Raw genomic sequence first — 53,072 nt, 5'->3', positions numbered from 1 at the left:
TGAGAAGGCGACGGACTGCCTTCTCACCGGAGAAGGCAGCAAAGTTAAAAAAAAAAAAAAAAAAAAAAAAATCCGTCACCTTCTCCGGTGAGAAGGCAGCCGGAGAAGGCAACTGGGCTGCCTTCTCCGGCGAGAAGGCGACCCACTGGGCTGCCTTCTCACCGGAGAAGGCGATGGTTGCTTCTTCGTTTTTTTTTTTTTTTTTTTTTTTTTTTTTTTTTTTTTAAGAATTAAATTTTGATCTCATAAATGCAGTTTTAATAGGGTGGTGCAAATAGCATTTTGACCACCCATTAGGCTATTTGCACCACTCATATATTTATTATAATTTACCACCTTTTTACATTTTCAATGATACTTTACACCATATTTGGTCAAAGGTGGTGCAAATAGCAACACCCTTAAATATATAACCATTTTGAAATAAAATATCTACTTAGTTTAATGCGATTTTTTAGAAATTTATGCGAGATAATAAATTTCCTTATCATAAAAAAAGTATCATTTTCTAATAGTTATAACATTTATGTGTTTTTAAAATTCATTTCAATAATTTGATATTGCTATTTTTTTTTTTTTTTTGTTGGACATCTTTTAATCGCAGATTGTGTGTATTTATATCTAATGTCAATATAAATTCCAATTTAAGATATCATTAAACTTTACAAATAGCACTATATAATATAATCATTCACTATAGAAATTCTCTTTTTAGAGTGAATAAGCCTCAAAGGGTGGCACTAGGGATGTGCATAATTCGATGAAGAATCGGTTAATTAACGGAATTGAACAAATTTGATTAATTATTTTTTAATCAAAATATTTCAGTTCAGATTACATATTTTTAAATTTTGTGATTAATGGCTAATAAAGTTTGAAAGTTGTTGGTTAACCGAATTACAGAGTTTTTTGCACTTTTAGTCTCACAACTATAGTGGCACTGGCAGAATTGACCCACGACTTTTGAACCTTGCAATTTTAGTCCACGACTATTGATTCTTTTGCAAAAATGGTCCTTCCGGCCACTTTTCCGTCAAAATTTCACCGGAAAAAAAAATTCTCTATTTTTAGTCGGGTTAAAATTGACATTTTACTTATCTCAAAAAATTAAAAGAAAAAATTGATATTTGACTACATACAATATTACTGGGCTACATACTACTGCCCCAGGCAGCGGAGTACATGTACCACTCCAATGCTGCTGCCGGATAACCCAACTAACCCGGGAAACGCCACGGCCACTCCGCCGCTTACTGACAGCCCTGCCTGCTCCAGGAACTCCGCCGCCTGGGGCAGTAGTATATATTGTATGTAGTCAAATATCAATTTTTTTCTTTTAATTTTTTGAGACAAGTAAAATGGCAATTTTAACCCGGGGCTAAAAATGGAATTTTTTTTTTTCCGGTGAAATTTTGACGGAAAAGTGACCGAAAAGACCATTTTTGCAAAAAAATCAATAGTCGTGGACTAAAATTGCAAGGTTCAAAAGTCGTGGATCAATTCTGCCAGTACCACTATAGTCATGGGACTAAAAGTGCAAAAAACTCCCGAATTACATGTGTAAATATATGTTTTTTTTTAATAATTTATAAACAATACTATTATTGATGTAATGACTATTTTGTGGTATGAAATTATGAACTTACAAATTTTAAGAGTTTTTTAAATTGGATTAAAATATTTCGATTAACCAATTAAATAACTGTTTTTTTTGTTCAATTAATTCGAAAATATAAATTTATGTTCAGTTAACGTTTAAAACATTCAAAATCGATTAATTCGGTTCGGCTCTTAACCGAATGAACACCCGTATGTGGCATGATGGTAAACATGATACAAGATTTATTTGCCCTATGAGACTAGTTAAGTTGTAGACCACTCGACCTAAATTCGCAACTCCAGCAACAAAGGTGAGGGTTCTACTAGGGCTCGCAAAGCTATAGTTTGTGCTTTTGGGATTCCCAAGTTGACAGAAGTGTGAAAATGATGAATTCCTTGCGTGCATAGTCAACGACAAATATTTACTGAGGTGTTGTTTGGACGACTTGCAATTTTACCTTCTTTGATGATTGTGCAAGCATCAAATTGGAAAATGCTACCCCTATTCTCAAATTATATTCTCAACTTTTACTTTAACCAAATGTTGAATTTTTTATTGGACAAAGAAAAATGAATGAACCAAATCATGACCCACCAATCCCACATATTTTTATTAAGTAATCAAAACATGACACATAATATAAAGTAAAGAAAAAACGAATTAGAAAATGAGAATCCATGTATTACGGATTAGTAGTTGAAAACCCAATATATTCTTTTTTTTTTTCTTGAAAGCTACTGGCTCTATTACATTGTAGTATCTGTTCATATACTTTCTCAATCTACTGAAACACAAAGAACCAATAACGTCTCCACTGAGGCTTGAACTCATAATCTTCCAAATGGAAGTCCAACCCGGGTACCATTAGACCACATAGTCCTGGTAAAACCCAATATATTCAATTAACTATTATTCTATGAATCTTGGTTCATACATTTATATGGATCACAAATAAAAAGTACATTAATTAAGTATTGAAAATATATTTCGTATTATTTTATATACTATCAAATAATACACAATGTACACCCTGTATATAAATAATATACTTTTAAGTTTTAATACTCGTATAATAAAAATATACCTTATATTTAGAGTCAATTTCATTTTTGGTCCTACTGTTATAGAGGCATTTCCAATTTTAGTCCACCTTAATCTTTTTTGCCACTTTACAACCATTGTTATTGAATGTGTTTCACTTTTAGTCCATCGTTAATATTTCCATCAAGAGACCGTATAATTCAAGGGTATTTTGGTTTTTTTTTTATGTTTGTCTCTTCGCTTTTAATCCAGGCGCTTCGTCCTCCTCTTCCGATATTCGAAGATGGCTCTTCGAACAACGAGAGTCAGAAGTCAAAGCTACATCTTTTCGTTCGTTCCAACATGGGCCGGCGAGGTTTCTTAGGTTTTAGGTTTAATGTTCTCATTCCTTTAGTCAAACATAGTCTTGGATGAGAAGAAATGTCAAAATACCCCTAGATTACACGACCTCTTGATGGAAATACTAACGATGGGACTAAAAGTGGAACACATTCAATAATAGTAGTTATAAAGTGGCAAAAAAAAATTAAACTGGACTAAAATTAAAAACGCCCCTATAACAATAGGTCCAAAAATTCTCTTATATTTACAGCTATGTGGCACGTAACAAAAATTGGCATTCAAATATTCAATTGCCGGTTTCCCGTCACCTACGAAAAACAAACAAAACACAAATAAGCAAACTGTGGACCAAGTGGCACGCAGCTTGGTCAAATTCTATCTCTAATAAACTTTGCTGCCTTCGAAAAATCGCCGGAAGTTTCATCGAAAACCTGTCTGCTCCACACGAAACCAAACAACCCCACACCTCTCCTCTCATTCCCACGCAAAGTATCTTCAAAGAAAACCAAGAAAGATTCAGAAAGAAAGTGAACAAAAGAGAGGAAAATGTTGAGTAGCAGCAGCAGTTGTTGCAGACCCATAATTTCCCCAGTTTCGAGCAGTAACGTTGTTGAAAATAAATTCCCGTCGGCGAGAAGACGGGTGGCTTTGATTCGCCATGGCGCTTGTGTGGTGAGGGCTTCTGCTGTGGAGAGCTCCTCCAACTTTGCTCAGCGCATGGAACGAGCATGGTTGATTTCTCAGGTATGTCCTCTATGTGTTTGATTTTTTTCCCCCATTTTGTTTTTTTCGAATCCTTCTTTCGTGTTCATTATATTTGTTTACTGGCGTGAATCTTGTGAGATGCAGAGGAAAATTTTGGATGCAAATTTTGAATGGCAATCCACTGAATGTGTTTGTCAGTAATCAGTACTCCATTTCACTTCTGTAGTTCTGTATATGTATACTTTAAAGGGTTTGAAGTTTGAACCAATCCATTTGATGGGGCTTCTCATCTAAATAATTTTGGGCACTTCTGTTTTTGTTTTTGGCACTTAGAACTATTCCCAAGTGATTTAGTGATACTATGTTGCCCATTTGGGCTTTGCCATTCAGAGGTTAGGGATTGAAAAACAATGGGTGCCCTTATACCTGAATTTGTTTCTAGTGATGCAAATCTCTCATGGAATGATCATAAATGGAAGAAATGATAGCCCATCACTGAATTACACTGCTCTCTTCGATAGGACATCCTGGTGTAGAATGAAGGAGTCCCTCCCATAGAAGTCAGGGTAATGCCCACGTAGTTAGCAAAGTAGTTCTGGATAGCTGATTCAGATGTAATCTGGGCTGAACAAGAGCTAAAAGTCGGGACATGGCACATCACATAAATGACAGTCACAGATTGCTGGAAATCTGCTCTCAACATTGGATTAGGGCGGTGTTGACTGGACAAGCACTTCCAGAGCATCAAGGGAGTCATTACCAGATGGGGAAATAAATATACAGGGTTTAAAATGATATAATGGGAATGAATGCTGCAAAAAGGATAATAGATTAGAAGAATGGGAGAGACTTTATTTTTGTGCTTGATCATTCTAGTTAGGCAAAGAAAAATGACAGTTTTTGATATGATGATTAAGGGAATATCTTTATTATTCGAACTGATTTATTATCTTTACTATTAGAATTAATTTATTTCCTTTAGAGATAGCAAATAATTAGGGTAAGGATCTTTAATGATTCTCCTTTCATTTTTATGTTTTTGTTAGTCTTCCTTTCATTTTTATGTTTTACAGTCTTTGTAACCTCTTATATAAAGGGGATTTTCATTCTAATAAAATAACAAGCAAGAAAGAAGTTAAGTTAAAATCAAGAGGTGGGAAAACTCTCAAAACATTCCTATTATCTTTGTTCCTTAAATTTATCTCTCAACATAGACAACCCCAATAACCCTAATCGCCCTTTGACGCGTGCTTTCGCCCGAGAACATAACATTTTGGTTCCGTTGCCGGACGTCAATATGGGCGATATCAAGAAACTCCATGACGAGGTCCGAGCTATCCAGGCATCCATCGAAAAGCTGGAACTCCTTCCTGCAGCTGTGGACTCTCTAACCGAAATAGTAGCCAATCTCTCCCAAATGGTGCACTCTTTCTTCACATCGCAGGCCACCACTTCCACAACTGTGACAGCCTCTCATGGCAACCAAGCCACTCCGGAGACCGCACTGCCGCAGCCAGCTGCTCCCATTCCTGCTACACGATTCACCAGATTGGAGTTCCCCACTTTTGATGGCAAAGGGGACCCTCTTGTTTGGCTCCATCGCTGTGAGTTGTTCTTTGATAAATCACCACATTCTGATCATGAGAATGTTACCACAGCAGCGTATTATCTGTTCGATAGCGCCCAACTGTGGTACAAACATCGCATGCAGGATGGTGAACAATTTTCTTGGAATCAATTCAAAGATGCATGCACCCTCCCGTTTTGGACCACCCCGGAGCATCAACCCGTTAGGTGAACTGGCAAACCTCAAACAACATGGTCGGGATTAGACGAATTCATAGATGATTTCCAGACCCTCCTTGCTAGAGCTGACAACGTCCTTTATTCTCAACAAGTCAATCTCTGTTCACAGCCGGCCTTGATGAGGTTCTACGTATAGATGTTGAAAGGATGCGGCCAGTTTCTCTTGATGAGGCCATTAACATAGCACGAGATTATGCTCGTAAAGGCTTCCTGCTTCACAATGCACCTCCCGACAAACTTTCCCATCCCAAACACCCCCTAGTTGTGCCATAACAGTGCGGGTTGATGCTCCGGGGTGGTCCAAAACGGAGGGTGCATGCATCTTTGAATTGATTCCAAGAAAATTGTTGACCATCCTGCATGCGACGTTTGTACCACAGTTGGGCGCTATCGAACAGATAATACGCTGCTGTGGCAACCTTCTCATGATCAGAATGTGGTGATTTATCAAAGAACAACTCACAGCGATGGAGCCAAACAAGAGGGTCCCCTTTGCCATCAAAAGTGGGGAACTCCAATCTGGTGAATCGTGTAGCAGGAATGGGAGCAGCTGGCTGCGGCAGAGCGGTCTCCGGAGTGGCTTGGTTGCCATGAGAGGCTGTCACAGTTGTGGAAGTGGTGGCCTGCGATGTGGAGAAAGAGTGCACCATCTAGGAGAGATTGGCTACTATTTCGGTTAGAGAGTCCACAGCTGCAGGAAGGAGTTCAGCTTTTCGATGGATGCCTGGATAGCTCGGACCTCGTCCTGGAGTTTCTTGATGTCGCCCATATTGACGTCCGGCAATGGAACCAAAATGTTATGTTCTCGGGCAAAAGCACGTCACAGGGCGATTAGGGTTATTGGGGATGTCTATGTTGAGAGATAAATTTAAGGAACAAAGATAATAGGAACGTTTTGAGAGTTTTCCCACCTCTTGATTTTAACTTAACTTCTTTCTTGCTTGTTATTTTATTAGAATGAAAATCCCCTTTATATAAAGGGTTACAAAGACTAGTAAAACGGAAAGGAAGACTAACTAAAACATAAAAAAGGAAAGGAGAATCATTAAAGCCCCTTATCCTAATTATTTGCTATCTCTATAGGAAATAAATCAATTCTAATAGTAAAGATAATAAAGGGGGGGGGGGGGGGGGTGTTGAGGGGGGTAATGAGGAAAACCCACAACCATTATCCGAGGGTATGCACTGGGTAAACCTCGCCTTGTGATCCTAGCTGGCAAAAGACCACAAGGAGGCAAACCAGCCTAAGTTGACCAGCTCAAACGGTCGTTCCCGTTGGCTGGGGTTGCCCCGACAGTTTTCTTTTTGTTCTTTATGTTGGTTGAAAAGTGGACAAAGTAAGCTGTCAAGTCACATTATACACACACACTATAAAGGCGCATATACTTTGATCAAAAGGAACTGTCATTTACTTTTTGTCCTTTTTCTTGATTATGTGAATGATTACTATTTTCTCAATGTACGCAGCAACCAAGGCCTGTTATTTGTTCTTCTTGTGACTCAAATGGTTTTGTCGACTGCAAATGGTGCAGTGGTACTGGCTTCTTCATTCTCGGTGACAACATGCTCTGCCAAGTCCCATCCAAGAACACCAGCTGTGTCATCTGTACTGGCAAGGTGATTACACCAAGATCTTTATTCATTTGTTGCCAATTAATCTAAATTATATATCTGAACAAATATTTCCAGTAATGAACCACTAAGAGTTTTGTTTCCCGTGTTTTTTAGGGCTCTGTGTGTTGCACAGATTGTAAAGGAACAGGTTTTCGTGCAAAGTGGCTGGGAGACCCTCCGATCTCCAACACACCAATTTCCAAGTAGCGAAAAACTTTTATCAAATCCACAGGGAAGAAACTGCTTCGACTGATAAAGACTCCCATGTATGTCTCTGTTTTGAGAACCCGAGTTTCTTGATCAACTCCATAGCAGGTTTCTTTAAGACATCTTACACAATATACTTGTAGACTTCATACACACATGCACATGTTTTTGTTTCATAGTTTTGAAGTAAATGTGATTTTCAGTTCATTCAATCTCCATTGACACTGCTTGTTTGGCAGATCTTATAAGTCATTCATTGTGAATAATTTATAATTAATTCCAACTTATTTGTTACACAAAGAAATTATATTATTTAATCTATTATCTCTATAATCTAATTAAATAAACTTGACCAAACAGGGACATTATTGTTGCTGTCTTTGCTTGGAAGATCCATAATGGTTTTGGTCTATGCTAGATAATATTTGTTTGATTGAACCATTCTATGACCCCCCACCCCCCACCCACCCACCACAATACTCAAGACCAAAATGTCATTTGGTATAACAATGTTCACATAATAATATTTATATGATCTGTCCACACAGAATTTCACTTATTTGTTGGTGGAGCATATTAATGTTAACTTAATATGAAGGTAAAACTCAAAATAATCAATAATTACTTACTAAAATTTAAAGAAATTATAATTGCAGATTTGCACTTCTGCAGTAATACTCAGAATAAGGCAACCCAAGTTTATGTACAATCTTAGATATTGTCTGGTCAAATAATTCCCTTGTTTTTCTTTTCTGTGTTTTACTTCATAATATCATAATTTCTTAAATTTCCGGGTTCAAATCCATCTTGTCTCTTTACTCTCATCAATTGTCGGGCCAAAATGGTCCTACAATTGATAGGAATAAAGAGACAAGATTACTAAATGAATGATTAATTGTAACAAATAAATAAAAGTCAAGTATGTAATATTTCTTGGTCATACAATTGATAGGAATAAAGAGACAAGATGACTAAATGAATGATTAATTGTAACAAACAAATAAAAGTATGTAATATACTAATATGACAAAATTAAAACAGAACTAAAATGTGACAATATTACAATAGTCGAAAACTAAAAGTGAAATTTGCTCTAAATTTAAAGATAATGTTTCCTAATGCATATAATTGAAAAGAGAAGAGATATGAGACCTCACACAAACTGTAAACTGCATTAGCATTTGATGCAATTTTGGAGCAAAACATGTTTAAAGCTAGGAACAAATTTACAATAGTGATTCAATTTTAGAGTATCCATGATCTTCAATGCTCCATAATAGCTACACTTTCCAAACTAAACAAGGATGAAAACCCTTCTTTTAAAAGAAGCCACCAGCCTTGCCAAACTAGACATTATGTCTACTCTATAGTCTATACCACCTGAGAACTCATGAAAACCTCTGCTCAGTTCCCCGGCACAATTGCTGAAAAGAGAAGATGGTTGATATCCTCAGAAACCGCCTCCTGATCTTCATCATCTGCAGATTGGAAATTATGAGGATTAACGAAGGAATTAAGAGGTAATCTATGATCTATCTCAAGTGCAGTTTACCAGCAAACTGAAAAGCAAAGGACAAAAATGATAAAGAACAGTACGTTGATTCCTGATTGTGGGCTAATGGGGAAGAAGAGGATGCAAAAATGAAGTCTAGTTCGATGGAATATCTTCAGTATGTGTCAAAGCAATCCATTAACAAACATATTTAAACCATTTATACGAGCCATGGTACCAAATTAATAATAAGAGCACCATAATATCTGCAACGAGTATATACCATGTTTCGTTTTTGTTGCAGACATGATGTAACTCAAAATTCCAGAACATACTAAAGCAGATCTTATTTCATATAGACGAGTTCAGAAAAAATTGAAGCTAGTTTAACATCAAACTTCCATTGGATCAAAGGTGAACAAGTAATTTCTCCTATTGTATAACCTTACACGACCTGTTATTTGAAAAAAGAGATGGCCATGGAAGTTCAGTTGCTTTGATTGGCATTAGCATACCAAAGAAATATGAAATTCATGTGGGATATATAAAAATACAAAAAATCAATTTGCTGGACTCCTAATGGAAATGTAAGATACATGATTCCATTTTTCATTTTGTCAAACCTTCAGCAGATAAAAACATACCTGCTCCCGCTCTTACTTGAGCTGTCCATTCATCAATTACCTACATATCAAGAGATTAAAAAGTATTTGTTAACTACCTGCGTATCAAGAGATTAACAATGGCCTACAACACTACGAGAAAGAGAAAGAGAGAGAACTAAACTTCCCAAAAATGCAGCAGGAGAAAGAAAATTACATTATTACAGGATGAAAATATGTAGCAAGGCTAACAAATACCATGGCAAAGCACTTTTGGCCAGGGCATCATATCTTGAAACCTTGCCACTCATAATAAATTTTGGTTGCTTGCTGGCAAATGGTGCAAGTTCTCTAAACACCACTTGGAAAATAGACAACCTTGTAACTAAACTCCAGATCACGTGTTTAATTGATATTAGAAAACAAGTTAAATTTCATTCATTTCTTCTATTATCAGGTAGGTCACCAGTCAAAAAAAGACTAGATTGGTACTCATAATAAAGTAAAATGTAGAGGATAAGTAGATGTGAGAATAATTTCCCGTTCAAGAGGACTAGAAGAGAAGTCATTGCAACTACTTTCAGAATGTTTACACATGCCAATAGAATGTGAAAATCCAAATCTCTTATAGGGACCCACAAGGCGAGATGCTCCAGAAGCTGTGAGTTATATGCTCATTAACTTTTTGGAGGTAGGATTAGGGAGCAAATAGTGCAGCAATGTGAATCTTTCAAATTCAATGCGATTATGATGCAATAACCTAATTACCTGGTTGAAATTAGCAAATTCTGGATCATTACTGTCATCAATGACAGGTACACCTGCAGAAGCTTGAAGTTTTTGCAGCAATGACCGATTCCCGACTAGGGTAGTACTGGCTTTGTCAATTAAATCCTGTTAGCATCACCAGTGGGAACATTTTTAGTTTTAAACATAAACAGGTCAATTTGAGAAAATTGTGAAATTGTCTATTCTGCTATGGTAGCTGAAAAGTTTTGAGCTTTTGAAGAACTAATATGAGTCGAGTCGATTTCAACTTATTAAGGTTTGACCTTGAGCAATAAACTTCACTTCCCTCTTTTATCAAACCTATATTTGATTAATGTTCCAATCTTTCTTCACAACCAAAGAAAAAGCAAAAAATGAACCAAAAACCTTCATTCGGGTGTACTTCACACACACATTACACTTTAGCTTATCAAAATCATTTAAGTTTCCTGGCATTTTCAGATTTTCTCACCTGAACTCCAAAACTCCAAAACTAAATCCATTGCAGTTTCAATTTCCTCAATCAATGCAGAGAATATTCAAAGCAAGCACAAACTTTCTAATACTAACTGCAAGAATACCTGTTTGGCAGCTAGAAGCTCGCGACACTGCTCCTGTATGGACGCCAATTCTTCCTGAATCTTGTTGATCCGTGACACAAGCTTCATAGGGTTAGTCTGAAACAAGGAAATTTACGAATGAGAAGACAAAACCAGGCGGATCCATGTAGTAATTCATTAAGAATTTTAGGGAAATGAGATTCAATCCCTACGTTGTCGGAGTAGACTTGCTGGAACTCCTTCTCGAGCTTGAAGGAGACGAGATTAAGGTCGTGGTTTGCTTTGGTGAAGAGGCTCACCAACCCATCCACTGCTTGGTGATGATAATCATGGGGATGCCCCATCACTGTTGTTGGTTTATGGAGAGTGTAGAAATGTAAAATGGGCGATTTTTGAATTCTCGAGCGGGGAATATATATATATCCGCTCTTATTCGGTGTCGGGTTGAGGAGAGGGTCCGAGACCAACCGGGTGGGTAGGATTGCCCTTTTATTCATTTACTAGTTTTTTACCTACCCATTGTACGATTGGGATAATGTCCAAAACATTTTTAAAATAAGTATTTTAAAGTAGGAAATCTTAAAGAAAAATTAAAATCTAGTCAATTTGAGCCATTCATTTGATTAAAATATTTGGCCGTCATTTTTTCTACCCATTACAGGCTTAACTCTCTTAGATTCTTATATAGTAGATTTTCAACAAGAGTTAATACCATCCAGGGTATAGTGGTTTTACCATGTTTAGTCCTAAACTTTCAAATTGACCACATGGTCCTTCGACTTTCAAATTATTACAATCCGTGGTCCAAGTAACCATCCATGGTACTTTTAAAATTTAACCAGCACTGGTCATCTAGGAAGACTATGACTGATTAAAATTTGATAATTAAAGGACCATGGATGGTAATAATTTGAAAGTCGAAGATCACGGGTGATCAATTTAAAAGTTTAAGACTAAACGTGGGAAAACTCGGAGGACCCTGGATGGTATTAACTCTTTTCAACAAATTATTGGACATGTTTGGTAACATAGTTAACTTATTAGTCAATTTTGGGTTAGTTGGTATTCTACTCATAGCATATAAGACCTGAACTTAATAAGTGGTGAGGATGACATGATTGAACAAGAGTAAGAATTGCTTAGTAAAATAAGAAGAAATTATAATTGCAGATTAGTAATACTCAAAATAAAGCATCCCAAGTTTCTGTACAATCTTCATATTTTTTGGCCAATAAAAACACATCGAGTTCCATATACCACAAAGCTAACCCCCCCTAGTCTACTGCTAAAATGAGGAAGTTCTAATCCTCCCTTCACAGTTTTAAGATCTTGAAAACTGCATGCAACTATATATAACCAAATCTGAACTAAATTCTCTGGATTCACAGCCTTCTGTGAGTCCTTATGAAGTTTGTTGTATTCATGGCAATTGCAGTAGAGCAGGCATATACCCCGGCCAAGCACAGGGCCATCGAGAGCAAGAACGCCGCCTTCCACTGCCTTCCCGACACCAGAATCGCCACCGCAGTCGAGACGAGGGCGGCGGCAGCGAGGGCGTTCTTCCACGTCTCGAACCTCTTGACCACGCCCCTGCAGGACTTGCAGTGGATCACGTGTCGGAAGTATCTGTTGGCGAAGTTCGGAGCGTGCATCGTCCCGAGCCCTCCCTTGGCTGGTTGGGAAGCCGAGAGGCTGGCAAGGAGGCCCGCGGGGGCGTGCTCGACCACGGCCGGCTGCTCGGGAGGGGAAAGGGAGCTGTGCCCGAAATAGTAAGGCATCCCGTGCCCAACTTTGTCCATCCACTTTCTATACTCGGCTACCCAAGTGTCCGAGGATCTCAAATTTAAGTAGAGTTCCTTCGTGGGCACCCGTTCTTTGATTAGCGTCTCGTTTTGGGAGGACAGGAACCCCATATCCTGCTCGAAAACCTTGCCCGCGTTCTGGTGAAAGAACCAATCCGGGATGAACTTTAGTAGCCCCGGTCTTTCCCTCGTGTTCCCGAATCTCACTATGAGCATGGATTTCCCCTGCCCAGATGGCCTGCAAAGAAAGAGGCCAGAAAAGTAATCCTTCGCCCCGTTCTCACCAATTATTTCCCGGTTGTTCTGAAGAACACATGGAGCTTCAAACCGTAAGAAATTCGGGATGTAATTTGGTTTCCCTTGGTCCGGTTTTCTGCCCCACCAACCAGCAAAACCACGCCCAGTCCTCTCCGTCACCTCGAAAAATAAAGGCCCAGCATCTTCCCTCTTCGCAGTAAAATCTGTTCTATCATGAGATATAGGGACATGGGCAGGATCCATGAGGTTTTCGAGAAGAATCGAGTGATCATACGGGAGCTCGTGGGTGGTCGAAATATCTCGAAAGCCAGGCCTATCGAAGTTCTCAAACCAAGGAATTTTTTCGGGTTTTGGTGGCGTTTTGTGAGACATCCATATCCATATCACTCCCTGCGAGTCCCTTACTTCATACGGTTTGGCACAAGCAGACCTCGGGATTTTCGCATCTTCGGGTAACTGTAAAGAATGAACAAAACAGCCACAATGAACACCGAGATTTCAACTTCCAAATCTCAAATTTTTCTCTCTATGGATCACAACAATGGTTGTTGAAATCAAACCTGGGGTATCTTTACACATTTTCCATCCCCGTCAAATTGCCAACCGTGATATAGACACTCAAGTTTGCCGTCAAACAGTTGGCCTTCAGATAGTTTTGCTAACCTGAGATAAAAGCATTATGGTCAGCACGTAATCATAGCCTTGCTGGAATATGCAGGTCGATGAGAGAAAATGCCATATTTCAAGCTAATTTGTATACAAACATTCAGTTATAGTTAATTGGGTAACTGATAGAGCTATGGCTTTGTGAAGCAGTAGAAAGTGCTATAACATTTCGACCTTGGGTGTTTAGTTCGAGGGATGTTTTTAGCTAATGTAACATTCATGGGAATCTCACATAACTTGAGAAACTGGGATTCCCATGAATATGGCAAAAAATGAACAGATAAAACAAGTTCGGGAATCTCACGTTCCTCGAGATGTCTCACATTTTTTGGTATATAACATTCCTATGTTCACATTACTACTAGGATTATGTGATATAACTTGAACCAAACGCCTTAGTGGAAGGCATATTAACCACGGGGACAGCTATGGGGTAACGGTACGATAAAAATAGAGGCAAAGATGGACATTTCTTGAGTTTAAATTGAGAACATATAGCATTTGCATATAAACCAAAAGTGGACCGAACAAGCTCTAATACTATATTAGAATCTAAAATTAGGCTGAGGTCACTCAACTGGGCTATAAAGCACACATACCAAACCACATTAAAAGGTTGAATCTAACCAGTTAGTTAGTTTAACCCTAAAACTGAACAATCCTACTAAACTACAACAAGGAAGAAACATGTGATTAGCGCAGCTCTTGAAGCACACCAGAGTGGTTTCACCTGCTATGACTTGGAAGGTTGAGTTACCTTAAGGGTGCCATTAACATACATACTACTAATAGCTCGTTATCAACATGGTTATACAATGGAAATATTGGTTCAAGCACCAAACATGCATAAGATCACAACATGCCATTCATGACCTATACAAGCACTTCTAGACCTCGACTGTCAAGACTTGTGCAAGGTAGGAGCAACCCAGCCAAATTGGTCAGACTATTAGCTCGATAACCACAAAGTTCTAAGTTCGACTCTTAGTAGGAGTGACCTATTGACCTTCTTGGTTTAGGCATATTAGTTATCGACAATCTAGGCTGGTTTACCTAGCTAGCTAAGAGTGGCCCATTGGCCTTCTTGGTTTAGGCATATTAGTTATGGACAATCTAGCTAAGAGTGGCCTATTGGCGTCTTGGTAGACATATCAGCTATAAACAATCTAGGCTGGTTTACCTCTGGTAGCTAAAGTCACAAGGCGGGGTTAACCCAGAATTCAATATCTTTTTCCAATTATCCTTCTAAATAACAATAATTGGACCAAAAGCTATCTCCATACTCGAGCTCAGCACACATAAACACACAACAAAATGGTCACAATCAAATCCAGGGCTCGAACCAACTCACATGACCCAAAAATTCTTACAAGAAAGACAAAAACTTGGAAGGAGAAAAGGGGAGAATTACCTATGGGGGCATCGATCTTCAAAGCATCTGAGCACCCCACTGCCATCCCGGTACAGAACCACCTGCTTATCAAAGACAGTGAGCCCTAGAGGGGCATCATCAGGCACATTCATGGTGAGATAGAGAGGGTACCACTCCTCAGCCCAATTGTACTCCACCACCACCCTCTCATCCTTCAATTCTTGGCTAGTGAGCCCCAAGATCACACTCTCCCCATCGCCCCCAACTTTCTCTGCAATTGCAGCGCACTTGGAGCCGCGCTTCTTCGAGATTTTCCGGCAACGGGGAAAATGAATCTGGGGTTTAGGAGTTGGGAATGGAAGAGAAGAAGAGTGGGAATGCTTTGGGAGATAAAGATCGGAGACAAAAGGCAGCAGGAGCAAAGCCATCTTGTTCTTTCTTTCTGGTTTCTAGGCGGCGGCGGTTTAACGGGGAAAGGCGACGGAGCGGAGGGTGTGGGTGGCGGGGTGGGTGGGGTTGAGGTGGACACTGAACATGCATAGAAGTCAGAAGCGTAGAAGGTTGTTGCTTGTTGCCATGTAGAACTAACGTTAGCCACACAAACATGTAGAATTACACAAGACTGTACTAGATTGAGATGTAAACAAAATTCTACCAGTCTAATTATGTTAGAATAGCTTGTAAGGAAAACTCACTTAAATATATCCATCCAATCCAATTAGTTGGATAGTTTGCTTAGTATCATCGTTGCAGTAGGCGTCAGAGGCTAGTAAAATAGTAAAGTAATATTACTTAGTGTCTAGACGACCTATGCTAATGTTGCTTGTAAGGAAAACCCACTTAAATATATCCTTCCAATCGAATTAGTTGGATAATTTGCTTAGTATCATCGTTGCAGTAGGCGTCAGACGCTAGTAAAATAGTAAAGTAATATTACTTAGTGCCTAGACGACCTATGCTAACGAACGCCTAGACGATTAACTAAAAAAAAGAAAAAATAGTACACCTATATATATATATATATATATATATATATATATATATATATATATAAACTTTTTGAGAAAGTCATTTTGTATGTAATAAGCTAACAGTTAACAGCTAATTAACCAAACGTGTTTCTACAATCAACTAATGTTATCAACTAGTTAAATTTACTAATTCAATCAACTAATAATTATTTACCAAATACTCTCATAGTTTATGTGGTGAGTTGGATCAATCAGTCGTTATATCGTGGACCGCGGTGCATAATCGATTATGCACCGCACATTAAAACGGCGGCATTTCTTTAAGTAAAGAAACGGTGCACTGTTAGTGTTAATGGAGTGACACTACAGTGTATCTAAACCGACACTGCCCTACGTATTATTTTTATATTATCAAATGAAACTGCAATTATATCAAAATGATACTGTAGTTGTGGTAAAATGAAACTGCAATATATATAAAATGAAACTGAATAACATTTCACATATTTGAGTGTATATCGTACAATGAAGCTGCAATTATATCGAAATGATCATGTAGTTGTGTTTTAATGAAACTATAGTGTATATAAAATAAAATTAAATAACATTTTCATATATTTGAGTGTATAAATATTGAATGAAACTATAGTTATATCGAAATGAAACTGTAGTTGTGTTGAACTGAAACTGCAGTGTATACAAAATGAAATTGAATAACAAAGTTATTTTTTGCAGAACAGCGCGAAACGGATTCCATTTCTCTTCATTAAATAAAACAACATCGTTTTGATGCGATTATGCACCGCGGTGCACGATATAATTTGCGTTGGATCAATCGAGCCTTCATTTCCTAGAAGAGATGGGCCATTGAGTATTCCGAAATGTGTTATTAGGTCATTTGCATCTTCTAAGAGCGAGGAGTTGGGCTGAGCCTAGCATGCATGGTTGGGTCGTGTCCAAATCACAATTACTCCGTAGTAAGGAATATATGACTGTTTTATTATATTAATATTACCACAAAATCAAAAGAAATCATCAATTCGAATATTCTCTTATAACTAGTGGTTAAAAAGGAAATAATAATAATAATAATAATAATAATAAAATTGATGCAATATATATATATAGCATATTATAATTATCTAAAATGATAAAGAAATCTAAGTGCGGAGTAATCATTACATTAGAGCAGGGTTTACCAAGACAACTCAATGCACGTCATTGGAATAGTCAAAAGAAAATACAACACATATCATGACGGTCAAGTAGCTTAGAAACTAAAAATCACGCAAGTTCATACATATATGATTACATGCATTCTTAATTTTAATATTTTCATAAAAAGAATTCTCAATAAGTTAATCAAATAATTAAGCACATTCATAAATAATGACTTATTATTACGTATTATAATTGTACGACCGATTGATTTTTCATGGCAAAAAGCAATTTTTCATGGTAAAAGGCAAAATGAACTTAATTGTAACATCAGGAGAAAGGATGCTCTCCTGGGCCCTGGCCTATCTTTTGATTAGGAAAACAGCACATACATACCAGTGAGTAACAGCTAACTCTAATACTTTTTGAACAGCTAAAGTATAGTATAATTTTGTATTATCAGTCTTGAAATAAGAAGTTTAAACTACTAGTAGTTAACCATTCTTTTTATAAATTATAATTACATTCGTAATTAATAGGATATAATCCTTAATGGGGACAGTATTGACTCTTTGTGCTTCATTAAGTTAAGAAAATCATTATGAACAGATACTACACATTGTAACAGAGTTAGTAGTAATTAAAAAAAAATATTTACTTTTTTTAAAAAAAAAGTAAAAAACAAATAGCATATGTACAAATTAAACTATCACATATAATTTCTATTATTTTAATACCGGCCCTTTCTATTATTTAAGTTGACAAAAAAAAAATTATTTTAATACCGGCCTTCAATACACTATTTCACATTTAGTACTAGATTGGTAGTAGTTAGATCTTCCTCGAATTGATATCATCTTGAAATATAATTGACCAAATTAAAATATTGCAAAAACAAACAAAATATTTTATTTTTTTTTAAACTTATGTTATCCCAACAAAATATTCATTTCTTTTAGATGATAACGAGGGAATCTTGTCTTGTAATCTTAGCTGACAAATGTTCATAAGGAAGTAAACCAACCTAGATTACCAATATTATTCTATAATTCTTTATAGTCTATTTAGGCGGGCTATAACCTTTATTATTTATCTTTTAGGCTTAGCGCCTGAGCAATAATATTAGTATTTCCATAACTCTCATTTTATAATTCCATACTTAGTTTATGATGAACCAGTCCCAATAAACCATCAATATGATACTAACAATTATATAGCATATATATGTTCAAATTAAACTATTACATACAATCTCTATTATTTTAATACCGACCTTGAATACAATATTTCGAATTTAGTACTAGGTTGGTAGCAGTCAGACTTCCTCAAATTGTTATGATCTAGAAATATAATTGACGAAATTAAAAAAATTGCAAAAAGAAACAAAATTGAAGTATGATATATACATTTAAAACTTAAGGCCCCATATATAGAATGTAATGCATGGGAGAGTCGTCATACAATTGCGTAACTTCGTAGGCTACGTATGTGATGCCTATTTTTGGGTGGTAACGCCGTCATGCAAATGGTTTGCCATTCTCGTGACTATAGAGGTAAGCAAAAGAGTCAAAAAGACCACGGCCGCTTTATACGTTAACGTTAACTTTTTTTTTTTTTCCTTATTTTTTTTTTCAATGCCTTATCCAAATTTGCTCATCACACATCAATCATTCAATCCATAGCACCAAGTTTTATAATATGAATAAATGAAGAGTTAATATCTAAAATGCCATCGATTATAGTGGTTTTTCTCAATTTCGTCCTAAACAATTTTGGTGACATAATATAGTCCCAGACTTTTGTGTTTTTGCTAAATTCAGTCTAGGAGTTTCTTATTCCGTCAAATTGGTGTTAAATAAAGGAATAATTTAGTAATCTCAATATTGGCATCTTTTTACTCGCAGAATTACTCTTAGACCTGAGAATCAAATTTTATATTCGCAAGTTTGAGAGTAATTTGTAAAAGAAAGAGGGATTTCGCACTTCGCAGGTCTAGGAGTAAAATGATGTCAATATTGAAATTATTGAATTGTCCCTCTATTTAAAACCAAATTGGCGGAATAACAAATGAATGACTAAATTGAACAAAAACACAAAAGTCTGGGACTACATACATTAAGTCACCAAAGTCGTTTAAGACGAAATTGAGAAAAACCACTATAGTCAAGGACCATTTTAGGTATTAACTCAATAAATGAATTATTTATTTAGTTTTATAATATGAATCAATGAATTATTTATTTATTTTGAGTGACGAAAGAAATTTACAGTCTATATTTGAGAATATGTAAAGAATAAATTTTGACTTTTGTTTGATAATATGTAAATCACATAAGAAAGGTAAATCACGCTATGAAGATCGTGCGTGACATGTTAAACCGAGAGAGTGTTGACAAGAACTAATTTGTGACATTCTATTACGAGAATCATAATTCACTTACTCGACTACCTGTTTTGAGGCAATGTGTTATTTACTTTGCGTAAAGCATTTCGTATTCTATTGATGTAAAAGTTGAGTGTTTAATTTAACATTTGCATTAGATGTAGGTCGTTTATCAATTATTAAGGAAAAATGCGATCACATTTTGCTAAATATTTTGAGCTACAAAATGTATTGAATGATATTCAAAAGTGCATCGAGCAATATATTATATATACTACAATATAATGTACAAAGTGCACTTAATAATATATAAAAGTGTAATAATAATCTTGAATGTTGTGTACTTTTACTATAATTAAATGCATTTTATAATTTTACTTGATACACTTTGCAGCACGACGTGTGTACGTACACACTAGTGTATGACATGTATAATTCATAAAAAATTATGCTCAATATTAAAATTATAGTCAAGCTAAAATCATTTAATTTTTTTTAATTCAAATTATCTTTTGCAATTTATTATTAAAATAGTCAATTCTAACTATCAAATTTATTTGAAAAATATTGGAAAAGCATTTATACTACATACTGTCTAATGATAATGTAAACCATTTTAACAAATTTAAATTTTATTTTTAATGTAAATTAAATATATAATTATCAATCTTTATTTATAATCATTAACTATTTATTTTATTATTCTAATGATCTAATCTATTGTCTATATATACTTGATAAATATTACCATTAAAGAATAGAATAAAAGATATGGTTAAAACTTGAGCATCATAATAATAATAGAATAGATAACAGGAGTTATAAAAATGATGATATTTTTATCCAAAAAAAAAATATAGAGTACATCTTTTATAGCATAATGTACAAAAAATATTAACGAAAACTCTCTCTCTCTCCCTCTCTCCCTCTCTCTCTGACACACACACACATTCTGAAGATATTGTTGCGAAATTGCTTCCCTTTCTCTACTTCTTTCCATGAGTGTAAAGTGGAAGCAAATGATTTACAAGAAGTTATTTCTCAAACTCTTGTAAATATTCCTCCGTCGTCGAATTTGGCTTTGGCTCGACTCAAATTGACTTCCAAACACAAAATAAAAAAAAAATAAAAAATGGGGGATCTAAAGTTACATATTTGGCTCATCAAAACATTTACACTTTATTCCTAACAAAATCTAATCCTCCAACAAACCAAATGTTAGGAATATTTTGTTTTGGATTTTGATGATACCAACTTATAGGAATTCTAGACCCAAATTATTTTATTTTCTAGACTTAGGTTATTTATGCTTAACAATCGATCTAACCGAATGGTACCTCGAGTAGTGACAACTCAATTTATCCGAATATTATTAACTCGAGAGGTCAATCTTATCAAATGATTCGAAGAGTAACCCGAGTGGTTAACTCTCGAATGATCCGAGATGAAGATCAGAAGACTAAATATTCGAAGAGTAAAAGACATCAAGACCGAAAGGTGGCAAAGGCCGGGAGGTGGAAGGCCTACCTTTCGAAGTATAACAAGAACGAATGGTAAGGTTAACCATTCGTAACCGAAAGGTTGCAAAAGGTCGAAGAGAATGAAGGACCTACCTTTCAAGGAGTAAAAAGGGACGAGTGGTAAAGTCAATCATTCGTATCTGAGATGTCTAAGGTTCGAAGTGTTAACCTAGTTAACCATTTGAAAGGACTGCTCGAGACATTTTTTGAGCTAAATAGTCCGAAACCTTAAAATGTTTAGCAAATGTGTCCAAGGCAAAGTGAGTCTTAGGAACACATCCCAAAAAAGATATTTCCTTAAATGCCTTGACATTTTGTGTAGAACAAAAAGATATGTTCAACGCAATTTAAGTCTTTAACGGCTCGAAAATCTAACACACCCACCAACCTTTCAGATTACCCGCTGGTACATAGCCGTTTGAAATTGGTTCTCCCTCCAACGGACCTTTTTCACTCACCTATAAATACCATATTATACAACTGAAGAAGTTATGGTCATTTTTAAATTATCAAGTGCTAAAAGCTTTTTGAGAAAGAGAGACAAGCTAGAACGTTAATATCCATATTACAAGAGACTTGAGCTGCCTTCACAATAAACAATCAAGATCTTCAAGCCAAGCTCTCTTCGTTGAAGAAAGAAAAATTTATTTTCTTCCAACCGTATTCTCTGTTCTATAGAAGTAGAAAGGGGCGGATTAAACTCATTGAGGAGTTGATAATTCTGGTGGAGTTCAAAGCTGGCTTTGTGTTCAAAATGTGAACGTTCGAATATTGTACTAGAAGTATAGTGCAATCCTCCTAAGTGTTCTCAAGAAAAGAGTGAAGTAGGCTGAGTTGGCCGAACCACTATAAAAACTCTCTCCCTCGTTCTATTTAATTATTTCCTGCTTTTATTGCATAAATTCAAAACCAAACCTAACATTTTACAAGAACAAGATAACGTGCAAAGAAACATTAAAATTAAAGGGTTAAAACAAATTTCCGTTGTGCATACTCACGAGAAGTTAAAGTTAAATCCCGGTTGCTTTAACTATTCAAAAAATCTATTGAAAATCTCTACAAATTTATTCACACCCCCTCTAGACTTGTACCCTGACCCTCACCGAGACGGCGAGACCAACACCAAACAATGCAATATGATTCTTACTCTAGTCCTAGAACATTCAATTTCTAATAGAATAGGATTTATATTCTCAAGTGTCATTTTGTGAACCAAACATATTGTGAAAGTTTTTGTTGAAATTTTTAATCTCTTTGAAGAGTTGACTAACACAAATCCACCAGTTATCCACCAATCAAAAGAAGAGAAGATATATGATTGTATTGGAATTCAAAAAGTCAGCCGATACCTAAAAAATAACGATTTTGTCTGAAAAGTTGTTGCTAACCACCAATCAAAAGAAGAGAAGAGATATGATTGTATTAGAATTTAAAAAGTCGGCTAAAACCTCAATCAACGCAATCTTGTCTGAAAAGTTATTAATGATCACGATCTTGTCTGAAAAGCTATTGCTGACCATGATCTTGTCTAGAAAGTAATTGATGACATGTTGTTGAATGTCAAACACAATGTTGGACTCGGAGCGATAAAATATTTAAAAAATCTAAAAAATAATTTTATAATCAGGAGAGAATAAATCCAAAATAAGAAAAGGAATAAATCGATAGCATAAAGGGTATCAGAACATCTATCTGAAAATAATAGAGAAGTTGTCAACTAGTCGTCACGAACCTGGTGTTATATAATTATTATCAAGCCCGGTTTGCAAACTATTTTTATGAGGTTATTTTTGACATTTAGAATCAATTTCCATGGTTAAAGTCTCATTTTATCTATGTAAACGTTATTTTTAATAGTGATTATTGATCCTAAATGATAAAGATAAGTAAATAACCTCATAAGTCATATGTTAATGGAGTTTGACAATTATATAGCGCTAGGGACTAGAAGTGTAACATTTTAAACAATTAAGGGGTAAAATTTGTTTAAATTAACTTACTTTCAAAGAGTAAAAGTGTTGCTTTTCTTTAACGATATGTCATGTGCCATTTGTATTTATATACTAGTATTTTCTATGCGCGATGCGCAAAAATTTGTGCTCAATATTAGTATTTTATCTTAAAATTTTAGATTTAGATGTTAGATATTTAATTTATTGTAAATAATAATAATGTAAAATATTTTTATAAATTTGATATTTATATTTTAGGAAATAACTAACATATAACTCCAATATATAATGTGAATATATTATTATTATTGAAGAATATAAGAAAATATATGGTGGATACAGATGCATGGTAAGTGGTAACAATAGTTGAAAAGATAACGAAAGTTATAACGGTACGTAGCTATGGGTATATATATTTATTCAAAATATTGTATAGTACAACTTTTATATCATAATATATATATATATATATATATATATATATATATATATATATATATATATAGAAGGGATCAGGTGCATTTGTTGCTTCCCGTGCGGTTGTGCAGTGGATTAATGTGCGTGAGGTTTATACTTAATGTGCGTGAGTGTTATGCTCAATATGCTTGAGATTTGTACTTAATGTGCGTCATGTTAATATGCGTGAGTTTTGTACTTAATGTGCCAGATTATTGTGCTTAATATGCCTGAGATTTGTGCTTAATGTGCGTGGGTAATAAGAGAATTTTCAACAATCTGGAATTGAAGCAAACAACAGAAGTTCCAGATTCTCGCACCAAGATCGGTCTGCATAGACCATTGATAAGGATAGAATTTGTGTATTCACTTTGGGAAACTTTTATTTCATAGTAAACATCAGTAAAGCAGAGCAACACACTATTATATGTCGTTATTGAAACTTGAAGATTCAAATCTTTCATCTTGGATATAACAAAAAGAGCATCAGCAACCATCTCAGATGTCGAATAAGCACAGGCCAACATATTCCATACCACATTATGAGCAACCCAATAATCGAAGTTATTCTGAAGCAACTCACAGAGTGCAGGTACTGGGGATGGGGAAGAAGCTGATATTCATATTTTCTGCTGCATTTTACACATTCACGCACATTAAGTACAAATCTCAGGCACATTAGACACAACACTCACGCACATTGAGTACAAATCTCACGCACATTAATAACCGCGCAACCGCACGGGAAGCATTCAACCGCACGGGAACCTTTCACTATATATATATATATATATATATATATATATATATATATATATATATATGAGAGATTGTGAGATAAAATCTTGTGCATTAATATAATAAATTTAATGGTCTAGATTGATCTAGATTAAGTGTGTGCGAATGCGATTAAATGTGACCTCGGAATAGGCGATCATATAGATGAAGCATGATTTTCATACATGAAGATCACGAGTTTAATTGTTTCTTACCAACATCCACCCAATGTGGGTACCTCTCTTGTAAACTTTAATACAAGTTATCTCTCATGTGTAGTTTACAATTTTTACACATTTTATACACACCATTAGATAATAACTGTAAATTTCTCTTGTAGTCTTAAAAAAAATTGTATTACTAGAACTTGAGAACCACATGACATAAGATTAACTATTAATGGGTGCATTCTCTCATGATGGGCAATTTTGGATAAGGTATCTAAATTTTTACATATAAAAAGTATGCAACTCTTAGAATACCTCTATAATCACGAGAATGGTACGATCCTATGATGTACCAGTTGCATGCCAAGAATAGTACGTAAACAATAAACAATTCTTTTTAATGGTTTTTAAAAAAAGTTTAATACTTCAAATCTGTTTGTTCTTACGATATTTTAGTTTTTATTTGCATATTTTTCAATTTAATATCATAAATTTTTGGATGATACCAATTCCATCGAAATAAATATATATAATATGCATATATATTACCAAAGTTCAAATATTATAATACAAACGATTTAACTTTATATCATGCCTTAAATGTGATATGCAACAACTTTATTGGTTCAACATATTATTATTGACTTGATAACTAAGTAAAATGTTTGTGGTTACCTAGAATCCATATCCAAAATTTTCATTTTTAGTTTAGAATTAAAAAATTAAAATTTTGTATTTAAAGAGTATCGGTGGCTGTCTTTTGTATTGGACAACTATAGTTGTTTTAGGTATTGGACAATTGTGACTATCTGTCAATAAAGTTTATTTTAATTAGAAAATTCAATTACACTATATGCTCGACTTATATAACTTATTTAATTTTCATTTTTAGTTTAGAATTTAAAAAATTAAAATTTTGTATTTAAAGATTTCAGTGGCTATCTTTTGTATTGAATAACAATGGTTGCCTCATGTATTGGACAAGTGTGACTATCTGTTAATGAAGTTTATTTTAATTTAAAATTTCAATTACACTATATGCTCGACTTATATACCTTATTTAATTTTCATTTTTAGTTTAGAATTAAAAAAAAATTAAAATTTTGTATTTAAAGAGTCTCGGTGGCTGTCTTTTGTATTGAACAACTATGGTTGCCTCAGGTATTATATTGGACAACTGTAACTATTTGTCAATGAAGTTTATTTTAATTAGAAAATTCAATTACATTATATGCTCGACTTATATAACTTATTTAATTTTCATTTTTAATTTAGAATTTAAAAAAATTAAATTTTATATTTAAAGAGTCCCGGTGGCTGTCTTTTGTATTGGACAACTATGGTTGCCTCAGGTATTGGACAATTGTAGCTATCTGTCAATAAATTTTATTTTAGTTTGAATTTATGCTCGACTTATATAAATTTTTTTTAGGATTACTGACTCTATTACATTGTAGTATCTGTTCATTTATACTTCCGGTTGAAACATGAAGAATTGAAACTCAATCTCATGATCTTTTATATAAAAGAGTCACTACATGTCATGAGCACAAAGTGCTTGATATATAATTTATTTAATACTTATCGTCCCCTGACTAAAAATAAAAAAATAAAAAAAAAATGTGTGAAAAATAACGCAGGGGAAGTGACAATATATTAGTTGGGAGAAAGGCAGCGAATACTGACACAAAAATTGGTACTGGCTACCTGCTACTAACATGTGGAGCTTGACGGCGTGAGATGGACGTGAACGTGGCCCTCTTGCTTACGATTCCATCGCCTAACTAGTAACTACGTCCGTTACTAATCCATACTATTATTATCAATCACACCGCTACCTAGCTTTCATGCACCAATACATCTCTACACAAAAACAAGCGTCACGTAAAACTTGCTTTTAGTAAATTTAATTCTTGACAAATAATGAAAATTTTAATATTGAATATCGAAAATAAATCGATATGATTTATCTTTTCAAAGTCTAAAAATATGTCCATAAAGTTTATGTTATATTTTAGTGAAGATGAAAATTTTAAGTTATAAAAAAAAAATGTTTGAGAGAGAGAACTATTACTCCTATAGTTCTATGTGAATTGCACAATCAAGCATCTACGCAATTGTAATTATAAAACTATCATCGCATGTTTTTGAAAAATAATTTATGTGTATTTTCGTAGTAGTTTTTCAGGTGCACAGTATAACGTACAAGGCACTTTGCTACATATTCTAGAATCTTGTACAATTTTAGGGATGTGTAGAGATTTAGGGATGGTTCTAAATATTAATTCTTAGTCATAGGATCTAGCGGATCTCCACTATCCATTAAGGAGGTGGAATGAGTATAAATACTTCGATCCCCATAGGGCTCATTTGTAAACAAACTCCCAAGAATTTAAGAGTTCAAGTAATCTTTCTTGAAAGGTTCTTGCCTTACTCACTTTCTTAGCCATCCCAGGCCGCTCGTGACGTTGTTAGAGAGAACAAGTCCGTGACAACAATCAGACACAAAATTAATACAATTATTGTATGTAGAAAGTCGCAGGTTAATAAATAGAGTAAGACGTGTGTGTTTGTCTCATACCTTAATGCTTTTTAGTTAAAATGCAATAATTTGTTAAGCATTTATTAAAAGTATTACACGTCTCGTGGTGAGACAATTTTAGACTAGACTTATTCGGTTAATGATGTGTTTTATGTTCAATATGTATGTCCTTTGTCGGATACCAAATTAAATAGTGTGTTTCTAAGTATTTATGCTCATTGCTCAACCACCTCGGGGTTAGATATAACCCAAAAAAAAAAAAAAAAGGAACAAATATCAATTTTGGTCCTACAAGTATTAGCAGAATGACAGTTTTGATCCACATGTTTATTTCTACTAATTTACATACATGACTATTGTTCTAGTACCAATTTTTATCCACGACTATTGCTTTAGTGTCAAAATTCATCACGAAGGTCACCCCTCCATTTAAGTCATGCCGAAATCTAAAGTGATATTTTCGTCCTTTTCAACTTAAGATCCCAATTTGAGCATGAATAATGAGATTTAAGCCCTAAGATTGATCTCAATTCACCGTTCTTCTCCTCATCCTACTTTAATTTGAAGAGGAAAACTGTGAATTGAGATCGATCTTAGGGCTTAAATCTCTGTATCCATACCCAAATTAGGATCTTAATTTGTAAAGGACAAAAATACTCTTAATAATTTCATATTTTGACATATCTTAAACGGATGGGTGATCGGTGTGATGAATTTTAACACTAAAATAATAGTAGTGGATGAAAATTAGTACTAAAACAATAGTTGTAGATGTAAATTGGTAGAAATTAACCATGTTGACCAAAATTTTCAGTTTGCTAATACTAGTGTGACTAAAATTGGTATTTGAGATATGGATAATAGAGTCATGTTTCATATGATATACGGAAAGAAAGCACATACACTAACTTTACAGTGCCTTTGGTGTATGAACTAAGCCCAACTCCAAGCTAAGAAGAAGAAGAACAACAACAAATTAAACTTAAATTTATGAAAGCAAACTAAGTAGAAACCAAAGACACACAAACAAACAAACAGCACAACTAACAACGCAGAATTTTCCGACCTAGTTGTTGTAGCCAAGGAACTCTTCACACTCTTCAGCCCACCTCGCAAACTCTTCCTCCGTGAAGTTACTCAGAATACTCGCGATCCACTCTTCATAGTAATCGTCTTCCTCGCCGGCCGCCATTGATTCCGGCTGTACGCCGCCGTCTCCGTCGCCGTTGTCCAGGGCAAGTAACTCCTTGGAAATGTTCTGCACGATCTGCTCCACCATTGTCTCTGGGAAGGCCTCGCTGTCGTCGTCGTCGGTGAACAGCGGGGAGAATATCTCTTCGATTCGGGTCTCCATGTCAGAGTCCGGCGAGTTTCCGGCGACTCCGTCCATGCGGAAAAGGTGGCGGCACAGTGTGAGAGTAGTGAGAAGCAAAATTAAGAGAGGCGAAATGGATAGTTTGGAGTGGATGTGAGGGTGGTATAAATAGGTGTGAAAATTGAGGGGAGTGCCACGTTGGCATGAATTGACACTTCTTTAAGGAAAGGAATTCTAGTACACCAACTATCATCATTTTATACTTGTTTTCTGAACCTTTTTGCCTTTTTGGAGAGATATATGGTGTTATTGTGGGGATAGTATGTGAAAAGTAGTTTTTCAGCAAATTTAGATCAATGTTTAAGTCTGGATTTTAAGAATTAAACATGGAAAATTAGATGTTGGGGACCCACTCTTTAGTAACGTCTTTAACATGGAATAGGCTAAACTCAAGAGCACTATATTAGCGGCCCATGATGAATGTGATTGAAAATAATCAGGTCCAATTCAAGATATTATGGACGTCATGGTGTGAATATTTGGTCTAATTTGGAAGAGTAACTCGGAATGATTATATGGAGGAAAGTTATGAGGATCGAGTCTAGAACAATGTTTACACGTAGTAAAAAAATTTTAAAAAATTATAAAAAATTATTAAAATTCACTTTGTAAAATTACTTTCAAAGTGATGGAGGCTTAGTGTTGAACGTATGATCGTAAGTGGTAGATAATTTAAAAGACTTAATCAACAAATAGACTCACTTATTTCTATCTCGTTTGAGTGTATTAGGTCTATATAGCTTCTTTCCTCTCTTTCGATTTTGTATTTATTAATAATTTTTTTTTTCCTTTCCTTTCCTTGCTTGTAGGATTCATAGAAAAATTCATTTTTTTCTTTTTTTTTTTTTAAAAAAAAAAAAATCTCACCCAAAAAGTCTTTACACTCTAGACCGACAAAATTGTGAATGAAACAGTTACTTAAGGTCTTCCGTTATTTATTAAATGAGAGGATCAATATCTGGTGTTGTCCACAAGGAATCCCCCCACAAGAGGGTGAAACTCCCACACTACAGTTATCAAGTCATTCAATCTTGAGTCCTTGCCCAAAAACAAAAAACAAAAAAAAAAAACAAAAACAAAAAACCAAGATGGTTTGTTGTACTCTTATTTTTAGAAATAAATAAACATTTCACACAAATTCCACAGAATTCAAGACCATGCAAAAATAAGAACCAAGATTTTTCTATACCGAAATCATCATTCCGCAAACCAATTTTGAAATTTGGACATCATTAGCTATCATTGAGAATCCAGAAACCCAGAAGTGACTGAGCAATCAGAACCTGGAATCAACAACCTTTCATCTCTATTCTCTACACTGTTAATGGTGGTTGACATTTCAGCAGAAACACCAGAGCAAATGCATGTGCAAGATGTTGTACCTTCTCTGCTTCTGGAAATTTACAGTTCCTCATGAAGAACCATGAGCCAACGCGATTGCCCCGAATGTATATGGCTGTCTAAAACTCTGCAGCCATCTCATTAAATTCAGCGTTTTCCATCACTTCAAATGGAAGATTGGCTTGACCTTCTGTGTTTGATTTTACCTGCATCATCTCGACTTTAATAAGGAGTTATACCGGGAATTTTGGGAATGCCCTCCTTAGGTTTCCTTGTTCTTGTTTTCTCCACCATTATAGCTTGAGTTGTTAGAACTGTACTAGCAACTGAGACAGCATTCTGAAGGCCACACCTCAATACACGGCAGGGATCAATAACACCAGCAGCTATGAGGTCTTCGTAATTTCCATTCATGGCATTGAATCCCATTTTCCAGTCGCAAGCTAGAATCTTCTGTGTAACTACCTCTCCGTCAATTCCTGCGTTAGCTGCAATAAGCTTTGCAGGAGCAAGAAGTGCCTGGAATTTGGAGTCGACAGAAATATGACTACAATTGAAGCTCAGAAGCATACTAGTTACAAGGCATATTCTTGCATAACAAAATACTTTTAATTATTAAGATTCCGGAAGTTCAATCCAAAATAGACCATAGAGTCCCTACCCACTAGAGCCCTATGACAACAGCAGAAATTCCTTCCTTCAGTATTTAGTTTTTTCACTAAAACTGGGCACTAAAGTACCCCAAAAAAATTGCCAAATTGTATGTTGAAGTAAATAATAAAGATATACAAAATACCTGTTTTACTATGTCAGCACCAATTTGCTCATCTGGATCTTGGAGAGAGCTTTTAATGGCAGGTATTTCTTTCGAGAGGTGTACATATGTGGCTCCACCACCAGGTACAATACCTTCCTTCATGGCAGCAAATGTGGCATGTTTTGCATCCTCAATTCTTAGCTTTCGATCTTCCAATTCCAACTCAGTGTGAGCTCCAACCTTAACAATAAATATTTGTTAGTCTTTATTTAACAAAGTAAAGAGAGAAATACCCAAAAACCTTTGTAGTCAAGTAGCATACGCCTGTTACTTTAGAAAAGTGTCACAGGTTCAATCCCTAACCCCCTCAGATGTACCAAAAAGAATAGAGAGAAATAAAGGCAGGATGGCAGAAGACTTAAAATTTTAGTAAATGCAACACTATTTGACTCAGACCAGAAACTAGTAGTGGCACTCTGCATCAGATATTTTATTGTCCTTTTTTCCTCTTTATCAATATGGACCAGCATTACTATCATCTATTTTCAAATTCAAGTTCAATTCATTGCAATACATTACTCCTTATCCATCATGAGTAAGATGATAAGAGTAACCTGAACATGGAACCTAGCTCAGTATCAAATAATCTAACCCAAGTAACTATTTAAGACGAGCACCAAGTAGAAACATACATGGCTTGCAAAAGCATAAATAATGTTTGGGTTTACCTTAATTACAGCCACGCCACCACAGAGTTTTGCTATTCTTTCAGAGAGCTTTTCTGACAAATATTTATTATCTGCTTCTTCAAGATCTTTCTTTATCTGCAGTATTCTAGCCTGTATTTCAGCTTTAGTTGAAGGATCAGCAACAATAGTAGTAGAATTGTTTGTTATGGTTATCTTTCGAGCAATACCAAGCTGATCAGAGGTTGCTCCCTCAAGGGAAAGCCCCAACTCTCCAGATAGAAAATCAGCCCCTGTTTCCAATATGATTATGTGAATCAGAATGTCAGAAACAGAAACTAAAGAAAAAAGTAGCAATACTTCATTCGATCATAATGTTCTAAGAAGCATGACAACCAAAGGTTCCTTTCATGACTACTAATCTGATTTATTCAGAGAAAATGAAACTATTGGAAATCATCCCTTCAGCAGTGGGAAGGATTCAGAGACCACCCTATGCATACTTTCAAAAAATATATATATTTCAGAACAAAGCATGTCAAATCACCTGTCATGAGAGCAATATCTTGCAAAAGAGCTTTCTTTCCATGTAAAATGCCTGGGCATTTTACTACAGCGACAGTGAGTACTCCTTGCATCTTATTTGTAACAAGTGTTTCCAAAACATTCAACGAAATATCCTCAGCAATAATTAGCAGTGGAACACTCAATTGGATGGCCTTCTCTAGCAAGGGTACAATTTCTTTTACAGTTGATATCTTTTGGTCAGTCACCAGAACTCTCGCATTTTCAAATTCTACGGTAGATTTTTCCTTATTTGTAATGAAATGAGGCGACATATACCCCTTGTCAATCTGCATGAAAATAATGCCTGGATACGAATCAAGAAAACCATGAAACAACACAAGAGTGTGTAATGTGCATGCAAATGTTGAGAATTTAGATAAGGCACAAGTGTTAACTAAATGACAATATTCCTTTTATCTGTATAAAATATGGAACTTTCAGATTGGATATTAGTGTTTTATAATGAGCAAAATGAAGGGTTTCAAAGCACTTCTTTGCAAGTTTGTCATTGAGACATGCATCTGATCCTTAAAAGATCTACTAATACAATTTGGAATGGTGACTACCTCAATGCATTCATTCCCATGGAAAAATTTTAAGGGCCAAAACTTTGATTCAGGATAAACCATAATTGTATCAAATTGGTGTCTACAGCCTTTTGCATGGTATGGTTCTCTTTCTATGACTGCATATATAAAGTTCTCATATCAGAATACCTTCATTCCCTCTTCAACAATAATTGAGGTTTCAGTCGAGGAGGAAGACTCAATAAAGATAACTCCATCAGAGCCAATCTTCTCAATTGCATCAGCTATTAAGTTCCCAATAAATTCATCATTCCCAGATGATATTGAAGCAACAGCTGTACGAATGAAAAAAGACATAGAAGTTCACTCCCTCGACATTGCGATAACAAAAGGGAAGAGTTACCATTGAAATTCAATAAAAACTGAACATGAAATAGAACTGTACCCTTTATATCATCAGCTCCTTTAACAGGAAAGCTACTCTTCTTCAAAACTTCAATCAATTCCTTCACCGTCCTCTCCATACCTCTTTTCAACGAAACGGGATTAGCTCCATAAGACGCAGCAAGCATCCCAGCCTTAATCATTTCACGGGCCAAAACAATGGCAGTGGTTGTACCATCACCAGCTAAACTATTTGTCTTAGTCGCTACCTACAATACAGAAAATTTACTTGTATTTGATTGATCAATTATTAGTGCAGAAATCACACTCAGCCTTACAGGTCTGACCTCCTGAATCAGCATTGCCCCAGCATTTTCAACTGTATCAAAAAGCTCAATGGCTCGAGAAATCGTAACACCATCGTTTATTACTTTAACAGTATCACCTTCCGACAGGACTACATTCCGCCCTGCGTGATTCATTCACAGTCAGATAAAAATATGATTTTCAAATTGTTTATAGAGGTACTATATCCTAGAGATATCAAGATTTTCAAGCAATTGGAACAAGCACCTTCTAGAAATGTTTAATAAAGCTCTAAATTACAGAAAACCTCCTTATTCAGAGATTAAAAAACAAACTCATTTCACCTTTAGGCCCTAGAGTGACAGAAACAGCATCAGCTAGTTTGTTGATTCCAATCAGCAACCCCTGTCTGCACTCTTTGCCGTAAACTATTCGCTTCGCCCCTGCAACTACCTGCATCCTTCTATTCACCGTGTTCTTCCAATACGAGAACGCGTAGGGCCTTCTGTTAGTTTCCTGAGGATGAAATTAGCGAAAAATGAAGAATTTATCAAAGATTAACGTGAGTATTAAGGGGAGAGCAGTGGAAAATGCTTACGGAGCGGAGAGGAATTAGAGGAGAGAATAGTGAAGAAGAAGAAGAAGAGATGGAAAGAGACATGTTTAAGGACTAATTGGATATGGTTTCGAGAGGCATTGGAGATTTTTCTTTAGGGTTTTAAAGAGGTTTTAGGGGTGAACTGGTGAAGAAAGAAATAGTGACTACCAAAGGGATAGAAGTTTGAACTTCTACATTTGTTAGTTCTAATTAATTCCAGTTATATCCACTTTGCATTTTTTTTTTTTTTTACTACATCGGGAAAGTGATAGAAAAAATTGAATTTGTCACTATCAAGTACGGAAATTATGCTTCATTCAGTCGATCATTTCTTTATGGGTAATTTTTTTAATACTACAAAATTTCATTAAAGCATATTGCTAAGGCCAATCTTATTAGTAGTTTTTTGGGATTTTTTGCTAACCAAACAATTTAAGATTTGTTTTTAGAGTAATGGAGGTGGGATTCTTAAAAGTTTGTTTCTCCTGCAAATAATAAATTTTTGTGAAACTCACTGAATAAGGAGAATGGAAACAATCGTCGCATAACTAACTGCATTGTCACGCTCAGTTGCATGCGCCAAGTTGAGTGTGTAAATTTTATTTTCCTTTTTCATTTTGTCCCCCTCTTCTCTTCCTCCCTTTTCTAGTTGGCTTACAAAAACCAATACTCTTGAGACTGCTATGTAATATTAAAATTGAAAGTTCAATTTTTAAAAGAGTATGAAAATATGTTACTTTTAATTTTAATATGTATCACATATTTGCACATTAAAATTATATAACGAGTAATGTTACTTTCTTATTTTGAATTTATTTCTTACTAAGTTAATATTCACATCTTCCTATGGTACTAGTTATTGCATTTGATTATTAATTGTTAACTGTATTTAACCATTTTATAAACTATAATAGAATTTGTCAATTCATAAGTCGCTAAAGAAATTTTATCGTCACATCAAAATATAAACACGTTAATCAACCAATGCCAATGATGGTCAACAACTCCTTAATGTGTTATCTTTTATACTGAATCTAGTATGAGTGTTCTTCGTAACACCGCATTCTCTGTTGTGGAGGCAACCATCGATAACATTATTCTTATGTAATAAAGAGAAATATTATTTTCAAAAGACACTTCGTGAATTTTTTATAATGTTTGGATGGAAATCTAACCACCCGTATTGCATGCAAATTTTATGAAAGTTGCGTTTTTTTGTTTTGCAAATATTTTGTCTCCAAAACTTGTTTGAAAACAACTTTGCCATTTCTTAATTTAGAAAAAAAAATTGAAAAAAGTTTATGGTCATTTTTTTTAATGTTGGAATTTAAAAATAATAATTTAATGTAATATTTTAAGTTACAGTATAATTACTCCGTAATATTTAAGCATATTAAGATAGTTGACAACCTAACACACTCATGTCACGTTGGGCTAAACTTATTAAAGTATAACTTTGCGAATGCTTAAAATGTAGAAAAAAGCTGGGCAAGGTCCTACCGGGAGTCGAACCCAGGTCGCTGGATTCAAAGTCCAGAGTGCTAACCACTACACCATAGAACCACTTGTGAAAGACTGGATTGCTTTAATATAAAGATGTATGGCCGACTGAATTATCCAGTTTTCAAACGCCATGTGTTGTAAAATGACTGATTTCCGGTATGTGTACCCTCAAAGGTTCTATAATTTTGGGACCCCCCAAGAAAAATAGCTTTTCTCGCTACAATCGCGTTAAAGAAACTTTTTTTTTAAAGATTTATTATTTTTTTCCTTCCTTCTTCTCTTTCCTAGTCATGCAAAAACTTCTCAAAATTTGCAACTATTGGGGTGCTCTAAAGATCAGCACATACCTTCGAGTCCATATATTTTAGATTTATAACTCATAGAATCAATTCCTATCACCAGCAATTCGATCTTGTGACCTTCACCAATTTTTATTTTTATTTTTTCATATTGCACTGATAAATTTATTTTTCATATAAAAGTTGTAAATGGTCAATTTTGGAAGTGAGATGGAGTGTTGGAACAGTACACGTAACTCCTGCAGCTAGCTTAATTAGGAGCTCATCGACCTCCTACCTTGTCAGAAACGAGTAAATACTGAGCCAAATAAATGCACCCATAACTCCACCATTCTACTCTCCCCATGTCGACCCATTCTATTCCACCACAAAATTTGCAAAAAAGCCTTACACAGATAAATATATAATTAAAACATCCTTCTTGCTTATTAGTACCAATATATAGCCAGTGTTCAGTGTACTGTGCAACCATGGAGAAAGCACCAACATGCCGGTGCCGCCGCCGGAGGTTCCATTATCTGTACAACGTTGTCGCCGTGACGACTCTGATGATGCTGCAATTGTTGTCTCCGGCGTCGGCGTCGAGCCTTTCGTTCAACTTCTACGCCATTTCTTGCCCGTCGGCGGAGTTGATAGTGAAGAACACCGTGAGATCGGCTTCTTCTGTGGACCCCACCCTCCCCGGAAAACTTCTCCGCCTCCTCTTCCACGACTGCTTTGTTGAGGTATGATCTGCCTTTGCCTTTGTTAAGAGTTTCACATTGATAAAATAACAGAACATATGAGTTTATAAGACTATAAGTTTTATATTCAATTTAAATGTCATTTGACTTATTGACATTATAGCCCCCTATTACAACACTGTATCAGAGCCTGTTAAGTATATCCGGAGTATCACTTTTTGATCATAATTAGCAAAAGACCATAATGAGGGAGAGTTGTTTCGAATTATATGTATATATAAAGTAAATCTAATGAGTGTACATATATCATTGCTTAGCAGGGCTGCGATGCATCTATACTGTTGCAAGGAAATGACACAGAGAGGAGTGATCCAGCAAACAAGTCCGTGGGAGGATTCTCCACCGTTGATTCGGCAAAGAGAGTGCTAGAGATCTTCTGTCCTGAAACTGTTTCTTGTGCTGATATAATTGCCCTGGCTGCTCGAGACGCAGTTGAATTTGTACGTATAGTAATATAGTAATATTCCAATCTATGCGGTTTATGAATTATTACTACTTAAAGAACAAATTTACCTTTTAGATAGTTGTTACAGGTTTCTGTCACAAAAAAAAAAAAAAAAAATTGTTATTATTAGTTAAACTAAACAGGCATGTATGTACTGCAGGTAGGGGGACCAAGTGTTGCGATACCGACAGGGAGGAGAGATGGGAGGGTTAGTTTGGGTAAAAACGTGAGACCAAACATAATAGACACAAGTTTCACAATGGATGAGATGATGAAAATCTTTGCTGCAAAAGGGCTGTCTTTAGATGACCTTGTTACCCTCTCAGGTACACTTCAAACTTCAATTCCCACAACCACCAAGTATAAGCATATATATCTTAAATCCAAGATTTAAGTGTCACAAGAACGCCCCGTTTGTTAAATGACTAGCTGTTAATTGTTGTTAGCTGATTGGGTTAATTAGAGGGTATAACTAGTTGATAACATTAGCTGATTGTAGAAAGATGTTTGGTAAATTAGTTGTTAGTTGTTAGATGTTTTGTATAATTTTTTTTTTTCTCAAAAAGCTAATTGAAAAAGTTGTTTTGAGTAACTTTTTGAATTTTAGCATTTTGGAATACAAAAGACTAATCAACCAAACACTTAAAGGGCGTTTGGTTGGAGGGAGGGAATTATGTGGGAAAGGAATTGTAATTCCATGGGAGTTGAATTACTGGGAATAAAGTGAGAATTTAAATTCCAGTGTTTGGTTGACAGGACTAAAATTACTAGGAATTTCAATTCCAATGTTTGGTATACATGGGAATTGAAAGGGAATAAGTAATATAAAGTCAAAAATGTCCATTATTGTTGTTAGACATTAATTTTAAGTTAAAAAAGGAAGGGGTAATTTTGACTCATCACTATCTTTTTTCCCAGGAATTAAAATACCAGGGGGACATGAGATTTTAATTCCATGAAAATGGGGGAATTGCAATTCCAATTCCCTCCAACCAAACTACGGAATTTAATGGTCTTTGGAATTAGGTGGGAATTAAGTGGGAAGAGAATTTAAAATCCCTCCAACCAAACGCCCTGTTATATTAATTTTTAAACCAGTCAAACAACTAATAGTGGTCAAATAAGCCAAAATTTGCCTATAAGCTAACTATTTTACCAAAGTGGGCTTATATGTTCTTACCAAATACCTTGTGCTCAGATGACACCTCTGTGGCTCCCCTTGAGGGAAAGTCACAGGATCCAACTCTGGTTGGGTATTGACTCTTTGGGCTGCAATAGTTAGAGAAATTATAGAACAGATATTACCTTGTAATAGAGTCAATAGTATTCAGAAAAAAATCACGGAAATTTTTTTGAGGATGAGTGAAATTGAAATTCTATGAAAAAAAAATGAGGAAGATGAATTTAATTGTTTGGTTGGTAAAAATAAATTATTAGAAATATTGATTGAATTTGAAATTGTAAGTAATAATATGTATAAAGATCTATATGCTCGTCCCACTAACTCACCGGTCTTACATCTTCCCAAATGCTCTATCATCAGACTGGAGTGGACTTGGAATTAGGATTCCAACCTTTTGGGAGAAGATAATAACTCAAACACTAAGGGTATGGCAGTTGGCGCATGCATGCATTTACACCTACACATACCATTCATTAATTGATTACCAAACACCAATGCAAATGCAGGGGCACACACCATAGGATCGGCCCATTGCAGTGCTTTCAGCGACAGATTCCAGCTGGCCTCCAATGGCAGCTTTCTCCCCATAGACGCCGCCCTAGACCACGCATACGCGGCGGAGCTAGCACGGCAGTGCCCGGCGGGAGCAAGCGACGCCGTCACAGTCAACAACGACCCCGTAACGCCGTCTTTGTTTGACAACCAGTACTACAAGGATTTGCTAGCACACAGGTATAAGTACTTTAAACAAAAATGTTTTTTAGATAAATATTACCGAGTATACACTACTAAATAATGTGCTTCGTGATGAGTATGATAATTTTTGAGAAATCTTATATATACTATTAAAAAATTGACTCTTTCCAACACCCTTTTTATCGAGCATGTCAAATAAGGTATTCTTAGTATAGTTGCACACTTTGGGGTCTTTAATTCGCTCCATAGGTAACATTAAGAAAAATATTATGTGTACTTCCACTTTATACTCATAACTTTTATTTTTACACACAAAATTTTGATTTAAACACTTGTATTGAGATCCACATAAAAGAAATAACTTATCAACATCCGCCACATTAGAGAATAAAATTAAAATGGTAAGATTTGAGGGTACATATAATAGAACTCATATTTTAACAACCAAACAATATGTTTTCAAAAAAAAAAAAGTGTATACTATTTTCCAACTCATCAATTTTGCCATGTCACCTATACCCACAGGGGACTCTTCCAATCAGATTCTGCCTTGCTGAGAGACAAAAGGGCCATGGAAAAAGTGCAGGATTTCGCCGGCGACCAAAACAATTTCTTCACCAGCTGGGAACAATCCTTCTTGAAGCTTGTGAGCATCGGAGTCAAGGTCGGAGACGACGACGGAGAGATTCGACGCTCTTGCTCGTCGGTCAACGCCTGAACATTATGTTGCATGTAAGTATGTATTTTGATTTAGAAAAATTTACAATTGCTACCGAAAAGGCGAAAATGTACTTGGAGATAGCTAGCTACCATATATGATGTAAAATATAATGTGAGGAATTTTGTGTATTTTATACCCACAATTCACCTATCTAGAGTAAAGGAGAACACTAATTTGTACTGTGTAAGAAAAGAAGACGGCATTTCGTAACTTCTAAAACATACGGTAGAAATGCATTTATAATAGTCCAAATTTACATTTTTTAAGAGTTAATCATCATTTTGATCCACTAATTGTTTTGCAATTGTTAATGTAGTTCATAATTTTCAATTTTAAACAACTTTTTTTTTTCTGGTGAGGAATCAATTTTAAACAATTTGATCATTGAATATAATTGTCTGTAAACAATGATATTGGGTTTTCCTCCTAATATTGGGATGTCCAACAAAAAATTATCACATTTAATAAATATCAATGATATTATCACTTCATTTTTTTAAGTGCTTTGAATTAAAAAAAAAAAAAAAAAAAAAAAAAAAAAAAAAAAAAAAAAAAAACTAAAAGTAAAATATTGCTACAGAAAAAAAAAATAGTGATTTTGTATCACCAATATGGTAACCAAAATTGAAAAATATATATTCTATTTTGTCAGCGAATTAAATATATTCTATTCGTTATGCTGTGGAACCATGTCCACCTGGTAAGATGGACACAGTTCTATGCTCATAATTATTGAACTATATATTCACAATTATAAAATTATATATTTATAATTTTTGAACTTCATATTTATAATTATTGAACTCTATATATTCATAATTTTCTAATTTCATATTCACAATTATTGAATCTCTATATTCATAATTACAGAACTATATGTTCATAATTATATTCACAACTCTATGTTCATAATTATAGAACTATACATTCATAATTTTTAAACTATATATTTATAATTATGAACAATTTTAGAACCGTGTCCACCCATAGCATAATTTGCCGGCTAAGTCCATATCCTTTGTCTTCCTCCGTTCTCGTGAGAACTTTATTTATCTCCTTCCTTTTATAAAACAATACATTAAAAAAGAAAAAAACTTTACTTTATATCGACATTAGTTTGTTGTTTAGTTTTTAGTCATGATTTAAATATTTTTGCTTACATATGATTTTGTAAAGGTCTAATTCGGTACTATCTTGTAATTTTTCATGTGAACTTCCTACTTGTACAATATAACAATTGATTTTATAAGCATACATATAAATGTGACCTAAATTTACCATTGCCATGGAATACATAGATAACTGCTACGTGGTGATGTACTTATAATTCACCTAATTTTTAACATGGTTTAATTTGATTAATATATTGAAATGTTCCATCCACCATAATAATTTTATTACTTTAATTATTGACTTTTGATTTTGTTTAATTATGTCATTAACTATCAAATTTGTACCTACTTTTTGAAGGAAAGACATAATTGCATTAATAATCAACAAAGTGGGAGATACAGGCCAGTGGAACACATAGCCACGACCCTAGGACAGACGGAGAATCAGTTGTTCGTGCTAACACATGAGCCACATGATTCGTTGACCTCTTGACATGGTGAACATATACGTTCCCAATGTCAGCAACAATAATACGACATTGCTTAACTAACAAACCAACATATGAAAGGTCTAAAGTATTCAAATGAAAACAAGAACAAAAATTAAGACAATCTGATTCAATAACTAAATTATTAAAGCCACTAGATTTAAGCCAGGAGAGTGCCTCCACGGCCATGTATTTTGCCAACAAGGGGTCACGATCACAATCAATCCGGGCACTACGAGCCGCGACAAAATGACCAGTATGATCGCTGATTACCGCACCATACCCAACACCATCCGAGAAGATAGCTGCATCCACATTACATTTTAAAAAATTTGTACCTACTTTAATTATTTGAATGAATAAGATAAGTAAAAATTTCGGTTAATTCTAGGAATGGTTCATTGACTATTGTCATTTATCAATTCTTATAATTTGACCTTCAATTGGACAATAAATGGTTCATTGACTATTGATCTTTACCAATTCTTGTCATCAACTTTCAATATGACCATAAATGGTTCATTGACTATTGATTTTGTTTTAAATTTGGTTATTCAGTTAAATATCCCTTTAATAAACATTAAATTTAAGAATAATAATGAAAAAATTAGCTTATTGTTGAGATGGACAAATTGAATCATGAAGAACTAAAATTTTTACATTATTACCCTTAAACATTACATTATGGCCAAAAAAGCTAACCACCGGGATAACCAAGTTGATCGAATGTGAGCATCCTCCAAGCGGCATCATGACGAAAATCCTAGATGATAAGGTTGAGATGCTATGTAACCGAGAAATCATCGTAGGGTGTCATATGTACTAATGTACGACACCGAGCTTTGTCTCGTTAGATATAAAAATAAAATAAAATAAAATAAAATAAATAAATAAAATAAATAAATAAAACAAAAAATAAAAATTATTACTCTTTAAGAGTCAATATATATTCGGTCTTCCACCAAAACACACAACCATTTGCACCACCGGCCGGCCGGCCACCAAAATCAACCATTGGCTCTTTACCAATCAAATGTCACCATCGTTTTAATATTTTTTTTTTTTACTTTAACCTTTACACCTATACTTTTAAACTTCTATTTCTTTATTTTTACTAAAGTCCATAGGACATCACTTCAATTAACTTCTCTATTTTTTTTATTTTTTTATTTTTTGGATTTTTTCGTAAATGTGTTTGGTGATAAATTTCTTTCATTTATAAATAGTGGTATTTTTTCCATACTAAAACCATTACCTAATATTCCCTTATGCATGTGGCACTGCTATGCTGCATGCCTGCATCTATGTAGTTTTTTTTTTTTTTTTAATCTTTTATTCAATTACTATATTGACTTGACTAATCTTAGTATAAATTATTTGGATAATTAAATGCTATCATTAAAAAAATTAGAATTTTGCATAGTAATTAGTTAACCTACATAGTATTTCGGCATGTTAATGCGGGCCGGCCTGCCTAATGACGGACTAGAAATTTCGCGGGCCTTTGTCGGCCAGCTTGCTGGCCAAATTTCTTTGACCTTAATTCGTCCCATGCGGAATTGCGGATTATTACAAGTCCCACGGGCTAGCTTCAAATCTTCTTTTTTAAAAAAAAATTAAATTAAAAAGAAAATGTTTATATTTTCAAAAAAAAAGAAGAAGAAAATGTTTATATTACATTAATTACATACTATATTTTAATATATAATTAGGAAAAACATATAAATTTTAATTTATATATATTATGAATTGATAGAGAATGATATTTTCATGTTTTAATTATAATCATAGTTTGTACTAATTTATTTTATATTAAAGTATTAATTATATTTATATTATATAGAATACAATGAACAATAATATATAACATGATTTAAAAGAATGAATGTTTTAGAAATATTTATGACTACTTACTATCTTTCTATTTTTAAAAATAAAATTAATAAAAACCCGTGAGGCCCGTTTCTTCGTGGGTAAAACCTTTTCAACCCTAACTCGCCCCACCGTAATGCGGGTTAGGGTTGGCCGCAAGCTAACCCGCTTTTACATTCTAAGGAAGTGATTATTAGATATATGTTTTAGGATATAAAATTGTATATCTCCAGGATACTATGTCATTAGTGTTCATATTTTTTCTTGAAATATAACTATTTGATATGCTTTTGGTTACAAATTGAATTAAAATTCTGAATTTCTCAATTAAAAATGTATAACCACAACAAGGAAACATAATAAACAGAACATTTTCATAATATGATATTAATTAGTCAATGTAAAATAGCAAAATTCAGTAATTACACAACACATGAATTTAGACTAAACCAAGTGATACAATATTGAATCAATGGTAACTTTGAGTTGTTTTGTTTTGACTAAGCAACTTTGTTTGACAATGTGAGTATTAACTTTAAGTATGAAGTCTTTGATTTAATTATTATTCTTTTTAAAATGTACAAAAAGTGCTTTTTGTGCACAAACTTTCACAGGCCAATTTGACTTTATAAAACACTACTAATTAAAAACAATGCATGGCATGCATGTCTGAACAAATACCAATGAATAAACAAATAATAAAATTATAAAGAGAAAGTGATAATAGAAATAATTAATAATACATCATGAACAAAGAAAAATATAAAATTAGAAAAAATTGTTAATTATTTAAAAAAAAAGTAAATTTTGTTAAGACGGACTTTGTTTCAATGTCGTATCTGTTCATAATTACTTTCTCAACCTAGTAAAAGTAATTAAATATCATTTATAAGTTATTATATTTAAAATTTAAAGGGTAAAATAAAAAAAAATAAAAAATATATAATTTAAAAGAATTTATAAGTGTACAGTAAAGAACGGATAATATACAAGTAAATGTTGGGTAAAAAGGTGGAAAATCCCAAAATAATAATTCTACAGAAAAATTATTATTATATGGAAAAAACAGAAAACTGGAAGGAAAAAGTAGAGTGTTTGGATATAGGTTTAGCACGAGTTCGAACACAAAGTTCTTTTCCTTAAAACCTTATTTGCTACCTCCCACAAGTGCTAGGAGCGTTGTAGCCTAGGTTTCCCAGGATAAAATGTGCTACGATTCTTTGTTTAAGCACCTAAACAAAGAACCCGGCAAACAAAGCAAGAGCAAGAACACAGTTTGTGAAAGAAGAGAGTAGAAGCAGAAGTTTTTGAAGCAAAATTGTACTGGAATTTCTTTTGTTTTGTACTGTATAAAATGCTTCTGTTGTACCTCTCTTTATATAGGGATGTTGGAGGGATAGCATTCAACATGGCCATTAATTGGTATTAAAACCAATTGTATAACACCTGTAACAGCCACCCACTAAGTAGGATTAAACTCAGATTTAAAAATTGGAATTAAAACAGTATTAATTCTGTAACAGATGAGTTTAATCTTCTGAACTTTCGGGTCTCAGACCGTTGGGGTGCAGGTTCACACGAGAGCACAAGGACCAGACAACATGAGAGTACATCTCTCATGCTGTGGTGCAACACGAGAGTGCACCTCTCGTGGTCACCGTTGCACGAGAGTTGTGCTCTCAGTCGGTTTCGGCCGAACCAAGTGACTATATCGGTTGGAATGGAAAATGATACCGAAGCTTGGCATAACTTATACCCGCAAGGCCAGCCAATGTCCGGACGACATTCGTGCCCGCAGGTGTTTGAATCAAGCCTTTTCGATCTCTTCTAGTTGCGAAAAATAGAGTGAATACCATATGAAATCCTACAAGTATAGTAGTTTTGTCACGTTTTTAGTCCTAAATTTTCAAATTGATCACCTGTGGTCATTCGACTTTAAAATTGTTATCATCCGTAGTCCAATTCACCCATGGTCCGTCAATTTTCAAAATTTAGCCAACTGTGGTTCTCTTGGAAGGACCATGGGTATTAAAATTTGATAATTGAAGGGCCATGTGTAGTTAACTTGGACCATAAATAGTAATAATTTAAAAGCCAAAGGATCACGAGTGGTCAATTTGAATGTTGAGAACTAAACGTGACAAAATTACTATACTCAGAAGACCTCAGATGATATTAACTCCAGGAAAATGAGTTTTTTTTTTTTTTTTTTTTTTTTTTTTTTTTGGATTAAACAGGAAATTTTTTTGATGAAAAGCTCAAACAATTAGAGATGCTCTCACGACATTGCCTTAAATTCAAGCAGCATATATTTTGTTCTCTTTTACACAAGTTAAAGGAAGCTTAGCTTAGCTGGTAAATAAGATTGAGGAGTATATATGATTCTTAAAGTGTTGCAATGTAACTACACAAAATTACTGTTTGATAGGATATATATATATATATATATATATATATATATATATATATATATATATATATATATATATATATATATATATATATATAGATTGAGGATCAAATGAGGACGCATTCTTAGGTGAGGACGTGAGGACTAATCTTATGCGTTTGTTTTTTTATTTTGATGGCCCAGATTTGATTTCCTAAGATGACATGGATTGATTTTTTTGTTAAAATTGGGTAGTAGTGTCTTTTCTATTTTTTTTTAAGTGTGAACGCATGTGTAATCCTTGCCTTAATTGGTTTCCTATTTTTTTGGATCACCACCGTCGCGATTTGGAGCCGCGATTTTCTTCACCATTGATTGAGTGTTCGCCCATACAATGTAATCAGTATTTTTTATTTTTTTCGCTCGTTCTTTTGAATATAATATTGTCTATATTTGGATGATCGTGTATATGTACAAATGCCTGGATAGTACGATTGTGCATTCGTGTGTGCTGGTTGTGCAACCTAGTGTTGTAAGTTGTGCACCGTGGGCTGGTGAGTTGTGCATTATTGCACATATTTCAGTGCATCGTAGGACATTGAGATGTCCACTGTAGGATTTTTAGGTGGTGTTTGAATGCACAACTTTAGACTTATCGATGCACAATACTTTGTATAGTAATGCACAATACTTTGTATAGTAATGCACAATATTTTGTATAGTAATGCACAGATTCTAATTTACCCATAAATTTATATTTTTAAATATTTTAAAGGGATTTGTTTCCTTAATCCATGTGATTTGTTCCTTTTAATCTCAGTCATACTTTTATTCTAATTTAATGGTCTAGATTAATCCTCACGTCCTCACCTAAGAATATGTACTCACTTGATCCTCACCCTATATATATATATATAGAAGAGCGCTCATATGCGGCGGGGTCTTACGGTGCGGCGGTGCGGTCAAATTCCAGAATACACCAACATTGTTAATAATATGCACCAACAGTGTAATAAAAACACACCCCAATAAAATGTAATAAAACATCACAAAATACACCACGGACTCAAAAAAACACACCATATAACTCAACATCCCCAATGGTGTATTTCCGAACAGTGTATGGTGTTTTTACTCACACCTAATGGTGTGTGTTTGGTGATGCAGGGCTCTGTTTATTCTGTTTTGTGTGGTGTATTTCCTAACGTTGATGGTGCATATTTGGTGAACTATTGGTGTTGCCGCACCGTAAGACACTGCCGCACCTGAACCCGCCTATATATATATATATAGTTTTGCTTTGAATCAACTGTGGAGTGATGTCAAATCCACTTCAGAATTTTTAAAATAAAAGTTCACTTTAAAAAAAATTTACTCAAAATTTTGTACATGTTAAATTAATATATAAATCAATATTTTTGTAGATTGCTTTGAGAACTATTTTTTTCTGAAAAAAGTGCGTTATGTTTTACAAATGCACAATTATTTTTTTTGAAAATTTACAAATGCACAATTAATTATCTGTGAATGTATAAGTTTTTACTTTTTAAATATAAATTTGCATCATTTTTAAATTATACTTTTTTTAATAAAAAATACTAACAAGAATTAAGTTATTAAAGGATTAACTTTATTCGAAACAACTTAAAGTTTGCTATCAACCATCTCTCTTCTGAATTATTTATAAAATTTACTTAAATTTTTTTAGACTAATAATATATTATCTTGAACTAAAATAGCTTTTTTCTAATTAATAAAAATTGAAGTAGTTATAAATTAAAAATAAATAAATAAGGAAAATAGTAGGGCATAGATATTTAAGGAAGGTCTTAATCAGGCCCACTCGATTTATTGTGAAGGCACCGTAGACGAATCCAACATTTCACATCATATCGATTCTTCCAATAATAATAATGTCAAAAAGAGTAAATTTGAACAAATATACTTGAGTTAATTCCAGCAATAGTCCTCCGACTATTGTGATTTTCTAAATTTGGTCCTCGTCTTTTAATTTGGACGAAATAAACCCTTGACTATCAGAATTGTTCCACCATTAGTCCTTCCGTTAACCTAGAGTTAAATCAACGTTAAGTTAAGGGGCAAAATGGTCTTTTCCTGGGTTTCTTCTTCTCCTAGCTTCCTGTACGATGAGTTTACTCCATAGGTAAAGGCAGCTTAGAGGTGGTAGCGTCGATGAAGACTCATCACCGTTTTTGTATATTTCCTATGCATAAGTGTTGTCAAACAGCCATTCAGTAGCTAAGCTCCCATTCCCACCATCACAGTCTTTGCCATCAAAAGCTTCGCGTTTAGAAATCTCTAGATTCTGGAACAAGATAGGCTGTGGTTTCTGAATCATCTAGCTCTCGTTAACTGGAATGGATGATGAGTTATTAGCGATGCTTATTATCTCTTTCTGGTTTTCTCCACCAAAGAATATGGCCAGCCTTTGTTACTGTAGTTTCCAGTGGAGTTCTTGGTTTATGGAACTCAATGACTCGATTGAAGAAGCCAGGTTGTTGTTGTTGTTATCTTGAGGATGAACAACATTTGAACTACCCATTTCTTGAAATCCCGCCGAGCTGTTTTCTCTTTGATGACGTTTTAGGATCGAAGGGAAAGAAAAATTGAAACCCAGAAAGGAGCTTGCGGCGGAGGTTCCCGGCGGGTCAAGATTGAAACAAGAGTTTGATGGGATAACAGGGGAAGAGCTGGCTGGAATAGTGGTCGAAAAGGGCGGTGGTGGGAGGGTTGTTTAGGGTAGGGTAGTTTATCCCTCCAAGTTGAAAATCCATGGTAGGGGAGAGATTGTTAAAGAACTTGAACCCTCCGCCGCTGATACCTGAGAGTCACCGGAAAGCCTGGACGCCGATGAGAGGAGGAGGAAGACTTCATTTTCTTGTTTTTCCGGCAGCCGCCGCCGATGGGGACGCTGCGTAAAGCCCCCCCTCTCGTCTAGTACCTCCTACAAGTCTTCCCTCGACCACCGGAAATACACAAAAATATTGATGAGTCTTCATCGACGCTACCACATCTAAGATGTCTTTGCCTATAGAGTTAAACTCATCGTACAGGAAGCTAGGAGAAGAAGAAACCCAGTAAATGATCATTTTACCCCTTAACTTAACGTCTATATAACTCTATGTTAACGGAAGGACCAACGGTGGAACAATTCTGATAGTCAAGGGTTCATTTCGTCCAAATTAAAAGACGAGGACTAAATTTGGAAAATCACAATAGTCGGAGGACTATTGCTGGAATTAACTCAATATACTTCCACCAACAATTCTTATCCTCTCTCGGTCAAATGCTTAGCTACTTGTAATTCCACACCGACAAAAAAAAAAACAAAAAACAAAAAACAAAAAACAAAAAAAAAAAACAAAAACAAAAACAAAAAAATAAAAATAAAAAAATTAATGTAGTGGATGAAAATTGTCACTTAAACTTTTTTTTTTTAGCGACAGAATAGAACTCGATCGTTGTCACAAACATTGGAATTTGGGTTGGTGTTAAGTCTCGAAACTAAATCTGCTTGGGTCTAGGACGGATTCATGATGTAGTGGGGCAAAACGGGGAATGAAACCCTAGTTATAAAAATAAAACATATTACTTGAAGTAAATTTGTACCCAAATCGGTCGATAAGGGGTTTGGATTCAATCGTTATACCCTGCACCACGACGCACATAGTATTGTGCGCCCCGCGTTTTCCAAAACGACGTCGTTTTGGTAAGTTATGTAGAGAGTTGACATGATTATGTGTATTTGTTTATACAATTATGTACATTTTTTAATACAATTATGTACATCCGAACACAGGAAATTTATATATATTATGTTAAGAGTTTGATGTGTATTATGTTAAAAATTTATGTGTATTATGTATTATGTTCTATTAAGTGTATTATCTTTTTTAAAAAAATATGTGTATTTTGTTATACAATTATGTACATTCATGTATACAATTATGTATATTCTAGTATAAAGTTATGTACATTTTTTAACATGAGATTTTTTTTTAAAGAAAATTAACCGCCAACACAGGGTAGCGAAATTTATTAAAAAATAAATAAATCTGAAACGACGTCGTTTTGCATCTGGGCGCACAATGCAATGCACGCCCTGATGCACGATATAAATTGCTGTTTGGATTGGTGTTGAGTCTCAAAACTAGATTTGCTCGATATACCTCATTATGGGCCTGAGGCAGGGTCATAAGGTCTAAGATATAGTCTAATAAAGTGAGAAAACTGAAAACCCGAGTCATAAAACTAAAACATATTACTTGAAGCAAATTTTTACTCCAATTGGTCGGTTTTGTATGCAGATTTTGAGTAGGTTGATTTGGTTGTGCTCACACTAGGGGTGTAAATGAGCCGAGCCGCTCGCGAGTCGCTCCTGAGCGGTTCGGTCAACGCTCGGCTCGAACTCGGTCAAAATCGAGCTCGGCTCGAGCTCGAGCAGCTTGTGGATTAAACGATCACGAGCCGAGCTTAGGTATTGTAGGCTCGCGGCTCGACGAGCCGCTCGCGAGCTTTATAATATAAAATATAATATATAATATATAATATATAATATAGTTATATTATATTTAGTATATAAAAATAATAATTAGGGGGAGGGAAATTAAAATACTTTAATAATTATGTATGAATAAAAGTCATAAAACAAAGCAGTTTAAATTTTAAATCAAACAGGTCAAATTCGAGATCAAAATTGAGCTCAAATTCGAGCCTAAACTCGATCTCAAATTCGAGCCTAAATTCGAGCTCGAGTTGAGGCTCGAATTCGAGCTCGAGCTCGAGCAGCTCGACAATTGCCGAGCTCGAGTTCGAGCATCAGTTCACGAGCTCGAACGAGCTCGAGCTCGAGCAGTGCTATCATTAACGAGCACGAGCATGAGCATACCTAGGCTCAGGCTCGACTCGGCTCGTTTACACCCCTAGCTCACACTCCTCCTAATGGTGTTTGACATATCTTGACAGCTAAACGTGTTGGAATGATTTGGTTTTTTTTTTTTTTTTTTTTTTTTTTTGATCTTTATTTATTTGTATGCATTTTTTATTTGTCAAACAAATATTACATACCACTTTAAATGAACACCATTTTAATTCAAAGTAGTTAATCATAACCTAACTCCTCAAGCAAATTCATGTTAATCAATACAAAACTAAGTACATTAAAATGATTGGAATTGATGTGTGAAGTACTTAGAACTTGTGTACATCAACATGCATAGACTTCCGCTCAAGAATGGTATTTTGAGTATATTAGAGTTAATTACTGATTTGGTCTCTCGACTATGAGAATTTCACTAATTTGATCCTTGACTTTTAAAATTTCTCAATTTAGTTTTTAAAATTTCTCAATTTAGTTTCTGGTTATTATTATTTTTTAATACCCGAAATGATCATAACCGTTAGACATCTGTTAACTCGGGATCAAATTGGTTTCGGTATAGTCAATGAACCATTTAAGTAATTAATTTTCGAAAAAAATGGTGCATATGATGTCATGACCGAACTGGTCTCTTAACTATAGCAAAATTACCAAATTTGGTCCCGATTTAACAGCTATCTAACGGTTAGGACCATTTCCGATAAAAAATGCATAGTCAGAAACTAAATTGAAAAATTTTGAAAGTCAAGGACTAGATTGGTGAAATTCTCATAGTCGAGAGAACAAATCAGTAATTAACTTGAGTATATTATTAACTTAGACAAATACATTCTTCCCAAACTTAGACAAATACATTGATTCTATGAATGGTTTATAGAAATGGGGCATTGGCAATACAAACTATGAACTTCGATTGGTTGTTGTGATCATAAAATATATTTATTACAAAAAATTTAAGGATTATTTATTACGGGTCACTGATTTCAATGTTAGTTACAAAACTTTTTATCATTATCTTTACCTATTTTTTATCCTTTTTTTTTAAATTTGTGAATTTTTTTTTTTTTAACAAAATGGGGCAATTTACAGTCTTTTAACCAATTGAGTACTAAGAGGCAAGAGGTCCCCATTGATGAGTTTTTTTTTTTTTTTTTTTTTTTTTTTTTAAATAATAATAATAATATTAATAACATATCACCTTTAAAGCGACAGGAAAAAGTAGAAGAAAACAAGATTTTGTTTTGTAGACAAAGCTAATCATTTTTTCTGTCCATATTAACCGTCAGATATGACCATTATTAAACCCAACACACCACTAAAATCTGTCCGGTAACACATTGTCATACACATTCTTCTCCAATGTTTCAACACCCAAATGGACCCTCCATGGAATTAACAATCAAAACATATTAAAAAAAGGGCAAATTGTTGTATGCACTGTGATTCAAAGAATTGGATCACGATTCAAAATGACGTTGTTTGATAGTAAAAAAAAAAAATATTATTCTGTGTTAGAATAATGAATATCTTGGGAGAAGATAATGTATTATTATTATTATTATTATTATTATTATTATTATATTCTAGTAGATGTTAGATTGGTTTGGAGTGTTCTTGACTTTGGAGGTCAGTTGCTATTAAAATGCAAGAAAATGTAGAAAATCTTATCTACAAATGATTCACCGACTGTCATGGTGAAATTTGATTGAATTTATAATAATCATAATAATAATAATAATAATTGAAGGAAAAAAAATAAAATTAGAATTTTCAATTTTACGCTAAATTATTCGGTCTCGGAATCACCGTCGTCTTCGGCCTGCACGCGACTACTGCTCTGAAAGTGGCCGGCGGGAGATACTTTGGCCGACGGCGTCGTGTCCACGTAGGTGGCGGAGCTCATCTCCATTTGACAGATTCTGACTGCGCCGAACAGCTTTTCCGGCAGCTCCTCCTCCGACTGCGATTCCACTAGAAATCCCATGTCGATTGTGACAGATCTGACGTAGCCTAGGGCAAGGTGGAGGATCGCGCTGGCTATGGCGGAGCTGCTGTTATCGACGTCGATTTCCAAGTAATTAGGGCCTCTGTGATAGTAGCAATTCAGAGCTCTGCCGAGGATGCAGGCGGAGTAGTTTCCGACGGCGGCTTTGACGATCCACGGCCCCTTAACGATCCGGTTCACGATCTTAAACCGGCTATTTCGGTACGCGTCGTCGCCGTTGACGAACTTGTAGAGCAGCGATCCCGGCTCGAGCGGCGCGTCGTCGCGCGTGGCGAAGTAGAACACCGCACTGTGGTGCTCCCGCCCGGGGACCTGGAGGTTCACGGCGAGCACGAACGTCTTGCGCGATTTCCCCTGCGACTGCGCTTTCCGCAGCGCGTGCATAACACGGTTATCGGACCGGGCCAGGACGTGATCGAGCTTCGAGCTGGATCGGAGCCAGTCCACCCCAGCCGCCTCCAGAAGCCACTCCCCGGACGGAACTTTCGTCTTTCTCGCAAAATAGTTCGGCGCACGCAGATGGAAAAGGTCGCCGGGAGGCGACGCCCAGCCGTTAGATCCGTTGTTCAAATCCACGCGCTTCAACGATCCTCCGCTTATCGCCTCTTCCTTCCAGTCGCGGTTGCCGGGGAGATTCTGCTTCTCCTTCTGCTTGGTGGGGCACATGTTTTCCGGCAGCGGCGCTGAATAACTCCGCCGCAATTGAAGTTTAGTGAGAATCGAGGACAGGGGGTAGTTGAGTTTATATGAATGTATATAACTCTGTGTACGACTCTATATGTATGCGAGTTGAGCAAAAGCACACGTGTGGGATCGACAGCTAATGGGCATTATATGATGACGATAGCTTTTTACTATTTTGCTTGAATGACTGAAAAAGATAAGGCCATTTAATATAAAATGGATATTAGTTTAGAGATTATTTTCTTATTTAGATAAACAATCATTTTGTTATTAAGCTTCCTAATTTGAAAATTTACTTTCTTAATTTGAGTGGAATATCATAATTAAGTTTGAGATTTATAAATATCTTAAAAAATGATTTGTAAAGAGTTTAAAATCTGTTTTACAATAGTAATAAACGCTTTTATGTTTTTTTTTTTTCTTAGCAATTATTTTCTTCCATGATGATTGTATTGACAATCATCGACTACATAATTCGTAAAGTTTAGTGATGGATGACATACTAGGTATGGCCCATATTGATCGGCCCAAGAAAACAATTGGATCAAGGGAGCTCAAGAAAGATATACAGTACAAAGCAACTTAGGAGTTTGATGAGGATTATACTTATTATTCATAATGTAATCAGGATTGAGCTCATTATTCTTAAGTGTAATAGGACTAGGGTTTATTATTCCGTATGTAGTTATAACTCGAGGTAGTTTAGGACTCTTATTCCTAGGGCTATAGG

At 34.8% G+C, this 53,072-nt stretch overlaps 6 protein-coding genes, 1 long non-coding RNA gene, 1 other non-coding gene and 1 pseudogene across 9 annotated transcripts; 3 read left to right on the top strand and 6 right to left on the bottom strand.

The window, feature by feature from the left end:
- Positions 1-3,352: 3,352 nt before the first annotated feature.
- Positions 3,353-7,553, top strand: LOC109171954 (chaperone protein DnaJ). Its single transcript, XM_019321068.1, has 3 exons — positions 3,353-3,727; positions 6,962-7,111; positions 7,223-7,553. The coding sequence occupies exons 1-3, from the start codon at positions 3,530-3,532 to the stop codon at positions 7,313-7,315; spliced, it is 441 nt and encodes a 146-aa protein (XP_019176613.1). The 5' UTR covers positions 3,353-3,529; the 3' UTR covers positions 7,316-7,553.
- A 908-nt stretch (positions 7,554-8,461) lies between these two features.
- LOC109171953 lies at positions 8,462-11,178 on the bottom strand. Its single transcript, XM_019321067.1, has 5 exons — positions 10,950-11,178; positions 10,759-10,854; positions 10,178-10,303; positions 9,452-9,491; positions 8,462-8,793 (listed from the first exon to the last, which is right to left on the bottom strand). The coding sequence occupies exons 1-5, from the start codon at positions 11,079-11,081 to the stop codon at positions 8,720-8,722; spliced, it is 468 nt and encodes a 155-aa protein (XP_019176612.1). The 5' UTR covers positions 11,082-11,178; the 3' UTR covers positions 8,462-8,719.
- Positions 11,179-11,451: 273 nt separating this feature from the next.
- LOC109171958 lies at positions 11,452-34,869 on the top strand. Its single transcript, XR_002052672.1, has 3 exons — positions 11,452-11,462; positions 15,566-15,573; positions 34,796-34,869. It is a non-coding gene; the product is annotated as an uncharacterized LOC109171958 (long non-coding RNA).
- Positions 11,925-15,512, bottom strand: LOC109171946 (protein TIC 55, chloroplastic). Its single transcript, XM_019321060.1, has 3 exons — positions 14,875-15,512; positions 13,358-13,460; positions 11,925-13,253 (listed from the first exon to the last, which is right to left on the bottom strand). The coding sequence occupies exons 1-3, from the start codon at positions 15,261-15,263 to the stop codon at positions 12,120-12,122; spliced, it is 1,626 nt and encodes a 541-aa protein (XP_019176605.1). The 5' UTR covers positions 15,264-15,512; the 3' UTR covers positions 11,925-12,119.
- Positions 29,226-33,461, bottom strand: LOC109171945 (chaperonin 60 subunit alpha 2, chloroplastic-like). The gene is made up of 9 exons (XM_019321059.1): positions 33,303-33,461; positions 33,049-33,220; positions 32,746-32,867; positions 32,460-32,667; positions 32,204-32,349; positions 31,468-31,774; positions 30,963-31,213; positions 30,274-30,474; positions 29,226-29,996 (listed from the first exon to the last, which is right to left on the bottom strand). Exons 1-9 carry the CDS (start codon positions 33,363-33,365, stop codon positions 29,700-29,702), a joined length of 1,767 nt encoding a protein of 588 aa, XP_019176604.1. The 5' UTR covers positions 33,366-33,461; the 3' UTR covers positions 29,226-29,699.
- Positions 34,794-34,865, bottom strand: TRNAQ-UUG. Its single transcript has one exon. It is a non-coding gene; the product is annotated as a tRNA-Gln (tRNA).
- Positions 34,870-35,451: 582 nt separating the features above from the next.
- On the top strand, positions 35,452-39,102 carry LOC109171949 (peroxidase 46). Of its 2 annotated transcripts, none has more exons than XM_019321064.1 (5): positions 35,452-35,829; positions 36,108-36,287; positions 36,453-36,618; positions 37,982-38,207; positions 38,697-39,102. In XM_019321064.1, the coding sequence occupies exons 1-5, from the start codon at positions 35,575-35,577 to the stop codon at positions 38,887-38,889; spliced, it is 1,020 nt and encodes a 339-aa protein (XP_019176609.1). In that variant the 5' UTR covers positions 35,452-35,574; the 3' UTR covers positions 38,890-39,102. The 2 variants fall into 2 exon arrangements, with proteins under 2 accessions (XP_019176609.1, XP_019176608.1); XM_019321063.1 differs by having other exon boundaries at positions 36,105-36,287.
- Positions 39,103-46,977: 7,875 nt separating this feature from the next.
- Positions 46,978-48,948, bottom strand: LOC109171835 (annotated as a pseudogene).
- Positions 48,949-51,262: 2,314 nt separating this feature from the next.
- LOC109171950 (protein ENHANCED DISEASE RESISTANCE 2) lies at positions 51,263-52,476 on the bottom strand. Its single transcript, XM_019321065.1, has one exon. It carries the CDS (start codon positions 52,322-52,324, stop codon positions 51,440-51,442), a length of 885 nt encoding a protein of 294 aa, XP_019176610.1. The 5' UTR covers positions 52,325-52,476; the 3' UTR covers positions 51,263-51,439.
- Positions 52,477-53,072: the final 596 nt, after the last annotated feature.

The sequence above is a fragment of the Ipomoea nil genome, unplaced genomic scaffold (genome assembly GCF_001879475.1).
Source record: "Ipomoea nil cultivar Tokyo-kokei standard unplaced genomic scaffold, Asagao_1.1 scaffold0382, whole genome shotgun sequence".
In the NCBI taxonomy this organism is placed as follows: Eukaryota; Viridiplantae; Streptophyta; class Magnoliopsida; order Solanales; family Convolvulaceae; genus Ipomoea; species Ipomoea nil.
This window is presented reverse-complemented; position numbering and strand designations above follow the sequence as displayed.

Coding starts and splice junctions, on each gene's coding strand:
- LOC109171954 (XM_019321068.1), top strand. CDS start 3,530: ATGTTGAGTAGCAGCAGCAGTTGTTGCAGACCCATAATTTCCCCAGTT. Junction 3,728..6,961: donor GAGCATGGTTGATTTCTCAG/GTATGTCCTCTA, acceptor CAATGTACGCAG/CAACCAAGGCCTGTTATTTG. Junction 7,112..7,222: donor GTGTCATCTGTACTGGCAAG/GTGATTACACCA, acceptor CGTGTTTTTTAG/GGCTCTGTGTGTTGCACAGA.
- LOC109171946 (XM_019321060.1), bottom strand. CDS start 15,263: ATGGCTTTGCTCCTGCTGCCTTTTGTCTCCGATCTTTATCTCCCAAAG. Junction 13,461..14,874: donor GAAGATCGATGCCCCCATAG/GTAATTCTCCCC, acceptor CTTTTATCTCAG/GTTAGCAAAACTATCTGAAG. Junction 13,254..13,357: donor AATGTGTAAAGATACCCCAG/GTTTGATTTCAA, acceptor CATTCTTTACAG/TTACCCGAAGATGCGAAAAT.
- LOC109171949 (XM_019321063.1), top strand. CDS start 35,575: ATGGAGAAAGCACCAACATGCCGGTGCCGCCGCCGGAGGTTCCATTAT. Junction 35,830..36,104: donor TCCACGACTGCTTTGTTGAG/GTATGATCTGCC, acceptor ATCATTGCTTAG/CAGGGCTGCGATGCATCTAT. Junction 36,619..37,981: donor TGACCTTGTTACCCTCTCAG/GTACACTTCAAA, acceptor ATGCAAATGCAG/GGGCACACACCATAGGATCG.
- LOC109171950 (XM_019321065.1), bottom strand. CDS start 52,324: ATGTGCCCCACCAAGCAGAAGGAGAAGCAGAATCTCCCCGGCAACCGC.
- LOC109171953 (XM_019321067.1), bottom strand. CDS start 11,081: ATGGGGCATCCCCATGATTATCATCACCAAGCAGTGGATGGGTTGGTG. Junction 10,855..10,949: donor AGCAAGTCTACTCCGACAAC/GTAGGGATTGAA, acceptor TCCTTGTTTCAG/ACTAACCCTATGAAGCTTGT. Junction 10,304..10,758: donor AGCTTCTAGCTGCCAAACAG/GTATTCTTGCAG, acceptor TGATGCTAACAG/GATTTAATTGACAAAGCCAG.
- LOC109171945 (XM_019321059.1), bottom strand. CDS start 33,365: ATGTCTCTTTCCATCTCTTCTTCTTCTTCTTCACTATTCTCTCCTCTA. Junction 32,668..32,745: donor GGGCAATGCTGATTCAGGAG/GTCAGACCTGTA, acceptor TCTGTATTGTAG/GTAGCGACTAAGACAAATAG. Junction 31,214..31,467: donor AGATATTGCTCTCATGACAG/GTGATTTGACAT, acceptor TATTGGAAACAG/GGGCTGATTTTCTATCTGGA.